Genomic DNA, 72,089 nt, shown 5'->3' with positions numbered 1-72,089 from the left:
CACAGAAAAGAAGTGTATCGATTACGCAGCCTCCTGCTCTGATACCAATTGATAAGATTAAAACTTAATCTTGAAGATCGATTAGATCTTAAACAGGTAAATAAATATTTAAACAGCAAGAACGAAAGCAAAAGTATGAACAACTCAACGATGAATCAAACGAGTCGAATGATTATAAACAAAACCCTCAGAAGAGCTCGATCAAGAACATCAACTGTAGAGGGTTGGAGGTTTACAAGAACGATAAAAAAAATATGCAATCCTATCGTAATCGTTACTTCTCAATTGTTAACCTAATATGCATGCAAGCATATCTTTATATAATAAACCTAGCAAACTCACGGTTGGACAGGCCCAATACCGGAGTACAAAATAGATGGACTATCAGCCGAGCCCAATAACGCAATCTTCAAATGAGTCTTCAACTCAACAGTGGATCCTAAACCCCGGCCTAACCCTAGGCCTCATTTCGATCGTCCATCCTCTCGAAATCCATGGTCTGTTCCCTGATTCGCGTGTCTACCACTCATGATAAATAACCCGCATGCTCATGCTTAATGTACTGTCGAGCCATGGTAGCTAACTAAATCCTCAACAACTGATGCTTCATCCGAAAATTCTTAATTCTCCCACACTTGCGACATTAACCACTAACTACCAGTGGCGAAATGAAAATACTACTTAACCGTCCTAACCAAGCATTTCCACACTTCACCATAGAAAGGTGAATCCTGGAATGAATAATCTCCGCATAACAACCCTCCTGGCATGGAGCATCCGAACTTCAGAAGGAACCCGAAGCCCAGTGACACTTCTGCATGTCCAATTCACAATTTCTGGCCTGGAATGATGATCCTATATCTTAACTTCTGATCACCAACACCCCCGGATGCTAACCGTCTACATCCCTTGTTACTAAATACCTCAAACTATCCTATGCCATATGAAGAAGGGATGGAAAATTCAAAATATAATTATAAACAATAAGATACAGATAGAAACATACCAATAGTTGCATCTAGCGCTGTCCTGGCCTCCTCTGCTATAAGCTGGAAGGCATGTCCCTAAGCCCTCAGGGGCTCTGCTCTACCCTGACCCCCGTCAGTAATCCTCAAACTAATAGATGTTGGAGCCTGCATCGGTCTAACAACCAGTTGCAGACAGTTGGTCTTTACGTCACCAACCTGATGGCAGTGATAACAAATCCTCATGTCCTGAACCGGGGCCAACTGTCAACAATCCCTCACATAGTTCCCCTCCCTTCCGCACTTGCGGCACGCACAACCGGACTTGCAAACTACGTTATTACCCTTCCCACACTTCACACAAGTGCGGCTGCTCTATTCTCCAACCCTACAATCAGCGGTCTTAGACCGCTTCGGTGTTGGCTGAGACTGCATCGGGGCCTACCTCTGCTCTCGCAACTGCAACTCAATCTCCAGCTCCCAACGCCTGGCGGCCTCCTATAAATCTAGTAACGTATCACATCGTTGGGTAGCAACAAATTGTCTAATGTCAGTCTTGAGCATGCTCAGATAACGCGTAATCTGAGCCTGCTCGAAAGCAAACGACGGGAAGAACATCGCCCTCTCAGTGAACATACGGGAGATCTCCTTCACCGACTCTACACCCTGTCTCAACTACAAGAACTCCTGAGCTAGCTTCTCATTCTCGACACGCAGAATGTAACATGAGTAGAACGTCTCCCTAAACCGTTCCCAAGAGACTAAAGCTCTCTGCTCATCTGAATAAGACCTTGTCATCAACCTCCACCAGTCCATCGCCCCAGACCTCAACATGTTCAGGGCACACCTGAGCTATTGGTCAGCCGGACAGGAAAATGTGTAAAAGCATCCCTCGAAGTCCGATAGCCACCTCATGCTTATGATAGGGTCCGAAATCCCATCGAAAGTCGGGGGCTTTGTGTTGTCAAAGTCCCGATACTGAAAAGCCCAACTGGATCCTACTCATGCCGCTGATACAGCTGTAATAGCTACTGTGACAGCCGCCTCCACAAGGGCTGCATAGCGCTTATCAAAGTACTTGGCCATGGCGGTCTTGATAGACCCAAACATCTTCGGTAACTGAGCCCAGAACATAACAGCAACCTCATCATGCAGGATCTCCCGGATCCTGTCATCCATCTCTTCTGGCCTCATCTGGCCGATAGTCTCAGGTGTTGCCGACGCCTCTTGTCCGTCCTTACCTGATCCTGACCCAGATCCAGTCACGAGTCGTCGTGTAACCACCATACTAAAAACATACCGAAATGATGTGACACCCAATTTTTTTTTTGCAAAAATTTTAAACTTTTAAAACCCATCTTAAATTAAATTAAAACAACTGAAATAGTCATAACATAATCCATCAACTTAATAATCATATAAAATAAGTGCGGAAGTAATAATAATAATAAGGTCCCAACAAAATAACTAGCAGCGATGTCCCGATGCTCCATGTCAAGCCTTAGCCTCTTTAATCTTAACACCTGAAAAGTTATAAGGGAAAAACGTAAGCACGAAGCTTAGTGAATTCAAACACAGACATTGTACTAACATTCATATTTACTAGCCCTAATCCATTTTCCAATTATAATGATAAAGGCAAAGAACGAATCAATGTCTATACTACGAGAAGGACTTGTAGGTTTGAACCGCACCGGGAAGATCCCGTATCATTTGGCCCTAATCACCGCACCTCACGAAGAGTATTACGTTGGTGATCTTACCTACCCACCGCACCGTTAAATCCGTATCCTTTGGTGGTGTCCCCATATCCATAATTAGTTACATACAGTGCACATGTACGAATTAAAACAATACTTATATAGCATGCTTTTATAATAAATTCAAATAATCACACACGAGCTAACTAGCAAACACAATCATCAATACAACGGTGTGAGATAACTCACCTTGAGTGAGTATTAAGGATGGATAACAATCAAATAATGCTACCAAGCTTGAGCAAACTTCAAAACCTCACCTAAGAAGGACTAAAGGTTAGAAAGGAGAAGTAACGAAGCTATGAGTTGAGAAAAGAGTAATCACAGCAAGGTCTCTAAAACAGACCTGCTGTTCAAAATGGATTTACTCCAAAATCTAAAACAGAAACATAGCTTTAACTAAATTTTATAGGAAACTATGATTGCTCTGGATTCCACAACTATAAAGAACTCATTCTAACTCCAAAAGATGAATTAAATATGAATTTTACAAAATGGTGTATCACTTCTGTCTCCAGCAATACAGTCAAGTGATGTTGGCCAATTCTACCCAACTTGTGAGTAGAATTAGTCCAAAAGAAAATTAAGAGAAGTAAAGGATATACAAGTGAAAGTCTCAGAGTTGGAATTGAATGAAAAACATCTCTCAAACTCCAGATATAAAATTCACATTGTGGACAATCACAGCACTAGCAAAAGCTGGTGACTGCCCACTGACCTGGAGTGTGGATCCATTATAACCAATTTATAATTGGAAATAACACCCCATATTCTCCAGATCTTAAATTCATAATATAAGGAACATATAGAAACTTGGAATCACTCTGGATCCTTTTCCAAGCCTTAGAAATGATGAAAACAAAATGACAGATCAGAACAGACCCGGATCAGACCTAACAGCAAAGATGTCATTCTTTCACATAGATAAAGCCCTTATCAGTGAGGTTGGCCTTCTTAAGAAAGTTAGACAACTCAATGTTTGAACTTTTGGAACTGGTTTGGGGTCCGTTTGAGTTCTAGATCTCCAGATATGATTTTTACAAAATGACTACAGATCTGATGGAAAACAGAATCGTAGCCACCCGTGATTCCTTTTTGGCTTATCCATCCTTCTCCTTTTGAAACACATTTTAAGATGTGTTCATCATCCCAATTCAGTCCCCATGATAATGGTGGTACTAAAAAGGGTTAGGGATCATTAGGATTTCATTTAGCCTCAAGGATGTAATAATAATCAACATGAAAATAAACATAAGCACATAAAATCATCATTCTCCCTTTTAGGGTTTCCATGATCTTTTGCCACATGTAATCCCCTAGATCCATCATCCACCATATATGGGGTGAAGATAGGATCTTGAGATGATGTATAACATACAATTACAAATAAAATAAGAAGGAGAAGAGGTGAAGATGAAATCATAAAACTAGAACAAGGTTATGAATCAAGTCGTAAGAAAGGATAAGGAGGTTCATACCAATACGAATCAAGGCTGGAAATGAACAAGAATTAAGCTCCAAACAGCCCCTTGGCTGCTCTTGATCCCAAAGAGAGAGAGAGGGACGATTTTTGAGAGAGAGGGAGGGTTTAGAGTGTTTTCCTTGTGTGTGTTCCAAATGATTCAATTTACACATTAAGTACTATTAACTAGATGGACTTTGCAAATAGGCCCATAGCCCATGGACTTCAATAAAAGGAGTTTACAAGATGATCAAAAGAGTCCAATAACATAAGAAATCAGAAATTGGTTAAATAAATTAACCCAAGGTTACAAGGATAATTAAATTAAAATAACCAAACGTACCGAGAAAACCCGGGGCGTTACAACTCTCCCCCACTAAGAACGGACTTCGTCCTCGAAGTCAACACCTAGAAACAGATCCGGATAATGAGCCCGCATCTCGCATTCCGGTTCCCAAGTCCATTCTGAACCCTTCCTATGTTGCCACTGCACCTTAACCAGGTTTATAGTCTTGTTGCGGAGAGCTTTCGTCTTTCGTTCTAAAATAGCGATTGGTTTCTCAACATAATTGAGACACTCGTCAATTTGTATGTCCTCCAGTGGTATCACAGCGGTCTCATCAACAACGCATTTTCGTAACTGAGACACGTGGAACATATTATGAATTAGACTAAGCTCGTCAGGAAGCTCTAAACGGTAAGCCACCTTCCCCACACGAGCTATGAGCTTGTAGGGTCCAATGAATCGGGGTCCGAGCTTTCCCCGCTTCCAAAATCGAATCACACCTTTCCAGGGGGAAACTTTAAGCAACACATAATCTCCCACCTGGAACTCAAGATTGGGGCATCTTTTGTCAGCATAGCTTTTCTGATGACTGCTCGCTGTGACCAAATGATCCCGAATCACTTGGATTTTCTCCGTAGTCCGTAGCACGATATCGGTACTCCCAAGTACCCTCTGCCCAGCCTCGCCCCAACAAACGGGCGTCCTGCACTTCCTCCCGTACAAGGCTTCATACGGAGGCATTTTAATGCTCGAGTGATAGCTGTTGTTATAAGAAAACTCAGCTAGATGTAGATGGTCATCCCAACTACCCCCAAAATCAATCGCACACGCCCTAAGCATGTCTTCCAAGGTCTGAATCGTCCGCTCACTCTGCCCGTCTGTCTGCGGATGGAAGGCGGTAGTAAAATGTAATCGTGTGCCCAATTCCTCTTGAAACTTCCTCCAGAACCGAGAGGTAAATCGGGTGTCTCGATCGGAGACGATAGAAACGGGCACCCCATGTAATGAGACAATCTCCCGAACAAAGATCTCGACTAATTTCTCCGCCGATGAGCTCTCCTTTATAGCCAGAAAGTGAGCACTCTAAGTCAAACGATCAACAATCACCCATATCGTATCTGATCCTCGGGCAGTTCTAGGAAGTTTTCTAATGAAGTCCATGGTTAGATGCTCCCATTTCCATTCAGGAATCTCCAATGGTTGCAACTTCCCATGCGGTTTCTGGTGTTCCGCCTTGACCTTCCGACAGGTCATACATTCTTCCACAAATCGAGCCACATCATTCTTCATTCCATGCCACCAGTAAGCCTCATGAAGGTCCTGATACATTTTAGTAGCACCAGGATGGATAAAAAATTTTGACTTATGAGACTCATCCATTAGGGTTTTCCGATTTCCCCCGGTATATGGAACCCAAACCCTACTGTAGCGAGTCAGCAAACCCCGCCCGTCTCGTTCCATCTTAGGCAACTCTTTCCCAATCTTCTCACGCCTGATGTTTTCCTCCAGTATTGCCGTCTTTTGGGCGTCCCGGATTAGATCTAACAAAGACGACACCATCGTGATCCGGACACACTTAGCTCGAATCGGTTCGGCAGATTGTTTACGACTGAGAGCATCAGCTACCACATTAGCTTTACCGGGGTGGTAGTGAATTTCACAATCATAATCTTTTACCACATCCAACCATCGGATCTGCCTCATATTCAAATCCCGCTGCTCGAACAAATATTTTAGACTCTTATGGTCAGTGTATATGATAAACTTCACTCCATAGCGATAGTGTCTCCAAATCTTAAGAGCGAAAACAACAGCCCCAAGCTCCAAATCATGAGTGGGGTAGTTTCGTTCGTGGGGTTTCAGCTGTCGGGAGGCATAGGCTATCACCCTATCTCGTTGCATTAACACGGCACCAAGACCTTGAAGCGATGCATCACAGTAAACCACCATATCCTCAACCCCATCAGGTAAGGCCAAAATCGGAGCATCACACAATCGTTTCCTTAGCTCATCAAACGCCAGCTGCTGCTCCGGGCCCCAAACGAAATTCATTGATTTCTTGGTCAATCGGGTGAGTGGTAAGGCGATTTTAGAGAAATTTTCAATGAACCTCCGGTAATAACCGGCTAAACCCAAGAAACTGCGAATTTCAGAAGGTGTTTTTGGAATCTTCCATTGTTTAACCGCATTAACCTTGGCTTGATCGACCTTAATACCGTTTTCTCAATGTCAGAGGGTTAGTGCGGAATGCTGTTTTCTCAATGTCTTCTTCACGAACCCGCATCTGATGGTAACCGTAACGTAAATCAATCTTGGAAAACCAAGATGCTCCCTGAAGCTGATCGAAAAGATCGTCAATACGTGGCAATGGGTACCTATTCTTTATCGTGCGCTTGTTTAGCTCCCTATAATCAATACACATTCGCTGGGATCCATCTTTCTTCTTCACAAAGAGAATAGGAGCACCACAAGGCGAGCAGCTTGGCCGTATAAACCCTTTATCACTTAGTTCTTGAAGTTGATCTTGGAGCTCTTTCATTTCAGGTGGTGCCAAGCGGTAAGGAGATTTCGCTACCGGAGTCGCACCTGACACCAAATCAATGCGAAACTCCACTTGCCGAACAGGTGGCAAGCCAGGGAGTTCCTACGGAAAGACATCGTTGAAGTCGGAAACGATAGGAACGTCATCTAGTGCTATAGCAGAAGAGCAAGAAGCCATAGCCAGGCGGGGAATGTCCCCCTGAATAATAAGTTCTCCACCTCTAGGGTTTCGAACACGAAGTTGCTTCTTACGACAGTGGATTTCCGCATCAAACGCATCAAGCCAATCCATGCCTACGATAACGCAGAGCTCTCGCATCGCAATAGGGATAAGATCAATAGGGAATTCAACTCCAAAAAACTCGAGAGTGCAACCCCGATAGACATCGGTGACATAAATAGTGCGGTTGTCGACAATATCGACAACCATTGGGTGAGCCAATTTCCGATACTACGCCCCAAACGATTAATAAACGTGTGAGATACAAAAGAATGGGTAGCACCGCTATCAAACATAACAACATCGGGCTTGGAATCTAGCAAATAAGTGTCTGCCACTGTCGTTGTAATCACCGGCTCCTCCACAGTCATCTGGTGAGCACGACCTCGTGTCACCATAATGGTTCCCTTAGAGGATGATGCAATTGCAGGATTTGTACCCCTGTCTCCTTTACCAGTCTTCAACTTCGGGCATTCAGGCTTCTTGTGTCCCGTCTCGTTGCAGTGATAGCAGACGGGAATTGTAGAAGTAATATGAGGTACTGCACTCGCAGGGGGATCCCTACAATTCTTCCAATGATGCCCTAGCTTTTTGTAGTTGTAGCATATCAACATATTTTTCTCGCCCTGAAGACGTCCTATACTCATACCTTGACTTACTACCCTGCTTTTGCGTTTTCTGGGCATCTCTGGATGTCTTGGAAGAGGTGTCATTAGCCTTCCTCTTGGACTGGGTCTGCAACTCGATTTCCCTCCTCCTCGCTACATTCATGATCGCAGATAAATTCGAGAACTTCTGCATGCTAACAAATTCCCGAATCTCGATACGCAGGATGGTCGTGTACCGGCTGACTAACCAGGCCTTGTTCCCAGCAAACGAGGGGCAAAAAGATAGCATCTCCAAGAACTTGGCGTTCGGGTCACTAACGGATTCGGTAGTCTGCTGTAAGGCCATGAACTCTTGCTGCATCCGCTGCTGCTCCACCTTAGGCACATATTGTGCCTCGAACTCTCCACAAATTGGGCCCAAGACATGGCCCTCACTTAGTCTTCGTTCAATAGAGCGGTGATGGTGTTCCACTATGTCTTTCCCCTTTTTCACAGCTGATTCATGGCGATCACTACTTTGTACTAGTTCGGACACCCAACACTTATGAAGGCGCCCTCAACATCTGACACCCAGGGCTTAGTAGCAACTGGGTCGGATTCACCATTCCAAAGAGGAGAGCTACACTTGTTGAACTTCTCGAAGTAGTATGCCGAATCCTGAACAGGCAGAGACGGTAACGCCGCTCATCCAGAAGAGCACCGAATTGGTTGATTATGTCGTTGGTCACACCCGGGATTAGTTCGTTGAAACTGTTATTGAATTCCTCAACGACAATATCCCTAACTTGCTCCATTTGGAGCTGATTAAGTCGAGCAGGCGGAGCCATTGGTATCAACAGAAGAAGGAAAATCTTAGAAACAATTCAGTCTAGATATTTCTAGGAAGACAAAACACTCAGCTTGCCGAAAATTTTTCAACCTTGCCCCGACTCGAAACCGGCACCGATGTTTCAAATAGTAGGGGCCCTTCTACTACCTTCCACACAAGTTCCAATTTCGCATTCGCGTCTAGTTTCAAAATTTCCAGTTCGCTCTAGCCGTTAATTTTACAACTCTCTCACATGTTAACACTAACTAAGTGTGTAATCTAATATTTTAAGGCTAGTAGAATCCAATTCATCGTCAACAATTTAACATAAACATTTAACATAAGAAATAAGGCTTACTTGGCTGGCTGACTGGTACACCGCGACATCTTTCACTACTAGTCTTCAGAAAGTTTGAAAAATATTTTAAAAAGAAAATAAACTCTTATAGAGCCTCAAATTTGAGTCTAGAACATCCACAAGAATGCCTAGTTCCCTCAAACTGTGGCTCTGATACCAACTTGTGACACCCAATTTTTTTTTTGCAAAAATTTTAAACTTTTAAAACCCATCTTAAATTAAATTAAAACAACTGAAATAGTCATAACATAATCCATCAACTTAATAATCATATAAAATAAGTGCGGAAGTAATAATAATAATAAGGTCCCAACAAAATAACTAGCAGCGATGTCCCGATGCTCCATGTCAAGCCTTAGCCTCTTTAATCTTAACACCTGAAAAGTTATAAGGGAAAAACGTAAGCACGAAGCTTAGTGAATTCAAACACAGACATTGTACTAACATTCATATTTACTAGCCCTAATCCATTTTCCAATTATAATGATAAAGGCAAAGAACGAATCAATGTCTATACTACGAGAAGGACTTGTAGGTTTGAACCGCACCGGGAAGATCCCGTATCATTTGGCCCTAATCACCGCACCTCACGAAGAGTATTACGTTGGTGATCTTACCTACCCACCGCACCGTTAAATCCGTATCCTTTGGTGGTGTCCCCATATCCATAATTAGTTACATACAGTGCACATGTACGAATTAAAACAATACTTATATAGCATGCTTTTATAATAAATTCAAATAATCACACACGAGCTAACTAGCAAACACAATCATCAATACAACGGTGTGAGATAACTCACCTTGAGTGAGTATTAAGGATGGATAACAATCAAATAATGCTACCAAGCTTGAGCAAACTTCAAAACCTCACCTAAGAAGGACTAAAGGTTAGAAAGGAGAAGTAACGAAGCTATGAGTTGAGAAAAGAGTAATCACAGCAAGGTCTCTAAAACAGACCTGCTGTTCAAAATGGATTTACTCCAAAATCTAAAACAGAAACATAGCTTTAACTAAATTTTATAGGAAACTATGATTGCTCTGGATTCCACAACTATAAAGAACTCATTCTAACTCCAAAAGATGAATTAAATATGAATTTTACAAAATGGTGTATCACTTCTGTCTCCAGCAATACAGTCAAGTGATGTTGGCCAATTCTACCCAACTTGTGAGTAGAATTAGTCCAAAAGAAAATTAAGAGAAGTAAAGGATATACAAGTGAAAGTCTCAGAGTTGGAATTGAATGAAAAACATCTCTCAAACTCCAGATATAAAATTCACATTGTGGACAATCACAGCACTAGCAAAAGCTGGTGACTGCCCACTGACCTGGAGTGTGGATCCATTATAACCAATTTATAATTGGAAATAACACCCCATATTCTCCAGATCTTAAATTCATAATATAAGGAACATATAGAAACTTGGAATCACTCTGGATCCTTTTCCAAGCCTTAGAAATGATGAAAACAAAATGACAGATCAGAACAGACCCGGATCAGACCTAACAGCAAAGATGTCATTCTTTCACATAGATAAAGCCCTTATCAGTGAGGTTGGCCTTCTTAAGAAAGTTAGACAACTCAATGTTTGAACTTTTGGAACTGGTTTGGGGTCCGTTTGAGTTCTAGATCTCCAGATATGATTTTTACAAAATGACTACAGATCTGATGGAAAACAGAATCGTAGCCACCCGTGATTCCTTTTTGGCTTATCCATCCTTCTCCTTTTGAAACACATTTTAAGATGTGTTCATCATCCCAATTCAGTCCCCATGATAATGGTGGTACTAAAAAGGGTTAGGGATCATTAGGATTTCATTTAGCCTCAAGGATGTAATAATAATCAACATGAAAATAAACATAAGCACATAAAATCATCATTCTCCCTTTTAGGGTTTCCATGATCTTTTGCCACATGTAATCCCCTAGATCCATCATCCACCATATATGGGGTGAAGATAGGATCTTGAGATGATGTATAACATACAATTACAAATAAAATAAGAAGGAGAAGAGGTGAAGATGAAATCATAAAACTAGAACAAGGTTATGAATCAAGTCGTAAGAAAGGATAAGGAGGTTCATACCAATACGAATCAAGGCTGGAAATGAACAAGAATTAAGCTCCAAACAGCCCCTTGGCTGCTCTTGATCCCAAAGAGAGAGAGAGGGACGATTTTTGAGAGAGAGGGAGGGTTTAGAGTGTTTTCCTTGTGTGTGTTCCAAATGATTCAATTTACACATTAAGTACTATTAACTAGATGGACTTTGCAAATAGGCCCATAGCCCATGGACTTCAATAAAAGGAGTTTACAAGATGATCAAAAGAGTCCAATAACATAAGAAATCAGAAATTGGTTAAATAAATTAACCCAAGGTTACAAGGATAATTAAATTAAAATAACCAAACGTACCGAGAAAACCCGGGGCGTTACAAATGATATCAGACACTCCTCATAACAACCCGGGAACCAACTCCCAACCAAAACCCTAGGGGTTATAAATTCCTTGATATGCGTATGGGTCATGTGCTTTCAGTAGTACGGGCCCATACTACCTTCCACACCTACCCATATTTGTCTCAAGTATCATCACAACGCTGTAACAATACCCTCAAATATAGCGAGCGCTCAATCCTCACTCCTAGAGGAAATGCTAAATATCTCATAACTGGCCTACTGGCCTCGCAAAACCCACCCATCCATGAAACTTCCACCAAACCTGCAACACTAGTGTATGCTATCCATACATAACGTTGGACCCCATAGACTTTCGAATATCCAATCCTACCCTAAGCTCCCAATCAGACAAGAACAGAACATAAGGCCACATCAAACATTCTCATGCTATAAGGTCTTAATTTTTATGTGTAACCGTGATGCATACACTAAGAAACTAAAGTAATGATGTTAATTTCATATAAAGGAATCCCTAGGCTAGCAGGCATCATGTAATCAGAAAATTCTATCATGCAATTCCTGAAGATCCCTAGCCTAGTACTAGCATGTTGTTCTAACATATCACGTAATCAAATTCCTGTATGGTATTTTGGGCTCTACTTAATGGCTCCGGCTGATCGTACACTTCGCATCCTCTTTTACATATTTTGAAAACCATTTAAAAATCGTTTTGAAAATCTTTCCTTGATTTGAGACTGGATTCACACGAATGTTCCTCCAATTCAGTAAAATCAAGGCTCTGATACCAACTTGTAGCACTCATAAAATTCGAGCCAATTTAAAACTTTTTGAATTATTTAAAACCATTCAATTTTTACAATTAGTTTTCAAAAGAGTTTATACATCAGAGTTCCCAGAAATCATAATCATCAATCAAGGAAGTGAACGGTCATGCCGTCGCCTTCTCACGGTCATCTGCTGAACCTAAAACGATAAACTAAAACTGTAAGCCCGAAAGCTTTGTGACTTACCCCCAAAATACCAACCTCATTACCATAATCATATCATATCAACAAAAACAGAACAACCATGCATCTCGAGTCTATAGTGTGACTAGTCCGCCCCGCACCAGGCCTTCAGTCCACCTGCAGTATAACTGGACCGCCCGCACCGGGCCTTTAGTCTTTCTAGCCCACTCTCTAAGCCTTGACAAATCTGGATTGCCCTCTCGGGGCCTTCAGCCTATCCGGACCACTCGCCGGGCCTTTGGCCTGACTAGCTGCCCTCCTGGGCCTGCAGTCTATTCAGTCCGCCCTAGGTATGTTGGCCTACAGCACGAAGCAGGATCCACCTCAACCCAACCCCCAAACAAACAACCATGTGCAGATATAACAATTAATCACATAACAGTCCATAGACTAACAAACCGATCTAGCAGATCATATAACATAGCAACATCCTAACCAGGATACCGACCTAACCGGTCACTAACATAGCATCATCCTATATACCAGGATACCGACCTAACCGGTCACTAACATAGCATCATCCTATATACCAGGATACTGACCTAAACCAGGTCACTAAACATAGCACCGTCCTAATTACCAGGACGCCGATCTAACAGATCAATAAGCATATCAAACAAATACAAGTATACAATCCGAGAAAGGGTCGGCCTTGGTGCCTTAGACCTTGTTGATATAGTGAGGATAACTCATCTTGCAATGCCAGACTGAACCACAAAATCATTCTCCCGAAGCACTGCCCCAAACTCCAATACCTATAGCAATCAATGATCCAATTTATAAATACCCACTTACCAATTATCCTTAAAAGTCAAAGTCAAAGTCAACTATCAAGGTCAACAGTCCATGTTGACCTCAACTCGTCGAGTACCCTCAGTTACTCTCTGAGTTCCTTGTATAACTTGCCAACTCGCCGAGTCACCATGCCACTCACCGAGCCCAAGGCAATCTTCATCAGACTTGTCAAGTTGTTCATCCAACCCGTCGAGTTTATGACCATCTTCATATGAATCGCCGAGTCTACCATGCGACTCGCCGATTCCCTTCAGTCCTTCACTCATATAGATGCTTTTTAAGCCATGCTAGGGCGAGTAGGTCACTTAAACACGCGGATCCGCCCGATGCTACTCGGCGAGTCAGGCAACCGACTTGTCGAGTAGACCTATAAATCATGTGAAATTATCACCACAAATTGATACATAGGAATCGGGGCGTTGCAAACCAAAAAGGTGAAGACTTGAGGACTTATAAGGAGTCCAGAAGATGCACACAAGGAGTATGGATGAGTAGCTTGCTGGATCAAATATCTAGATTTCCTTCTTCTTCCTTTCAAGATCACCAATACCCCAAAATGAGCTCAAAGCATGAAAAATGGGCTTGGGTTTATCAAAGACTCTTTGGCGGTGATGGAGGCTGAGGTGGAGAAAACCCTAGCCGTCACTTCCTTTGAATATGGCCTTAAGCCCAAAGATTAGGGTTTTGTATTTCTGTTTTCATGACGTTGTAGCAAACATCATGCAATGTTGTGGTGTGGATAATGAAACATGCGTTCCATGTAGAAATTCCATGTTGTGGTGATCCTTTCACCATGTTGTGGCCAACCAAAAATCTCAAAATTACAAAGTGGAATTCATACCTGAAACCGAACATTACATTTGAGCTCTTCCTCTCTCATCTCATCCAATTTTAGTGTGATTTGGTGGCTTTAGGGTAAAATCTTCTTGAAATATTGATCGTTAGTGCTTTGAAATTGAAGTGAAAAACCCTCATCAATCTTTTGGGCCTTTGTAAGTCATAAAGATCCAAGATTTATGGCTTTTCATCTTTAGATCTCAGATATATTAGTGTTTTGGTCCACTTTAATGAAGTTGTTGTCCCTTTATGGCTTAATCTTTGGAGTTTGTGGAACTCCATGAGCTTAGAGTCATGTTTTACTCCAGCTCTGACCTTTTAGAGGAGATTTGAGTGCATGTTTGTGTTCTCTTTGCTGCATACATGAAGAAAGGTGCATTCTTAGACTTTTTTGAAACTATGGTTTTAGATTTAGTTGGTATGGGGAATTTTTATAGATAAAGTTGGAAAGTTGATCTATTTAGAAATTATTCAGATCTAAATCTGAGAGTTGGAGGCATAGACTTAATGTATTAATTCAAAAAATGTTACTTGATATGGTAGGACATGGTGCATCCCCTAAAGGCGCTTCTGAATTATTCAGAGGCGTGTCTGAAATTGATTGAAACCCAACTATTTTGTTGTTTTCTAGATGCGGGGCGCCCTGGTTAGACGATGAGCGCCTCTAAATTTTTAGATGTTGACTTTTTGTCATGTTTAACCATTTAACCAAGTTTGACTTTTGGTCAAACATTAGGGTTGACATGTAGACTGAAATTACCTCTTTTGGTGTTTAGAGGGTTCATAAGACCGATCTTGCAGGTTTTCACATGCAGTTGTGATTTATGGGTTTCAACTATGTGAGTTTTCTCACTATATTACTTATGAGGTCTTTTACTATGATATGATTTTCTGCTTAGCTAGACTAGTAGGGTCTTGCTTATTGCCTAAGTTTACATGCTTCGTTCTGTTGAAACGTGTCTGTTGGGTTGAAACAAACCCATTTTGTTGAAACATGCATGTTAGGTTGAAACAAACTCGTTCGGTTGAAATAGTCCTATTGAGTTGAAACAAACCCGTTAGACTGAAATTGACATGCTATGTTGAAACAGATCTGTTTGGCTGAAATAGACATGTTGGGTTGAAATAGACCCGTTCGGCTGAAATAGACTTGTTGGGTTGAAATAGATCCATTATTGTTATATATAGTTATTTTGTGATGTATGTGATATCTTGGGGAACTCACTAGCTTTTGTCTTACAGTTGTAGATTAAATGTTTTGAGGTACTTCCTCTTGTAAGGCGTAAGTGTCACTGTACACACGTATCAACAAATTTTATCTTTTGAGACTTCCTTAATTTTATTTATACTCTGATCTTGAATTTGGGATTATGGTTTTATGAACAAGTATTTTTATCTTGGTTATGGTTTTATGGAATGAATATTTATCTTATATAAAACTGAAAAAATTATTGTAAAAATTGGAACATTACATTCAATCTAGGGTACATTGACACCATCGTCTCACTCTTAGCCAAATCCTTAAAGGGCCAACAAGGGATAATCTTTTAGACAGAAAACTAGTGTTTATCTTTTCTAAAGAATACATATTCTTAGAAAAATTTTGACAAGCCATGTCCATGTCCTTGTCCTTGTCCATGTCCATGTCCCTCTCCCCGTTCCCATTCCCATCCAATATTATTCCAAAAAATGTAAATATTCCATCCAACTATTCAACTAATAGATCCTCTTAAACCCTCTTCCCATTTGATCCCATCACATCCACTTATGCGTGAAAAGTAGTTTGATCACACACTACTTATACAAATTAGCTACATCGACCTCTATCCCATTGAATGAAAATTCTTTCTCATGCTACACTACAACAACAATGCATCGTGTTTCAGGAACATCCTTTTAAATACTTATAACATCCTGAAAATAGTAATATTTTTTTTCATTTTTAAACCAATAGTTTCATTCACTAAACATCTCCAAGTCAATCACTAAATATAATGTCAAAATATCAGAGTACAAACATCTAAAAAATGGGGAAATCATGAGGGGAGGATGTTGTATCATCATGTTGGGACCTTCCTTTTCGTACCAAAAGTACCAGAAACCATAAACATAAACTGTAAGCACAAGTCTTGGAGAGTTCCTTAAAGTACCACATACCTAACATATAACTATGCCTAACCTTCGGGTGTATTCCAACCCAATACACAAATATGGACCTAGCCTTGGAACACAACCCTAGTTTTTCTTCCAACCCATCATATACTCATGGGCCCAGCCTTGGGGTCTATTTCAACCCAATCATAAAAACATGGGCCCAACCCTGGGGTGTCTTCCAACCCATCATATACTCATGGGCCCATCCATGGGGTCTCTTTCAACCCAATCATACAAACATGGGCCTAACCCTGGGGTCTATTTCAACCTAATCATACAAACATGCAAGCTTCATATATTGGCTAGCATTCTACATAAATAAATTGGTAGGCCGACATTGGTGCTTTCGACCTACAAGCACAACGATGAGACTCGCCTCATAGAAGATGCTCTATTGCTACTGGTCTATCACTGATAGAGTACCGCTGCTATGTACCACCTATTTAACCTTGAGCTTTTCCTCTAAATAGGTGCTTGACTAAAACTCAGATCAAGTCAAAGGTCAGTGGTCAAAGTCAACAGACAATGTTGACTTTTCTCAACCGCCACATCATGGCCACCTATTGCCACATTGTGGCCCCACCAGTAACAAACTGTCACGAATTTACCCATTGCCACACCGTTGTGACTTGAGCCATGCCATTGCCACAAGGTTTTTAATAGCTTAATAGATTAAGCTGCTTTTCTTTGATCCAAATGCTCCTTATTCCAGATATCGTCTGGAACAACGTCTAGAAGGATAAAGTTCCCAACTTTACCCGATAAGACCATCCACATGGTCAAAATCCCAAACCTTAGATTCAAAGGAGCCAGAAATGACATGAATTTCCCTATTAAGCTCTTATTCCAAAGGGTCCATAGCTCATTTACTCTAGAACAACTTCTAACACCTAATCCAACATAAAATTTGGTGCTCTTTAGACATACATGTCCAATGCATGGCTTAAAAGCATATTGAGCTAGAAAGAGGGTTTTTATATGGAAATGTAACACTCGATTTTGGAAAGGAAGGATTTGGCCCATTTCGGATATGGTTGTCATGATATAAGTGATCCAAGCATTCGATTGTGTCTATGGAGGCTAGGGGTATGATCGTAATTTGATATCTCGGTCTTTTATAGAGTTTGGGTTTTGTTCAGGAGGTTTTAATGTTTAGGTATGTTGTTAGGAGCGTAGGGCTTCTCTCCACCTTTTGTGGATATAAGCTTCATTAGAAACAGACTTAGGATGAGGGAGTTATGATATTTTGATGTTTTTAGAAGATTTGGCCCTTAATGGAAATATTAGGCATATCAGTCCCATGCATGAAAGGATGCATGCACGTGTGTGGTTGGGTACGCTTGTGTAAGCTGGGGTACACCGAGTGTATAAAGATAAGTGGTCGTGGTTCGTTTGTGAGTATGTAGGTCATACTAAGGGGAACGCGGGGCATACTGTCTTTAGAGAATAACCATAATTTTGGGGTTCCTACCCAATATAAGCAACATTATACCACCCCTTTGGTCATTTTGAGTCAGCCACCACCCCTTTTGATGTCCATGAAACCCTAGAGTGCCTTAAGTGAAGCTTGGAGCTTGAAAGAAGATTCTTGGTGGTTTATGCAAGAGAAGAAGAAGGTGAAAGACTCAACCTCTGGAGAAGATCTTAGAGATCCAGTGTTAGCATCTCCATTTCAAGACTTTGGAGGTATGAAGTCTCTATCTTGGCAATTCATTGTATAGATCTACTATGGGTTGGTTTTTGGCCATTTTAGTGCCTTTTGCTTGGTCTTGGTGAGCTAGGCTCGTTTTAAGAGTTCAATCCAGTAGATCTGGACAGTTTAAGGGTTCCTCATTCATAAAGGTGCAAGCTTTTTGGAGTTTTTGAGTTCAGGTATGAGTTAAGACCATCCATTAAGTTTTTTTGAGCTCCAGAGTCCCATTAAGCCATGCATGCTAGTAAAGTTGCCAACATTACTTGAAAAGTCATCCACAGGAATCAGACTGGAGAGTTGGAGCAAGGACTAAAGTGATTAAGTGCTTATTGGAAAAGCTTGGGGTCAAGGGGAGTATGATGGGCATACCCACCTGGTATGTTATGCATACTAGCCCCAAAGGGTGTACGCTTGGCATACCAGATATTTACGTAGGGCGTACTTGTCCTGGTTGACTCATCTTGTTTTGTTGACTTTTTGAGCTTTAGACCTTGGATCAAGAGTTGACTAAGGTTAACCATTCAGTGTTTCAGGCCTTTTTGCATATTGGGCCTTCTCGGGATAGATCCATGAAGGATTTGGGCCTAATTAGGGTAATTGGGCCTTGTGGTGCCATTTCGGGTCCGAGTTATCTTATGGGCTTCTATTGCATGGGGTTTTATTGGGCTAGCTATAGTTATGTGTTTTGGTTCAAAGTAAATGGGATTAGGAAAGGCCCATGTAAGGGTTTGGGCCCAATTAGGAAAATTGGGCCATTAGTGGGCGTTTATGGATTTTGTGGTTTTGGGCTTGGGCCTTAGTTGTGAGTCTTGTTGGGCCAGGGTTAATATGGTCATTCTACCCTATGTTTGGATTATGGATCATGGTTTGGAACACGATTGCTAATTGGGTGATATTTTGGTGTTGTTAGCTTGGGAAGTTGTCAGGGCAGCATCAAAGGATTTCTTGTAGTGAGCTTCGACATTCAAGGTGAGTCTCCTCACTATTCTATGGGTCAAAGGCACCAATGCCGGCCTATTTGGTTTATGTGATGTAGGAAGACCCAGGGGTGACCCTTGACATTTGTATGAAAGACCAGGAGGCGGCTCCTGGCAATCAGTATGTAAGACAAGAGACTGAACTCTGGTAGTTAATTAGTTAGAAATGATAGATTGTATGCTACTTGAATTCATGATGCTTGCATGGAAGACCAGGAGTGGCTCCTGTCACTTGTCTGTAAGACCCAGCGTTGTGGCTCCTGATTTGGCAAGGAAGACCACGAGGCGGCTCGTGGCATAATGGCAAGACTATGGTTGGCACATAGTAGTCCTATTGATTATGCTTATGTGAGATACGTATGGCTCATTATTACGTATGTTATATAAGGCTCGTTTGATATGTCTGGTATGTGGTATTTTGGGAAATCACTAAGCTTCGCGCTTACAGTTTTGTTTATGGTTTCAGGTATTTCCGATTCGAAAAGGAAGGGCCCGACTTGATCGCAACGCATCCACCCGTGTTTTCTGCAATATGTGATTTTGGGAATGAACTCCGATAAATGTTATGTATTGAATTGTTTTGAAATGTTTGGAAGCAATTTCTCTAGTGTTTTGAATATGATAAAAATGAAATTTTTACCCTTGATTTTTTGGATGTTATAAGTTTGTATCAGAGCCTTGGTTTGAGGGATTCGGGCATACTCTCTGGTGTACCTAAACTTAAACTGAGGGTTTGGTGAAATTTTTATAAAATAAACATTTAACTAAAAAGAATTTCTAATCAAGAAAAGGGTGTGATGCGTGCAATCGGCCGAGCTTAAGTAAGTGGTTCCCAGAATACCAATACATGATTATTATGATATATGATATGATTATGAGAATTACATGGTAGAGTAGGGCTAAGATCTGCTCAGTAATATATGATAGGAGAGATACCTTTTTTATTCCTGATTGTATGAGCTTTAGAATTGCATGCTATATAGATTCCTGATAAGAGGATAGAATGGCTTGATTAGAGTATGTTGGTTAGTTTTTCTGTTGTCCGAATGTTGCTTGCTTTGTGCTTTGTGGGACTCTTAGTGATGTGACTTGACTGCTAAGTGAATATGCTAAGTCACATGTGGCATAGGTTAAATAATCTGAGAGTGATGGATCTGACCCTATTACACAGCTCTTGTTTGAGTCCAAGCGTTCTAAGGTTGAGTCTCTTACTTGAAGAATTATATTATCTATGTTGTATGTGACTATATTCATGAGGAATCTAGTTGAAATTCATGGGAGACCTTCAGCAGCTGAGGACGGGGTGAGGTCAGGAACCTAGAAGAGCCTAGGATATGCTTCAGTGGGTTAGTAGTGTGTTTTAGTGAGTTTTTGGTGCATTTGTTGACGAAGTGACTTAGAGGATTCGCAAGGATTGTTGAAGAAAGCATGGATAGGTGTGGAAGGTAGTATTAGGCCCGTACTACTGAAAGCACATGATCTATACTCGAATCGGTGAGAGTCCTGGAGAATCTAAGAAGCAGATGGGAGGAGGATTCTTGCATATGTTTTGATTGTTGGCTTGTCGTATTTCAGTTTGGAGATGAGCACTCAGGGACGTGGTTCTGGTTCTGGTTTTGGTTCGGGTTCCCGATCAGGTGTAGGTGCTGAGCCAATTAGCGAGCAGTGGCAAGAGTTTATTTCATCGATGATTTCTCGCAGTATCTCGGAGATCTTGGATGAGCGCTTGGGCGCGTTTTGTGCTGAGATTATGGATATTGTTGGTGCTCGCACTCTTTCTTTTTGAGAGTTTCGTTCTTGTGGATCTCCTGCGTTTCATGGGTAAAGGGACCCTATTGTCAGTAGGAGGTGGTTAGTAGATATGGCTAACGCGTTCAGGACGAGTTTCTACCCCGAGGAGGTGAAGGTAAGATATGCTTCCTACATATTGAAGGACAAGGCACGGGGTTGGTGGAAAGAGGGTAGTAGTGAGTTGGGTGATGATGATATTGATGTTATGTCATGTGATGACTTCTCGACCAAGTTTGGGGCTGATTTTACTCCAGTGATTAAGGTACACCAGTTGCCGTGAGAGTTTATGGATCTCTACCAGACTATTGAGACTGTGGCGGAGATCACTGCTAAGTTCCAGGAGAAGGCTTTGTTGGTACCGCACTATGCAACCGATGAGGAAATGAAGAAAGTGAGGTATCATGATATGTTGTGGGATGATATCAGGGAGTTCATGAGTATTTCAGGGTGTGAGACCCTGAATGATATGGATTCTAGAGCCCGAGAGTGGGATATCGATTTGGAGCACCTCGGGAAGAGGGGATCAGATCAGGTGCATGTAATGGAGAGTCCCTGGAAGAGACCCAAGACTCCAGATCAGCATTTGAGAGGCTAGCAGTTTCGGGGTCTGTGTAGCATGTATGGGAAACCACACAATGGAGTTTGTCATTCCATGGGTTTGGGTTGGTTCAAGTGTGGCAAGGTTGGTCACGTTAGTAGGGATTGTCCTTTCACTACGATCAGGTGGACCACAAGAAGGCCGATTGTCAGATGTTGAGGGGAGGAGCAGTGAGTGTGCCTGCCCCGGCTACTTTGAGGATCACCGATGGATGCGAGGGTAGGGCAGGAGACTCAGCGGAAAAGAGTCGGGTCTTGTAGTGTCATACGAGGGAGGTCAGGACTCCAGAGGGGACATTGTGGGTATGTATCTTTTGATTTCTTATCGGGTTATATATATATATATATATATATATATATATATATATATATATATATATATATATATATATATATATCAGTATTTATGTTGTTTCGAATCTTGCATCAATTTGGGTAAGCATATATTTGGTTTATTTCTCTGCTTATGATGGGTTATATCTTCAAGAAATGCTATATGCCATTTGCATCACATGAATCGTTAGTGGGTTAATGGGAGTTGTTTCATGTATTGCGAGTTTCGAGTGTTCGGTTGTTATTTCCGGTTTTGGTCGAGATCAACCCAGGGGCATTGGGTCGAAGGTCTGAGGTCAGGGTTCAGCAGATTGGTTATCCGACATCGTCAGGATTCGATGGTTTCAGCCATTGTGCTAGGATTGGATTATGGGGGTATCAAGGGAAGTGGTCTATTTATGAGGTTTTTGTTGGAGCATCCGTCCTTAGGGCTTCAAGATTTGAGTGTGATATAATTTTGAGCATCTGAGGTTATCAGTGTTGCGGGAATTTGAGGAGTGTTCAGCTAGTCTTCAGGGGTTGTGCGGTCTTTTAGGATGGTTAGTGATGGAATACTAGCATTGGTAAGTGTTGGTTGCTAGCAGATCGATCATTAGAGGGTAGGATGGATTGGGAATCCTTCAATTCTCGTGTGTTGTAAGATCTTAGTCGAGTCAAAGTGGGGAAGAATCGTTCAGGTGTTCAGGATCAGATTCAGGTGTGAAACTAGGATGAATTTCACATCCGCGTCGGGGAGGAAGACAACCCAAGTGGCTTTTGGGATTAAGGTTTGGGGGAGTTGGGAGTTCAGGGAACTTCCCAACATTGGGTCCGCGTCTTCTTGGTGTTAGCTTGCAGGCTTTAGGCAGCGATTGTGGCAAAGTGGAAATGTTGTAAGACTGCGGAGTGGCTCGCAGCATTCACTAATGGTTAGTACGGAAGTGTTGTAAGACTGCGGGGTGGCCTGTAACGTTCACTAGTTAGCAGTTAGTATGGAAGTGTTATAAGACTGCGGGATGGCCCGTAGCATTCACTAGTGGTCAGTTAGTGTGGGAAGTGTTGTAAGAGTGTCGGGTGGCCCGTAGAATTCACCAGTCCCTGTGCAGCGGTGAAATTGTGGCAAATACGTGACTTGCTCACGGGTTTCTTCAGATGGTTTAGGCCAGGGTGGTTCTGTTTGCAAGGCTATGGGGGGCGGGGGGGCACAACCGGGTTTGAATACAGAATTGGTAGGTCATGGGAGACCGAGTATGAGGTAAGACTACAGTTAATTCTATAGCGTTCAGTTTAGCATCGGGTTTGGTGTCGAGATGGTTCGGGTAATTATTATCAGTCGAGGTTTCCTTTCGGAAGTCGCGTGGGGCGACTGAATGAGTGCCTTTGGGCTCAACATCCAGGCAGGAACCTGGTATTTCAGATAGTTGGCAGACAAGTTGGAACCAGGGAGGTCTCGACTGCTTGGGAAGGCAGCTAGAAGGCGATGTGATGTTTCGAGCAGTAGTAGTGGTTTGAGATTCCTGTGTGTAGGTAGCGTGTTGTCCGGGAAAAGCTAAATCATTTGTAGTTGGATTAAATAATCTCAGAGTAATTGATTTGACCCTGTTGTGCAAATCTCATTTGATTCTAACCGTTACAGGGATGAATCTTCTACTCGAAGGATTATCTGAGCCTTCTATCAAGTATAAGTGTTCTACAGCTGGTTCTGGTAAGTGTTTTTGTTTTCGTAGGTTGCATTAAGATAATCAGGGTTGGAAGTATTATGGTTAGTCAGTTATTCGATGAAGTTTTGGTATGGTAATATTCCAGCGTAGGCAGTCTGTCAGGGAGTCTGACCATTATATATTTCAGGTCTCGGAAAAGAAGAAGTGGTTTTATGGGGAAAAAATGTTTGTTTTCATCGGGAGGGTAGTTTCGGTTTGGGTTTCGGTTGACATGGGAAGGTTGTGTTATGCGCAGAATTTCGAGTGCGTTCCTCAAGTTGTTTGTTTTGATATAAGTGTTAGTAAGGAGCAATTTTGAGGGCGAAATCTAATTTAAGTGGAGGAGAGTTGTAACACTCGGTTTTGGATTTGCTTCGTTGCTCGGGGCTACGGCCCAATCATTAGTTGTCATAAGGCTTAGGGCCTTTCGAAAAGAAGGATTTGGCCCATTTCGGATATGGTTGTCATGGTATAAGTGATCCAAGTGTTCGATTATGTCTGCGTAGGCCAGGGGTATGATCGTAATTTGATATCTTGGTCTTTTATGGAGTTTGGGTTTTGTTTAGGAGGTTTTAAGGTTTGGGTGTGTTGTTAGGAGCATAAGGCTTCTCACCACCTTTTCGTGGATATAAGGTTTGATGGAAACGGACTTAGGATGAGGCAGTTATGGTATTTTTGAAGTTTTTGGCTGATTTGGCCCCTAATGGAAATATTTGGTAGATCAGTCCCATGCATGCAAGGGTGCATGCGTGTGTGTGGCTGGGTACGCCAACATAAGTTGGGGTATTCCCAGCGTATAAAGATAAGTGGTCACGGGTGGTTTGTGAGTATGTCGGGTGTACTAAGGGGTACACGGGGAGTATTCCCTTCATAGCAAAACCCTAATTTTGGGGTTCCTACCCTATATAAGCAACATTATACCACCCCTTTGGTCATTTTGAGTCAGCCACCACCCCTTTTGATGTTCATGACACCCTAGAGTATCTTGGGTGAAGCTTGGAGCATGAAAGAAGATTCTTGGTGGTTTGTGCAAGAGAAAACGAAGGTGAAAGACTCCACGTCTGGAGAAGAGCTTAGATATCTAGTGTTAGCATCTCCATTTCGAGACTTTGGATATATAAAGTCTCTATCTTGGCTATTCATTGTATAGATCTACTTTGGGTTGGTTTTTTGGCCATTTTAGTCCCTTTTGCTTGGTCTTGGTGAGCTAGGGTTGTTTTAAGAGCTCAATCCAATAAATCTGGACATTTTAAGGGTCCCTCATTCATAAAGGTGCAAGCTTTGTGGAGTTTTTGAGTTCAAACATGAGTTAAGACCATCCATTAAGCTCTTTTGAGCTCTAGAGTCCCATTAAGCCATGCATGATAGTAAAGTTGCCAACTTTACTTGAAAAGTCATTCTTTGGAATCAGACTGGAGAGTTAGAACAAAGGATAAAGTGATTAAGTGCTTAATGGAAAAGCTTGGAGTCCAGGGGAGTACGTGAAAGGTTTAGAGCATTCTAACACTCCTAAGGTGTAGATGAAACACTAGAAACCTTGTATCTATGTTTACTAAGATACATGCAAATTTGATTTTCCAAGGTTCTTAACCTAACCAGCATGGCATGGGGAACTTTGAAACATAAAAGCTAGTAGAAGAACATACCTTTTTGTTGCTTGGATTCCTTGAGAACTTTGTGAGCCTAACACCTCAAATGTGATGCCACAAATGTTTCACACAACACCATAACTCTTGGAATAACCCTGAGAGAAGTTCAATATCACTCAAAATCGGCTAGCCCTCTTGTTCTACACATAGTGCCGATTTTGGTAGCCCATGGGGTCCTTTTATAGATGTGTCACAAGTAGGGTTACAACATGTAAACCTTAATTGAAATGAATTTTCATATTCCGTGATCCATGGGTTTATAACCTCCATGGACTATCCATGGAGCACCTTATGGGTTTTAGCCCAATTCAATAAACCATGGATCATTAGCCCACTATAAAAGAATTGATGATTTACACAATCAACCCCATATATTTAATTAGTCTCCTTTTGATCACCAAATTAATTCTTGATCAATACTAATTAAATAATATTATTAATATATTAGAACTTATAATATATTAATAAACCTTAAGTGTCTTTCTCTCATTTAGTTTATCCAAGTGTTGCAATGCCATGCAACCCAAATGGACCATGCCAACCGGGTCAAGTACATCCCAGAAATAGTTACGAACTTAGACACCTAATCCAACAGTACACTGGGCATACCCACCTGGTATGCTGCATATACTTTCCCCAAAGTGTGTATCCTTGGCGTACCAGATAAGTATGTAGGGCGTACTTGGAATGGTTGACTCATCTTGTTTTGTTGACTTTTTGGGCTTTGGACCTTGGACCAGTAGTGGACTAGGGTTGACCATTCAGTATTTCGGGCCTTTTTGGATATTGGGCCTTCTCAGGATATGTCTATGATGGATTTGGGTCTAGTTGGGGTAATTGGGCCTTATTGGGCTTGTGGTGCCATTTCGTGTTTGGGCTATCTTATGGGCTTGTATTGCATGGTGTTTTGTTGGGCTAGCTATAGTTATGTGTTTTGGTTCAAAAAAAGTAGTTGGGCTTTAAGGAAAGGCCTATGTAAGGGTTTGGGCCCAATTTAGAAAATTGGGCCATTAGTAGGCTTTTATGGATTTTGTGGTTTTGGGCTTGGGCCTTAGTTGTGAGTCTTGTTGGGCTAGGGGTAAAATGAAATGGTCATTTTACCCTAAGTTTGGATTATGGATCATGGTTTGGAACCCAATTGCTAATTGGGTGATATTTTGGTGTTGTTAGCTCAGGAAGTTGTCAGGCCAATAGCTAAGGATTTCTTGCAATGAGCTTCAGCATTCGAGGGGAGTCTCCTCACTGTTCTATGGGTCGAAGGCAGCAATGCCAACCCATTTGGTTTATGTGATGTAGGAAGACCCGACGGTGACCCTTGACATTTGTATGAAAGACCAGGAGGCAGTTCCTGGCAATCAGTATACAAGACCAGAGTCTGAACTCTGGTAGTTAAGTAGTTAGAAATGGTAGATTGTATGCTAGTTAAATTCATGAGGCTTGCATGGAAGACCAGGAGGTGGCTCCTGGCACTTGATTGTAAGACCCAGGGTTGTGGCCCCCGACCTGGCAAGGAAGACCACGAGATGGCTCATTGCATAATGGCAAGACTATGGTTGGCACATATCACTCCTATTGATTATGCTTATGTGTGATATGTATGGCTCATGATTATGTATGTTATATAAGGCTCTTTTGATATGTATGGTATTTGGTATTTGGTATTTGGGGAACTCACTAAGCTTCGTGATTACAGTTTTGTTTATGCTTTCAGGTATTTCCAATACGAAAAGGAAGGGTCTGACTTGATCGCAGCGCATCCACCCATGTTTTTCGCAATATGTGATTTTGGGAATGAACTCTAATAAATGTTATGTATTGAAATGTTTTGAAATGTTTGGAAGCGATTACTCCAGTGTTTTAAATATAATAAAAATAAAATTTTTACCCTTGATTTTGGGATGTTACAAGGAAACTCATGCGTGGCTCAAAACCCATCAAGAAACCATATCAAAATCAATAATCATACCCAATGTCCCATACGTTCATAAATTTGCAAGCTTTATGAGATCCCATCATTTCAAACTCATAAAAAATGAATATTAAGGGACAAAAATGTAAGATCTAGCAATCTACTTTGATAAATTCAAGTTTTGGACACTTACAAGGGTCCAAAAGATTGCTAACACAAAGGATGAGGGCTAGCTTGTTAAATCCAAGCTTACTTCTTCTTATTTCTTCCTTCCAAGGCTTCAAGAACACCACAAAGGCATCAAGTGAGGGAGAGAGAGAGAGAGAGAGAGAGAGAGATTAGAGTTTCACAGGACTAATGGAGGTTGAGGGTAAGCAAACCCTAGCCTCCTCATTCCTTTAAATAGGAAGCAAACCCCAAAAAATAAGGTTTCTCATTTGTCAGTTGTCACGTCGTGGCATATACTGTCACGCCGAGGTGGCTTAAGTGAACACACAGGTTGACCTTGACTTGCCATGTCGTGGTGTCTCGTAATTACGTCATGGTGATCCAATAAAAAGACTAAAATTTGCAAAATGTAAAGTACCACGAGATTCAGAAGTTACAATACTCTTATCATCTATAAAAATATCATTTTCATCACCAATACTACCCATTTTTTTCAACAAAATATTGATATATATTTTATAAACATAGCTATTGATGTTTATTTTTATCAAATTGTTTATGAAATTTATTTTTTGAACTATCTTCGATTTGTTTTACATAAGTTTCTCACAAAATATTTATTTGAAGGTGAATCATGTGCTTCATTTCATAATTGGTGGCAACTTGAATTTTGTTGTGTTTGGAACATTTTTGAGTTTTTATTCATAAAAATATGTAATTTTTTAGCTTTTACATCAAATCATGTTAATGCCTTTTCGCGTACCGATACTAAAATATTAAAAAAAATTAAGAGAAACAATATTTTTGTGTTTTGCAAGAAACATACATATATGAGATTAAATATAATATTTCAATAAAAGAAATTAATTGTAAATAAAATGTCATATTTTGGAGAAAAAAATATTTAAGTTACCATGTACTAAGACTAATGGGTGTGCACTCGACATGACTAAGGTGGCCTCATCATATACCACTCTGCAGTCTCGATATGGCAAGCTCAACAGACAGATTTGGCATTTGAAGTTTTGAAGATGAGAAAAAAATCTCTTTTGCCACCATCTACTATCTCTTTCTTCCCCCCTATGTTGATGTGATATATCACATCACCACTCTCCCCCCACCCCCACCCCCACCCCACCAAAAAAAACTATATATATATATATATATATATATATATATATATATATATATATATATATATATATATACCCATTGTTTTTTCTTGTATTTAGCAATTTAATTGCGTTTTAAAATTATATATTAGTATTGTTTTTCTCTATAATACAAAAGTATATTCAGATAATATGGTAATGTAATAAATGTTATTTACTCATTGTCATTAATCATGTTATACTTATTCTTAGATTTTTTATAAACTAAAATACAAAAGGTGTTGTTGGAAATATAAGATAGCTCTTTAATTCTTTCGGATGAAATACCAATTAAGCATATATTTGCAATATATAAAGGCGAGACCAAACAATATTCTAGTTTTTTAATTGGAACACTTAAAAATGTTTCGTCTCTTTGTCATTGTCACTCTATTCTTCCTCCCAACATTTCCCTTCGCTTATTCTATCAATTCTTCTACTAATTGCATTTTAACATATCGATGGCATGTGTCTGTTACTAGTGACCTCCCTGATGATATGATAATTTGTGTCCATGGACCTGATTACCACCAAAAAATTTCCCTTTCTTTTAGGGAATCCATGAGTTGGTATTTTTGTCAACTTGGTCGTGTGTACTACGGTGAAGTCACTTGGGGTTCAAAGAATACAACTGTGGTATTGTATAATGATCACATCAAGAGGTTTTGTGGTCGTTTTAAGTTTGGTATTCAACATTGCTATTGGTTAATAACAACAAATGGATTTTACGTGTCTAGACATAATTCACCGTTTCCTAATTCAGATTGGCATTTCGAAGCACCTTGGAGTTGAATATTGTAATCTTGTTGACTTTATAATAAGATCGTAATTTTATATATGCTAGTTAATGTTAACATGAGGTCTTAAATGTTAATTTCCATATCATTGATGTTGTTCATATTATCATTATCTCCTGTCCCCGTTCCCGATTAACTCATTGCATTTAAACCAATGCCCTCCCCCCCTCCCCCACCCTACTCCTCTTTTTTTTAGGTGTTCGTTTGAATGGATCGATCCAATCTGATCACAACAAAATAATCTGAATTGATTTAGGTTTTGAAAACATAAATCCGAATAATCCTAAAAAAATTATATTTGGTCTGACCCAACTAATTTATAATTCGCTTCGTTTTGGCTATTGGGTTTTCTAGATTCAAAATTTTGCAAAGCTATATATAACTCTAGGATTAATGAACTATATTTGATGAAATTTAAATTTAAATGTTATTCATACGATCCGATTTTTATGAATTCAGGTAAATGACATAAAAGAAAACCGCTAACTTGCGAATTAAAATGTATACTAATTAACCTTTTTAGTTAGAGAAGTTAAATATCCTCCTACATTTTCATCCTACTTATCTTCCTACCCATGTAAAATGGTGACATGTGTCCTATTTGGATAAAATTGTCATTAATTCAATACATTTTTCATCATTTAAATTAGTAGGAGGATATATAGGAAGAAAAATAGAAGAATATTTAGTTTCTCTTTTAGTTAAGATGTGACTTCTAATTTAATTTTAAAAGCAATGATAATATATTTATAAGAAACCAAAGACATATATCAAAAGAAAAAGATATAAATAAATAAATAAAATATATTATTCTGTTAGTTTAGAATATTTGGTTCTAATTTTAGGAATCAAAACAAATCCAAAATCTAAAATAATAATTGGTTTTTGGTCGAATCCAATCCAAAAATACAAATATTTAAAAAAACATATAATCCAATCCAAATTGTCTATTTGGATGATTTGGTTTTATTCGAATAATGAACAATTCTAGTTGCCATCATCGACAATGTTCTTGTGAGTGAGCTAGAAAGGTGGCTCACAAAGCCAAGGATCTAGGAAGGATGCCTTATATGCCTGTTGTATGAGTTTATTCAGCTATATGCTAGGGCTGCTTAGCCAGCAATATGGTAGCCTGTTTAGGTTATGCTTGGTAATGGTTATTCAATGCGTGAATGTTGCTTGCTTTGTGCTTATAGGGGTTCCCGCTAGCTTTAACTAACTAGTAAGTGAATATGTAATAGTATTCACAAGCTAGACAGGGAAAGATGGTAGGGACTCCTTGTGCAGCTGATGGCGGAGAGTAGGTCGGAGAGTGCCCTAGGACAAGCCTAGGACGAGATTAGTTTGGAAAGTAGTATTAGTAGAAGGGACTTGATGAAGTCGAAGCAATCCATGAAGAAAGTACGGATAGATGTGGAAGGTAGTATGGGCCCGTACTACTGGAAGCAGAGGATCCGTACTCGAATCAAGGAAGGCTAAGATAGAACCAAGAAACTTGGAGAGTGTGTGACACCTCCCGAGAGTATGTATATGTGACATCCCCAAAATCTCGGCCAGAAAAGACCGATTTTCATTTATGCTTTTAAATATTTTCAGAGTAAATCCTTTTGATTTGAAAGAGTTGCGGAATTTGTTCCCAAAAACAAAACATGATAAAACAATGTTTACTGAAGCATTTCATAAAAGAAATGTATTTTCATTATAATCAAAACTCGGGGTGTCATGTTCCGATACAGACCAATAAGCATAAACGAATACATTACAAGTCATATAACAAATATAAACATATGCAGACTTGTAAACAAAACAACTTGATGGTTCATCCATCTCATGCCCTTCCGCCACTTCCTGTAATACAATTTAAAACTGAGTGGGTCAGGCTTGGGAGCCTGGTGAGCATATAGGGTTTTCAACCCACAATAAATATCATATTTAATTTTCACCAACCAACAATAACCCAATTACCCATTCCCGTTATTCTCACTTTAATGTCCCTAAAACAACTAACATAAGGGACCTAGTCTAAGAATATTTCATCGGGGCGACAACACATGCTTCGGGGGTACCTCAGCAATATAAGTCAAATAAGGCAACCATGAGGGGGATGGAGTACAGCGAATGAACACCCAAGTTCATTAACACCTACAGGTGGCGAACCTGCTAATGTTTCCACAAGACTGTCTAGAATAGCCAGTGGTCGTCATCTAAACTCCGCTAGATGACTCAATCAAACAACAACGAGGCCTCTCATCTGTTTATTACACACCAACTGTCTACCCATGTTCTACCCAACATATTAGTAGATAAAAATATACATTTGTATAGATAGTTTAAAGAAAACCTGTATAGCATGCTTTAATCAACACATATATCACATAACAGATGAGGCACACACACACACATAACACATATCTCATAAAGAAATAAGCAGATCTATAAGATAGAAGAGAGTGAATACACATTCACACATAACACAACCAAATATATACACATAGCACGTATTTTTATATAAAATACTTCGTATTATTGTATTAGAAAGAAAATAACTACACACTCACTTGATCAGAAGATGATCCGACAGCACTACGACATATAGAAGTAGTATTCCTCAGCAGATCTGGAAGATCTCCTCGAAAATCGAACTTCTCGCGGGCAGAGCTTCGACTCGGGAACTGCACTTCTCGGGATCTTCGGGATGTCGGGACTTGCCTCGGCGCTAGAGTATGATACCGGGGCTTCGGGGTATTTCTGGCATGCAAAACGATGCAAAAGACTAGAGAGGAGAGAAGAAATGAACAAGAATTTTGGCTGCCTTCGGATCCCCTTTTATAGTGCTGGACCCTCGCACGAACGCGGGGCGTACAGGGCTCCGAATCGTCACTGCATGCGTCATCCGAAGTGTCGACACTTCCGGAGTACGCGGGGCGTTCTCGCGTACGCAGCGCGTACCTCAGATCAGATCAATGACTCGCTTCGGATAAGGCTTCCGATTTTTGATTTAAATTTATATACAAAATGATTAATAAACTTCAGAAATTCATAACTTCTTCATACGAACTCCGTTTTTGACGTTCTTTATATCCACGGAAAGGTGAGACCACGCTCTACGACTTTCGTTTAGACTTCGTCGGCTAATTTTGAATTTATTTTTATTAATTATTTTTAATAGGCCGGGACAGAAACTTTCGTTATAAATTCATAACTTCTTCGTTTGACGTCCGTTCTCGCCTAACTTTTTATCGTTTCGATACCAACAATGAGATCTTCGATTCTCATTTAGATTGCTTCGGCTAAAAAACCGCTCGATCTCAAATCGAGTATTTCAGGCTGCATACCGCTAAGCCGGAACTTCGATAAATCATAACTTCCTCATACGAAGTCAGATTTGGGCGTTCTATATATATTCAGAAACCTCGTTTCAATTAGTACAACATTTACCAAAGATATTAAGTTTATTTTACACTTAAATTTTGACGCTTATTTTTATTCTTAATTAATCAAACCACATAATTAAGCAATTAAGCACAAAACACATAATACTCAAATAATACAATCTTATTATTTCAAAACGGGTTACAAAGGTTAACCTAGACCATTACATTGCAAAAAATGGCAAGCCCGGAAACACAGGCGTTACAATTCTCTCCACCTTAGAATGATTCCATCCCCAGAATCACACATCAACAAACAAATGCGGATAGCGACTCAACATGTCACGCTCCGTCTCCCAGGTGAGATTCGGCCCATTCGTGTGTTTCCATCGGACAAGCACTAACCCAACCATTTTGCGTCGCAACTTCATAGTCTTTTGGTCAACAATTGCCTCTGGTTCTTCAATCAACCTTTTGTTCTCATCAATTCTCAATTCAGAAATTGGAATTATATCGGGAACTTCTCCCGTGAACTTCCTCAAATAACATACATGAAAAGTGTTGTGAATTCCATTTAGTTCTTCGGGTAATTCGAGCTTGTAAGCTTGGTTCCCAATCCTCTGAAGGACTTTAAACGGTCCAATAAACCTTGGACTCAACTTTCCCCTTTTACAAAATCTTATAAGTCCCTTCCACGGCGAGACTTTAAGCAAAACCGAATCTCCAACCTCAAAAGTCATCGGTCTTCGCTTCTTGTCCGCATAGCTCTTTTGACGATCTTGAGCTGCTAACATTCTTTCCCTAATTATTTTCAACTTTTCAGCAGTTTGATGAACCATCTCCGGTCCCATAAACTGCTTTTCCCCAGCCTCAAGCCAACAAGACGGCATACGACACTTCTGTCCATACAAAGCTTGATAAGGTGCCATCTTAATGCTCGAGTGAAAACTATTATTATAGGAAAATTCTACCAACGGTAAATGTTCATCCCAATTACCTAGGAATTCCAAGGTACATGCTCTCAGCATATCTTCAAGTGTTTGTATTGTTCTTTCACTCTGACCATCAGTCTGCGGATGGTAAGCTGTGCTTAAACATAACTTGGTACCCATTTCCTCTTGTAGACTTTTCCAAAACCTTGAGGTGAAACGGCTATCACGATCCGATACAATCGTTAACAGAACACCGTGAAGCCTCACAATTTCCTTCACGTAAGAATTCGCAAGCTTTTCCATAGACCATTTCTCCTTGGCTGCTATGAAATGCGCACTCTTAGTGAATCGATCAACGACCACCCAAATCATGTCATGACCATTCTTTGTTCTGGGCAGTTTAGTGACAAAATCCATAGCAATGTCTTCCCACTTACCATAGGCACAGGCAATGGTTCTAAACTCCCGTAAGGTTTCTGATGTTGTGTCTTGACTCTCGCACAAGTCACACACTCGGCCACATACTTTGCAACATCAAGCTTCATCGTCGGCCACCAGTAGTAGGGTTTCAGGTCCCTATACATTTTAGTGCTACCCGGAAGAATTGAGTACATGGTTTTGTGAGCTTCTTCCATCAGAAGATCCCTAATTCCTCCTGACTTAGGTACCCAAATACGATCTTGGAATACCTTCAGTCCATGACCGTTAGTACCAAACACCAACATTTTACCCAAACGTTCCTCCTTTCGGTCATTTTTCTCAGAAGCTTCCTCTTGAGCTTTCTTTATACTTTCCACAATGGTCGAGACAACTTCAATTCTCAACGCTCTTGGCCTCTTCCTTTCAAGATTGACCTTCCGACTGAGAGCATCAGCAACAACATTAGCTTTACCGGGGTGGTAAAGTATCTCGCAGTCGTAGTCTTTAAGTAATTCTAGCCAGCGTCGTTGCCTCATATTCAATTCTTTATGATTAAAGAGGTATTGGAGACTCTTATGATCAGTGAAAAGTTTGCACTTCGTTCCATAGAGGTAATGCCTCCATATTTTCAGAGCGAAAACTACCGCTGCCAACTCCAAATCATGAGTCGGGTAATTCTTTTCATGCTCTTTCAGCTGTCGAGACGCATATGCTATCACCTTTTCTCTTTGGGTCAAAACACAACCCAATCCAACACCAGACGCATCGCTATAAACAGCGAAGTCTTCAACTCCATCGGGTAGAGAAAGTATCGGTGCCTCGCATAGCTTCTTCTTTAACTTCTCGAATGCTTCTTTATGCTTCTCACTCGAAGCATAAGTAGCTCCTTTGTGGGTCAAAGCTGTCAATGGAGTAGCAATCGAAGAAAAGCCTTGGATAAACCTGCGATAATATCCGGCTAATCCCAAAAAGCTTCGAATCTCCGTGGGACTTTTCGGTTGTTCCCACTTCGTCACAGCTTCGATCTTCGCTGGATCAACCATTATCCCTTCTTGGTTGACCACGTGACCCAAGAATTGGACCTCATGAATCCAAAAATCACATTTGGAGAACTTCGCATAAAGCTTCTCCTTCTTCAAAACTTCTAACACTTCTCGCAAGTGCCTGCCATGCTCCTCCTAGCTTTTCGAGTAAATCAGAATGTCGTCTATGAACACTATCACAGATTTATCAAGGAACGGGTTACAAACCCTATTCATCAAATCCATGAACGCTGCTGGAGCATTGGTTAGTCCAAACGACATAACCAAGAACTCGTAGTGTCCATATCTAGTTCTGAATGCAGTCTTCTCGATATCTTGCTCTCTTACCTTCAGCTGATGATATCCTGACCTAAGATCGATCTTCGAGAAATAGCTCGAACCTTGCAGTTGATCAAACAGGTCATCAATCCTCGGCAATGGATATCTATTCTTTATTGTTGCCTTGTTCAGCTCTCTGTAATCGATGCACATTCTCATACTTCCATCTTTCTTCTTTATAAATAACACCGGAGCTCCCCAGGGCGATGAACTAGGTCTAATGAAACCTTTGTCCAATAACTCCTGAAGTTGCATCATCAGCTCCTTCATCTCCGTCGGTGCTAATCGATAAGGTGCTTTTGATATTGGCGTGGTTCCTGGTAACAAGTCTATTCTGAACTCCACTTGTCTATCAGGTGGTAATCTAGGAAGATCTTCGGGAAATACTTCCGGATAATCACACACCACTGGAATGCTCTGCATCACCTTCTTTTCCTTCTTAGCATCAATCACAAATGCTAAATATGATGTACATCCCTTGGTCAAACACTTTCTGGCTTTCATTAGAGAAATTATCCCAGAATTCACTCGCCGTTTGTCCCCATACACCATAAACGAATCTTTTCCAGGCGGGTTTACTTTAACTATCTTTTTCTTGCATAAAATTTCGGCATCATTGGCGCTAAGCCAATCCATTCCCAAGACGATGTCAAAACCATTAAGTTCGATAGGCAATAATGCCTCGTGAAACTTATTCCCATTAAGGTCGATCAAGACGTTTTCATACGATGGCTAACAGGTACAAACTTGCCACTAGCTACTTCGACTAATAAAGCATTATCTAGTCTATTAATAGGCAAAGCTAGCTTTCTACCAAACTCATGCGAAATAAAGGAGTAGTTGGCTCCAGAATCAAACAATATATGAGCAGGTAATTCGTTTACGAGAAAGGTACCTGAAGCGACATCAGCTTCATCCTTCACAGCCTCAAGTGTCATCTGAAAGGCCCTCGCCTTCGGCTTTGGTGGAATGTTGGGCTTTGCTGCCTCCTTCTTCTTCGGACAGTCTTTCAAAATATGCCCATCTTCATTACACCCAAAACACATCCTTTTGTTGTTCGGACATTCATTGGCAAAATGTCCAACCTTTCCACACTTGTAGCAGGTCACATCCTCGCTACATTTCCCAAAGTGCTTTTTCTTACACTTATCACACCACTTTGCTTCGCCTCCTTTTCCTCCAAACTTTTTCGAATCAGATTTCGAAAATTTTCCTTTCTTACCGGAACCAGATGTTCCCTCAAACTTTCTTTTCTCACCAACATCAGCCTTGTCGATGGTTCTCCCCTTGATCATGTTCTCCACAGACTTGGCAACCCAGATAGCTGCCTCTAGAGTAAGTGTCTGACGTACTGGCACCTCGTACTCCCATGGAAGTCCCTTCGCATACCAGTCCACCTTTGTCAACTCGTCTGGGACGATACGCAAAGCAAACTACATCTTATCGGTGAAGTTATTGGTGTATTCATCAACTGACATGCTACCCTTCGTCAATGTCAAAAACTTATTCTCCAACTCCAACAGATTTTGAGCTGAGCAGAACTTGCGCTTGAACTCTGCCCATGACAATTGCAGTGGCTCATTAGGGCTCATAGTCTTCCCTAGAGTGTTCCACCAACGAACGGCTCCACCTCAGAATTGACGCACGGCATAGATAGTTTGCAACTTACCTCTGCAGCCACATGTCATGAAGGCTAGCTCCATTTCGGAGATCCAATCCATAACCCCAATCGGATCCTCCTTTCCATTGAAGGTCGATGGTTTGCAAGTTAGAAAGTCCTTGTACTTGCATCCCATTCCATCATTCCTTCCTTCATGGTTATCTTGCCTAACTATCGGTGGGTTGGCTGGACCAACAGACCCACTGAAGTTTCCACCTTCCGAGTGCCCTTCATTTAATTCAGGCTCTTCCACACGAATTGACAGTTCTTCACAATTCTGTTGAAGCAACCGTCTAGTTTCATCCATCTGACGATCCAACATCGTCTGAATCATCAATTGCACACCAGCCATGGTTATTGGCTCAGGTGCTGCTGCTACGACAGGTATTGGCTCAATCACTGGTGGTTGATTCCTGTTTTCGTCAGCATTTCCAACTCCACTTCTTGTTCTCACCATTTTGATCTACACACCGAATAAGGTGAAATTAGATCCTCAATCAAGATAGATATTCAAATCATCCTTATCACTCCGAAACGTTTACATGCTAGTTCTAATATCGTAGACGTACGCTTAGAATCCTACACACATAAGGTTTCTAGATCCGGTCGGCAACAGACCATAGATCCGAACAAATAATATCATATATGGCAACATATAACATTTAGCACATAAAGCATTTTAGGCAACTTTCCTAAAATAAACTAGTGCTCGTGTCTAAAACATAACAGACACACATCTCAAAATTCCACTTAGCATTCTAAGTTTAAGTCTAGAAATCCTACAAATTCCTAGTTCGCTTAAACTAATGCTCTGATACCAACTGTGACATCCCCAAAATCTCGGCCAGAAAAGACCGATTTTCATTTATGCTTTTAAATATTTTCAGAGTAAATCCTTTTGATTTGAAAGAGTTGCGGAATTTGTTCCCAAAAACAAAACATGATAAAACAATGTTTACTGAAGCATTTCATAAAAGAAATGTATTTTCATTATAATCAAAACTCGGGGTGTCATGTTCCGATACAGACCAATAAGCATAAACGAATACATTACAAGTCATATAACAAATATAAACATATGCAGACTTGTAAACAAAACAACTTGATGGTTCATCCATCTCATGCCCTTCCGCCACTTCCTGTAATACAATTTAAAACTGAGTGGGTCAGGCTTGGGAGCCTGGTGAGCATATAGGGTTTTCAACCCACAATAAATATCATATTTAATTTTCACCAACCAACAATAACCCAATTACCCATTCCCGTTATTCTCACTTTAATGTCCCTAAAACAACTAACATAAGGGACCTAGTCTAAGAATATTTCATCGGGGCGACAACACATGCTTCGGGGGTACCTCAGCAATATAAGTCAAATAAGGCAACCATGAGGGGGATGGAGTACAGCGAATGAACACCCAAGTTCATTAACACCTACAGGTGGCGAACCTGCTAATGTTTCCACAAGACTGTCTAGAATAGCCAGTGGTCGTCATCTAAACTCCGCTAGATGACTCAATCAAACAACAACGAGGCCTCTCATCTGTTTATTACACACCAACTGTCTACCCATGTTCTACCCAACATATTAGTAGATAAAAATATACATTTGTATAGATAGTTTAAAGAAAACCTGTATAGCATGCTTTAATCAACACATATATCACATAACAGATGAGGCACACACACACACATAACACATATCTCATAAAGAAATAAGCAGATCTATAAGATAGAAGAGAGTGAATACACATTCACACATAACACAACCAAATATATACACATAGCACGTATTTTTATATAAAATACTTCGTATTATTGTATTAGAAAGAAAATAACTACACACTCACTTGATCAGAAGATGATCCGACAGCACTACGGCTTATAGAAGTAGTATTCCTCAGCAGATCTGGAAGATCTCCTCGAAAATCGAACTTCTCGCGGGCAGAGCTTCGACTCGGGAACCGCACTTCTCGGGATCTTCGGGATCTCGGGACTTGCCTCGGCGCTAGAGTATGATACCGGGGCTTCGGGGTATTTCTAGCACGCAAAACGATGCAAAAGACTAGAGAGAAGAGAAGAAACGAACAAGAATTTTGGCTGCCTTCGGATCCCCTTTTATAGTGTTGGACCCTCGCACGAACGCGGGGCGTACAGGGCTCCGAATCGTCACTGCATGCGTCATCCGAAGTGTCGACACTTCCGGAGTACGCGGGGCGTTCTCGCGTACGCAGCGCGTACCTCAGATCAGATCAATGACTCGCTTCGGATAAGGCTTCCGATTTTTGATTTAAATTTATATACAAAATGATTAATAAACTTCGGAAATTCATAACTTCTTCATACGAACTCCGTTTTTGACGTTCTTTATATCCACGGAAAGGTGAGACCACGCTCTACGACTTTCGTTTAGACTCCGTCGGCTAATTTTGAATTTATTTTTATTAATTATTTTTAATAGGCCGGGACAGAAACTTTCGTTATAAATTCATAACTTCTTCGTTTGACGTCCGTTCTCGCCTAACTTTTTATCGTTTCGATACCAACAATGAGATCTTCGATTCTCATTTAGATTTCTTCGGCTAAAAAACCGCTCGATCTCAAATCGAGTATTTCAGGCTGCATACCGCTAAGCGGAACTTCGATAAATCATAACTTCCTCATACGAAGTCAGATTTGGGCGTTCTATATATATTCAGAAACCTCGTTTCAATTACTACAACATTAACCAAAGATATTAAGTTTATTTTACACTTAAATTTTGACGCTTATTTTTATTCTTAATTAATCAAACCACATAATTAAGCAATTAAGCACAAAACACATAATACTCAAATAATACAATCTTATTATTTCAAAACGGGTTACAAAGGTTAACCTAGACCATTACATTGCTAAAAATGGCAAGCCCGGAAACACAGGCGTTACAGTATAAACCTGACGTTTATGTTTTCAAGCTCGGGTGCAGGATCCGAGCAGGTTGATGATGGGCTACGCGAGTTCATCGCGTCTGAGATCACGAGAGGTACCCTTGAGGCGACCCCGGTCATTTTAGGGTCGATCAAGGAGGGGGTTATTGAGCTAATGGAGGATTACCTCCGGATATTCAGGAGTGACTTGGTGTCCAGCCAGTCGGGTACGCACACACTGTCCTTCAAGGACTTCAGGGGGAGTGGTGCACCATGGGGCAAAGGACCCCATTGCTGCCAGGAGATGGATTGCAGACGTCGAGTTTGTGCAATTGACGAGCTTCTGTTTGGAGGGTTCGATGGTCTGCTTTGCTGCAGATTGTTTGAGAGATAGAGCTAGGGATTGGTGGGAGTCGGTTGGTGACTCACTGGAGCCCCAGCCATCAAGGCCATGACTTGGTCGGACTTTGTGACCAGGTTCAGGGCTGAGTTTGCACCAGCTGTGGAGCTTCAGCAGCTAGCCTGGGAGTTTCTGGATATGAGACAGACTATAGAGAAAGTGGTGGTGATCACCGCCAAGTTCCAAAAGAGGTATTTGTTGGTACCTCAGTATGCGGGGGATGAGGAGATGTGGAAGACCCGCTATCATGACATGTTGAGCGCTGACATTCGAGAGCATGTCAGCTACTTAGCCTGCCCGACACTGGAGTCTATGATTGCCAGGGCGAGGGAGAGGGAGATTAATTTGGAGCACCTCAGGAAGAGGAAGGCAGAGGCAGAGCAGGTTAGTGGGCTTTCGGGAAAGAAAACCAATGGATCTAACACTAGGTCAAAGGGCCAGCCGGGCCAGAGCCGCTGTAGGAAATGCGGCAAGCCACATGAGGGAGCTTGTAGAGCGGGATCATTAGGCTGATACAAGCGCGGCAAGACGGGGCACTTTGGCAGGGATTGTACTGCCCCTGCCCCCACTGTTCATATGTCAGACCTGATTTGCTTTCATTGCAATCATAGGGGCCATAGAAAGGCCAAGTGCCCCAAGTTGACAGCAACAGCGACAACGTCAGTGATGGCACCAAATCCAATGACTACACGGGTTACGGATGGCCGAACGGTCAAGTCAGAGGCTCCAGTGGTGAGAAGTCAAGCTTTCCAGTTGACAGCCGAAGAGGCATGCACCGTACCTGATGTGGTGACGGGTATGATCTCTTCTCCTAACTTTTACTATATGTTGCTTGTGATATTGATGTGTTATGTTATATGTTTTGTTTAGGATCGTTTCATGTGAACGGTACCCCAGTTCAGGTGTTGTTTGATTCGGGCGCTACCCGATCATTTATCTCTCTTGCGCTTAGCAAGAGGTTCTCGGAGTCTTCGGGCATGTTAGATTGCCTTCTAGAGGTCGAGATTGCGGACGACCGATCAGCTCAATGTAGCAGAGGTTTTCAGGGATTGTGTTTTGTAGTTGTTCGAGGAGCGCTACTTGGTAGACTTGGTTCCCATACCATTGCAGGGGAACAAGGTTATTATAGATATGGATTGGTTGAGCCCCAACGGGGCAGTGATCGACTGCGCGCAAGAGTGGGTCCAGGTTAGGACCCCAAGAGGATGAGAGTTGGTAATTCATGGCGAGAGGCCACAACGTGGACCAGCTTTATGTTCAGCAGCGAGAGCTAGGTGTTATCTCCAGCAGGGGTGCGCATGGTATGTTGCCTATGTCTTGGATACCCGAGGGGCGGGTAAGGCGACAGTGAATGATGTACCGGTGGTACAAGAGTACACGGATGTATTTCCAGAGGAGCTGCTTGGGATACCTCCGGAGAGGTAGGTAGAGTTCAGGATCGACCTAGTCCCTGGTGTGGCTCTGATAGCCAAGGTACCGTATCGGTTGGCTCCTCCTGAGATGCAGGAGTTGTCTACACAGTTGTAGGAGCTGTTAGACAAAGGATTCATCAGATCGAGCAGTTCACCCTGGGGAGCCCTGATTCTATTTGTGAAGAAGAAGTACGGGTCGCATCGGATGTGTATAGATTACCAGGAGCTAAATAAGGTAACGGTGAAGAACCGTTACCCACTTCCGAGGATTGATGATCTCTTTGACCAGTGATGGCGTCCCTAGGGCAACACAGCCGAACCGCGTCTAGACCAAGAGCCATGCACGCCAACTAAGCTCAGCCCAGCAAGCTCAGCGCCCGCTGGCATCCCTGGGAGCGAAGCGCACAGGCGAAAGGCTCGCACCCGCCAAGAGGCGATTCTGACTCCACGACAAAAGATACGGTCAGGGGACAAGCAGTAGAATCAGAGCAATATCGTTTGAGCCAATGAGAGCGCTCTAACGGTTGAAGGCGCATGACCCTCCAATCAGTGCCTCTGATCCTGTCTCCCCAAAAGCGATCATGTCTGGTACGGCTCAGGCAGAAGCGCTAGGTATAAAAGGATGTGCTCTCAGACCTGCGAGGTAAGTTTTCCTAGCTGTCTAGAGAGAATACTCACACAAACCCTAAAATACCCTCTAACTTGACCGTCGGAGCGTTCTTCTAGGAGCTCCTACCGGGAAGCGGCTGACGGCCTCTGTTCTTGTGATCTTGCAGTGTTAATTAGACGATCGAGAGAAGTTCACGGAAGAAATCAGAGCAAGGTCACATCATTTGGTGCCATCCGTTTGTGAGACAAAGAAGACAAACTAAAAGCACGAGAGCAAACATCAATGGCGTCCAACGGCAGCGAGGGACGACCGATCAGTCCCGTACGTCCCATGACGACGTTGGACGAAACACCACCGTCTACCATGGTCAACAAGACCATTTTAGGCGATAGGATGTTCTACAGTAATCACCAGAAACGTTCCACGACCACCGCTACCTCAAGAAGGAACGACTTCGGTAGGGTTGTCCCCGTCTACACAATTTCAAATGCCACCATTCTTTGCACCACCGCTGCAGAAGGCACAACAGGCCCAACCGACAACGTTTCCATTGAGCCACGCTTTCAATATCTCACCATCATTTGCAACACCGTCGTCTTTCCAGATGACAGGTGGACAGAGTTCAACAACCTCGTTGCCGCCACTGGCACAAACCATGAAAATCACTCACCACCTATCTACCCGATGGCCGGTGCATGAACTTTTCAATGGCATGTTTCAATCTCGAGTGTGCCCTTCAAGTTTTGTGAGTGGAATGCCGAGGATTATAGAACAAGGTGTGAATTAACCATGCAAATTACTTGGTACTCTTAATGTTTATCACCTAACCGATATGCCGGTTAACCACATGCTCTCCACCGATCTATGATAAACCTTAAGCCACCCTTTACCTACCTTGTTAAGTCCAGTTTAGTGTGTCGGTTAACCACACACGCTCCACTAACGACTTAAGAAAAGTGCAAAGTGTAATTTCATGGGTTAGCACCATATTCACATTTTCCTAAAGTAACTAAGATTGGGAATTTATAAAAACATTTAGTTACTTTATAACCATCATACTTTTAATGAGGATTAAAGTCCTTGTCCTACCCGTTCGGCTAACGACCCTCCACCAGTCAAGGAAGCGGTGGGTGAAAGTGGACACTCATTAAGTTGTTATTTTATAGGCAGCAACCTTATACCCCCTTATATACCGACTTCGTGAATGAGACCTACTAACGGTAAAACGACTTGTTCTTATATATATATATGGTTAATTTATAATATTATAAAGTATAAGGGTTGAATTTTAACTTTTAAAATTATAGGGGTTGGAACTAAAGTTTTTAAGGTGACTTTACATGTTCCAAAACTTGAGGGCAAGTTTTTTAACTTTCAAAACTTTTCATCTATCATAACTTATGAGTTAATGGTTTATTAAAATGACAGACTCTTCATTTTATGTAACATATGTGTTTATTAATGTACTTTAAAAGAAAAACTTTTGGTAATCCATAACTTGAGGACAAATTATGGATTCCATTAAAACACATCAAGATCAAGAATTAAACTAATAAAATAATTCCTTTGATCTACTAAACTCATAAGTTCATGAACATCCATATCAACAATTTCAAGAATCATAAACAACACATACAAAACTTGAAATTTCGATTATAGCCATTGTAAATGGATTAGCATAACCATTACACAATCTAAAACAAGTTTTATAAGACCAAAACAGTTTAGGGTAATGTTTTGAGTCCTTTTCCAGCAGCAAAACTCAAAAATCTGCATTCAGGGCCTCCTACTCATCGAGTGCAAGAACCTACTCAACGAGTAGGATGAATTAACACATGGACTCGTCGAGTCCCCCCATGGACTTGGCGAGTTCACTCACCAGAATGCAGAAATCTTGAGTTTTTTTAACAATTTGCATCAAGTATCAAGAAAACAAGCCTAGGCTCTGATACCACTGAAGGGTTTAGAGCATTCTAACACTCCTAAGGTGTACATGCAACCCTAGAAACCTTGGATCTATGTTTTACTAAAATAGATGCAAATTTCATTTTCCAAGGTTCTTAACCTAACTAGCATGGCATGGGGAACTTTGAAACATAAAGCTAGTAGAAGAACATACCTTTTTGTTGCTTGGATTCCTTGAGAACTTTGTGAGCCTAACACCTCAAATGTGATGCCACAAATGTTTCACACAACACCATAACTCTTGGAATAACCCTGAGAGAAGTTCACTATCACTCAAAATTGGCTAGCCCTCTTGTTCTACACATAGTGCCGATTTTGGTAGCCCATGGGGTCCTTTTATAGTTGTGTCACAAGTAGGGTTACAACATGTAAACCCTAATTGACATGAATTTTCATATTCCGTGATCCATGGGTTTATAACCTCCATGGACTATCCATGGAGCACCTTATGGGTTATAGCCCAATTCAATAAACCATGGATCATTAGCCCACTATAAAAGAATTGATGATTTACACAATCAACCCCATATATTTAATTAGTCTCCTTTTGATCACCAAATTAATTCTGAATTAATTCTTGATCAATACTAATTAAATAATATTATTAATATATTAGAACATATAATATATTAATAAACCTTAAGTGTCCTTTCTCTCATTTAGTTTATCCAAGTGTTGCAATGCCATGCAACCCAAATGGACAATGCTAACCCGGTCAATACATCCCAGAAATAGTTACGAACATAGACACCTAATCCAACAGTACACTGGGCATACCCACCTGGTACGCTGCATATACTTTCCCCAAAGTGTGTACGCTTAGCTTACCAGATAAGTATGTAGGGCATACTCGGAATCGTTGACTCATCTTATTATGTTGACTTTTTGGGCTTTGGACCTTAGACCAGTAGTTGACTAGGGTTGACCATTCAGTATTTCAGGCCTTTTTGGATATTGGGCCTTCTCAAGATATGTCTATGATGGGTTTGGGTCAAGTTGGGGTAATTGGGACTTATTGGGCTTGTGGTGCCGTTTTGGGTTTGGGCTATCTTATGGGCTTGTATTGCATGGTGTTTTGTTGGGCTAGCTATAGTTATGTGTTTTGGTTCAAAAAAAGTAGTTGGGCTTTAAGGAAAGGCCCATGTAAGGGTTTGGGCCCAATTTAGAAAATTGGGCCATTAGTAGGCTTTTATGGATTTTGTGGTTTTGGGCTTAGGCCTTAGTTGTAAGTCTTGTTGGGCTAGGGGTAAAATGAAATGGTCATTTTACCCTAATTTTGGATTATGGATCATGGTTTGGAACCCAATTGCTAATTGGGTGATATTTTGGTGTTGTTAGCTCAGGAAGTTGTCAGGGCAACAGCTAAGGATTTCTTGCAATGAGCTTCAGCATTCGAGGGGAGTCTCCTCACTGTTCTATGGGTCGAAGGCACCAATGCCGACCCATTTTGTTTATGTGATGTAGGAAGACCTGACGGTGACCCATGACATTTGTATAAAAGACCAGGAGGCAGTTCCTGGCAATCAGTATGCAAGACCAGAGTCTGAACTCTGGTAGTTAATTAGTTAGAAATGGTAGGTTGTATGCTAGTTAAATTCATGAGGCTTGCATGGAAGACCAGGAGGTGGCTCCTGGCACTTGTTTGTAAGACCCAGGGTTGTGGCCCCCGACCTGGCAAGGAAGACCACGAGACGACTCATTGCATAATGGCAAGACTATGGTTGGCACATATCACTCCTATTGATTATGCTTATGTGTGATATGTATGGCTCACGATTATGTATGTCATATAAGGCTCGTTTGATATGTATGGTATTTGGTATTTGGGGAACTCACTAAGCTTCGTGATTACAGTTTTGTTTATGCTTTCAGGTATTTCCGATACGAAAAGGAAGGGTCTGACTTGATCGCAGCGCATCCACCCATGTTTTTCGCAATATGTGATTTTGGGAATGAACTCTGATAAATGTTATGTATTGAAATGTTTTGAAATGTTTGGAAGCGATTACTCCAGTGTTTTGAATATAATAAAAATGAAATTTTTACCCTTGATTTTGGGATGTTACAAGGAAACTCATGCGTGACTCAAAACCCATCAAGAAACCATATCAAAATCAATAATCATACCCAATGTCCCATATGTTCATAAATTTGCAAGCTTTATGAGATCCCATCATTTCAAACTCATAAAAAATGAATATTAAGGGACAAAAATGTAAGATCTAGCAATCTACTTTGATAAATTCAAGTTTTGGACACTTACAAGGGTCCAAAAGATTTCTAACACAAAGGATGAGGGCTAGCTTGTTAAATCCAAGCTTACTTCTTCTTATTTCTTCCTTCCAAGGCTTCAAGAACACCACAAAGGCATCAAGTGAGGGAGGGAGAGAGAGAGAGAGAGAGAGAGAGAGATTAGAGTTTCACAGGTCTAATGGAGGCTGAGGGTAAGCAAACCCTAGCCTCCTCATTCCTTTAAATAGGGAGCAAACCCCAAAAAATAAGGTTTCTCATTTGTCAGTTGTCACGTCGTGGCATATACTGTCACGCCGAGGTGGCTTAAGTGAACACACGGGTTGACCTTGACTTGCCATGTCGTGGTGTCTCATAATTACGTCATGGTGATCTAATAAAAAGACTAAAATTTGCAAAATGTAAAGTACCACGAGATTCAGATGTTACAATACTCTTATCATCTATAAAAATATCATTTTCATCACCAATACTACCCATTTTTTCAACAAAATATTGATATATATTTTATAAACATAGCTATTGATGTTTATTTTTATCAAATTGTTTATGAAATTTATTTTTTGAACTATCTTCGATTTGTTTTACATAAGTTTCTCACAAAATATTTATTTGAAGGTGAATCATGTGCTTCATTTCATAATTGGTGGCAACTTGAATTTTGTTGTGTTTGGAACATTTTTGAGTTTTTATTCATAAAAATATGTAATTTTTTAGCTTTTACATCAAATCATGTTAATGCCTTTTCGCGTGCTGATACTAAAATATTAAAAAATAAAGAGAAACAATATTTTTGTGTTTTGCAAGAAACATACATATATGAGATTGTTAGGATGCAAAGTCATGCTTGGATGTAATGTTTTAGGCTTTTCTCTTTGTATGTGTAAATGGGTTGAGTCTTTCCTATAAATAGGAAGTGAGTGACTCCCATTATGTAAAGGAACCATTTTGGAGTGTTAGACTAGAGAGAGAAATTGTATACAAACCCATTTGTATAATCTTTCTAGATCTAATAAGAGCTTACAAAGATTTATTTACTCCTTGTGTTCTTGAATTTGTATGATGAATCACTAGATCTTTTCTAATTTCGCATATGCCATCATAATCAACACCACTACAATTGGTATCAGAGCGGGTGTTCTTGATTTTCATCAAGAATTGATCCTTGATGGCTATTTTGATTTGGTGATTCTTATTATTCATTGATCTTCATGTTTAGAGAGTGTTTTTGTGTTCTAGAAGTCGAATTTTTCTTTGATTTGATCCATAATTCGACTTTCTCTCTCTAGAATACTTGTTTGTATCACTTTATCTCTCTAGAAAACCCATTCAAAATCACTTTCTCTCTCTAGAAAATTTCAAGTTCTTGTAATCATGGAGAAATGGATGATACGTAGGAATGATTTTCAAAGTGAATGCTCATTTGAATATCTTCTTTATAGCTTAACTGTTGGATTGATAAGTGAATGTGATATTGTTGTAAATGGAGAAAAGAATGAAGTTGGAGAATTAATTTGTTGTCCAATTTTTCGAACCAAACATTTGTTTAATCGTTTGATTACAACATATCAAAAGAGACGAAGAAATAGAAGATATGGAGAAGTCATAAAAGGAATTTCTCGTGCCGAATGCAAATATGGAAGCAATAAACTTGAATATTATGCAGATTGTCGTGAAGCTCGGGATGGTGTTCATGATGATGATGATGTTCAAGAAAAAGGAGTTCAATGTGATGTTCTTGATGTTCAAGAAAAAGGAGTTCAAGTTGATTCTCAAGATGAAAAAGTTTTTTGCTCAATTGGAGTTCAAACCGATGATATTTTGTGTTCTTGTGATTCGTTTGAAGGAATGATTCCTTATCGGAAGCCGGTGGTTCAAGAAATTCACAAATATCAAACTCCAAAAGATTTGATTCAAACTCAAAATGTTCATGTTGTTGAAAGTGGGTTTGTTCATGAAGTCAAGTCTTCAAGATGCAAAAAGATGAGAAAGAAAAAGAAGAAGAAGATGAATCGGAAGAACAAGCGGGTTTACTCACAAAAATCGTCATATGTTGTGAAGCCAAAATCCGTGAAATAAATTTGGGTTCCAAAGCAACAATCTCCAAAGGTTGCATTGAATTTGAAGTCCAAACCCAAATGTGTTGGTGGTTCTTTTGAAGATGTTCTTGGATCGTTGAAGAACACGAAGAACACAAAGAACGAGTAGTACATCTCGTATGGTGGGTGGTACAATGTTCGATTTGGAGATTTTCTCATTCCGACAAAAGAACCGAGATCTTCCAAATTTGATTCGGTTGTTGAAAACGGAACTCGATTCGTCAAAAAGGTAACTCAAATTCTCAAATGGATTCCAAAACGTCTATGATTTCGATTCGTATTTTGCGTTTTTCATTTTTGATCGGTTTGCCTCATTGGATCTAAACTCTTTCAACCCCATTGATTGATCCAATTGTTTTTTTTAGGTCAATCCAAAAATCAAAATCATATTCTCATAATTCCAAAATCATTCTCATTCTCAAATTCGTTTACTGTTCATCTAGCCCAACAAAATTAAAATCATGATCGGTCACTGTTCACATTAGAATACTTTGAGCCCAAATTGACAATCAAATCACTGTTCATTATTCACTTTTTCGAAGCCCATTTGTTCCTAATTCGATCAATGTTTAAGCCCAATGATCGTGTTTGTTTCTCGTGAAGTCGATTCAAAAGAAAAGTCAAAATCCAAATCTGCTTTGAAATCGAAATCGATTTCGATGATTAGAAGGTCAGAGTTGAATTTTGTAGACATGAAAATGTTCTGGAAATCGATTGTGATTTGATGTTGATTTTTGATTGAGTAACGAAAACTCGATTGGAAAACTTGATTGGGAAATCGATCGGGTATCAAGGTCGATAGTTAACAGAGACAAACGAAAGCTTGGAGTCTATTATCAATGGTCGATGGTATTTGTCGATGTGCAAAGGATGGATTGAAAAAGCGAAGGCTGATGTTGGTTATTGATTTTGATTTTCGAAGAATCCATGTTCAAAGATTAGTTGATTAGACATTGATTTTGGTCCTGTATTGATAAGAGAAGGTTTTGGGTTGGTGAATGAAAAGCGAAGTGTGATGTTGTCTTCACTGGGTATATCGACATCGTCGATCAATTTTGGTTGATTGTTGAGTCACGAAAACTCGATGAATTGGAGTCGCAATTCATTGTTCTTGAGAAATTAGAACTGAAATCGACTGAAGTTCGAACAAATGAGTAGAACTTGTATGAATTTGTTGAAATCGAATGCTTGAATTTGAGTCTCGTTGCTGAGTAATGAAGGAAGAAGGGTCGGTGTTGGTTTATTGCTTAATATCAACTAGGTTAATCGATTTTTGGAAGTTTACTGTTGATGATTTGGTATTGATTTTGAAGACGGTGTTCAATGTCGATGGTTTTGCCAACAAAGTCTTGAGTTTCTTTCAATACTCAACTGTTAATGGAATGAGATGAATAATCGAAGGTTTTGAATTTGGTTCATTCATTAATTTTGAGAAACGAAGTATGGGAAATCGATGATTTTGAGTTGATACAGATTTAGAATTGGAAGGATTCAATTTTGGAGTTATGGCCGCATTAACGAATTATGTGATTGAAAAATCGAAGTATTGTGGCTCATAGTTGGAACGACTTGGGAATCAGTATTTGATAGATCGATGATTTGGGATGAACTGTAAGGAACGAAGAGTTGTAAGAAACGGGTGATGTTGATTAACGAAGTCTGTGTTTGTGAATGATTCGAAGGGGTGTTTGTTTGGGGTTAATGAACGAAGGGTTAAGCATCGAGTTGGGAACAAAGACTGTAAGAACAGATGATCGACTGGGTTTGATATTCAAATGATCGAAGGACTGATATTTTGATTCAGAGTGATGAAAAACGAAGGGTATATGGATGAATTGAAAAACGAAGAGTTTAGAGTCCAGATTCAAAGGGTACAAAGGTGTTAGGCATCTGAACGAATGGTTAGTGGGTTTTTATTTTCGAAGGGGTCTTTGTACGTGTTCAAGTCTTTGTATGTTTGTTACTTGGTTACTGATTGAAGAAGAAAATCAAAAGTTTCGAATATTACCCCTAAAGTTTCGAAGACTTGGCACAAATGGTCTAATTTCGAAATGGTGACAAAAGTTTTCGAAGAATGACAGAATTTCTCTATTAGCCCCTGCAGTTTTGAAATATTGGCGGAAAATACCCAACTTCGAAATTGGGCAAATTTTCTGAGAAATTGAAGAATGTTCATTTCTGGTCCCTGCAGTTTGTGCAAATTGACGCTTTCTACCCAGATTTGAAAAAGGGGGAGAGTTTTGCATATTTGGCTGTTTTGGACGCAATGGGTCCCTGCAAGTTTCAGAAAGTGACAATTTCTACCCGGATTTTGAAAAATCTTGCAACTTTCACCTGAAAAGTCAAAAAATTTTATAAATTGAAAACTTTTTTGTGCCTTTTTCGTGATTGTTTTTCCGTGCAAGATTTTTGGTGATTCATTTTTGGTACACATCAAGGGGGAGTATTGTGAAGATTATTCCTCGGGCGCTTCTCATCCTTAGTGGGTTTTATAATCATTTTTTGATTATAAAAAGGGGGAGAATGATGGGTGTTCGAAGCTTCTCGGGTTTGTCGAATATTCATTTGCGGATTTGAAGACCGGTGTTACTTCGAGGGGGAGTTTGGTCTTGATCGCGCTAGCTCGTTAGAGATTGAAGTCGGACATCCAATCCTAACTTTGAGGGGGAGAATGTTAGGGTGCAAAGTCATGCTTGGATGTAATGTTTTAGGCTTTCCTCTTTGTATGTGTAAATGGGTTGAGTCTTTCCTATAAATAGGAAGTGAGTGACTCCCATTATGTAAAGGAACCATTTTGGAGTGTTAGACTAGAGAGAGAAATTGTATACAAACCCATTTGTATAATCTTTCTAGATCTAATAAGAGCTTACAAATATTTATTTACTCCTTGTGTTCTTGAATTTGTATGATGAATCACTAGATCTTTTCTAATTCCGCACATGCCATCATAATCAACACCACTACAGAGATTAAATATAATATTTCAATAAAAGAAATTAATTGTAAATAAAATGTCATATTTTGGAGAAAAAAATATTAAAGTTACCATGTACTAAGACTAATGGGTGTGCACTCTACATGACTAAGGTGGCCTCAGCATATACCACTCTGCAGTCTCGATATGGCAAGCTCAACAGACAGATTTGGCATTTGAAGTTTTGAAGATGAGAAAAAAATCTCTTTTTCCACCATCTACTATCTCTTTCTTCCCCCCCTATGTTGATGTGATATATCACATCACCACTCTCCCCCCACCCCCACCCCCACCCCACCAAAAAAAACTATATATATACCCATTGTTTTTTCTTGTATTTAGCAGTTTAATTGCGTTTTAAAATTATATATTAGTATTGTTTTTCTCTATAATACAAAAGTATATTCAGATAATATGGTAATGCAATAAATGTTATTTACTCATTGTCATTATTCAAGTTATACTTATTCTTAGATTTTTTTAAACTAAAATACAAAAGGTGTTGTTGGAAATATAAGAAAGCTCTTTAATTCTTTCGGATGAAATGCCAATTAAGCATATATTTGCAATATATAAAGGCGAGACCAAACAATATTCTAGTTTTTTAATTGGAACACTTAAAAATGCTTCGTCTCTTTGTCATTGTCACTCTATTCTTCCTCCCAACATTTCCCTTCGCTTATTCTATCAATTCTTCTACTAATTGCATTTTAACATATCGATGGCATGTGTCTGTTACTAGTGACCTCCCTGATGATATGATAATTTGTGTCCATGGACCTGATTACCACCAAAAAATTTCCCTTTCTTTTAGGGAATCCATGAGTTGGTATTTTTGTCAACTTGGTCGTGTGTACTACGGTGAAGTCACTTGGGGTTCAAAGAATACAACTGTGGTATTGTACAATGATCACATCAAGAGGTTTGGTGGTCGTTTTAAGTTTGGTATTCAACATTGCTATTGGTTAATAACAACAGATGGATTTTACGTGTCTAGACACAATTCACCGTTTCCTAATTCAGATTGGCATTTCGAAGCACCTTGGAGTTGAATATTGTAATCTTGTTGACTTTATAATAAGTCCGTAATTTTATATAAGCTAGTTAATGTTAACATGAGGTCTTAAATATTAATTTCCATATCATTGATGTTGTTCATATTATCATTATCTCCTGTCCCTGTCCCCGATTAACTCATTGCATTTAAACCAATGCCCTCCCCCCCCCCCCTCTCCCACCCTACTCCTCTTTTTTTTGAGGTGTTCGTTTGAATGGATCGATCCAATCTGATCACAACAAAATAATTCGAATTGATTTAGGTTTTGAAAACATAAATCCTAATAATCCTAAAAAAATTTATATTTGGTCTGACCCAACTAATTTATAATTCGCTTGGTTTTGGCTATTGGGTTTTCTAGATTCAAAATTTTGCAAAGCTGTATATAACTTTATGATTAATGAACTATGTTTGGCGAAATTTAAATTTAAATGTTATTCATATGATCCGATTTTTATGAATTCAGGTAAATGACATAAAAGAAAACCGCTAACTTGCGAATTAAAATGTATACTAATTAACCTTTTTAGTTAGAGAAATTAAATATCCTCCTACATTTTCATCCTAATTATCTTCCTACCCATGTAAAATGGTGACATGTGTCCTATTTGGATAAAATTGTCATTATTTTAATACATTTTTCATCATTTAAATTAGTAGGAGGATATATAGGAAGAAAAATAGGAGAATATTTAATTTCTCTTTTAGTTAAGATGTGACTTCTAATTTAATTTTAAAAGCAATGATAATATATTTATAAGTAACCAAAGACATATATCAAAAGAAAAATATATAAATAAATAAATAAAATATATTATTCCGTTAGTTTAGAATATTTGGTTCTAATTTTAGGAATCAAAACAAATCCAAAATCTAAAATAATAATTGGTTTTTGGTCGAATCCAATCCAAAAATACAAATATTAAAAAAAACATATAATCCAATCCAAATTGTCAATTTGGATGATTTGGTTTTATTCGAATAATGAACAATTCTAGTTTCCGCCATTGACAATGTTCTTGTGAGTGAGCTAGAAAGGTGGTTCACAAAGCCAAGGATCTAGGAAGGATGCCTTATATGCTTGTTGTATGAGTTTATTAAGCTATATGCTAGGGCTGCTTAGCCAGCAATATGGTAGCCTGATTAGGTTATGCTTGGTACTGGTTATTCAATGCACGAATGTTGCTTGCTTTGTGTTTATAGGGGTTCCCGCTAGCTTTAACTAACTAGTAAGTGAATATGTAATAGTATTCATAAGCTAGACAGGGAAAGATGGTAGCGACTTCTTGTGCAGCTGATGGCGGAGAGTAGGTCGGAGAGTGCCCTAGGACAGGCCTAGGTCGAGATTAGTTTGGAAAGTAGTATTAGTAGAAGGGACTTGATGAAGTCGAAGCAATCCATGAGGAAAGTACGGATAGATGTGGAAGGTAGTATGGGCCCGTACTACTGGAAGCAGAGGATTCGTACTCGAATCAAGAAAGGCTAAGATAGAACAAAGAAACTTGGAGAGTGTGTGACACCTCCCGAGAGTATGTATAACCCTGACGTTTATGTATTTACGCGACATGGAGCAGGAGGTTCAGGGTCTGGATTAGGATCAGGATCAAGATCAGGTGCAGGATCTGAGCAGGTTGATGATGGGCTACGCGAGTTCATCGCGTCTGAGATCACGAGAGGTATCCTTGAGGCGACCCCGGTCATTTTAGGGTCGATCAAGGAGGGGATTATTGAGCTGATGGAGGATCACCTCCGGATATTCAGGAGTGACTTGGTGTCCAGCCAGTCGGGTACGCACACACTGTCCTTCAAGGACTTCAGGGGGAGTGGTGCAGCATGGGGCGAAGGACCCCATTGCTGCCAGGAGATGGATTGCAGACGTCGAGTTTGTGCAATTGACGAGCTTCTGTTTGGAGGGTTCGATGGTCCGCTTTGCTGCAGATTGTTTGAGAGATAAAGCTAGGGATTGGTGGGAGTCGGTTGGTGACTCACTGGAGCCCCAGCCATCGAGGCCATGACTTGGTCGGACTTTGTGACCAGGTTCAAGGCTGAGTTTGCACCAGCTGTGGAGCTTCAGCAGCTGGCCTGGGAGTTTCTGGATATGAGACAGACTATAGAGAAAGTGGTGGAGATTACCGCCAAGTTCCAAGAGAGGGATTTGTTGGTACCTCAGTATGTGGGGGATGAGGAGATGCCGAAGACCCACTATCATGACATGTTGAGCGCTGACATTCGAGAGCATGTCAGCTACTCAGCCTGCCCGACCCTGGAGTCTATGATTTCCAGGGTGAGGGAGAGGGAGATTAATTTGGAGCACCTCAGGAAGAGGAAGGCAGAGGCAGAGCAGGTTAATGGGCTTTCGGGAAAGAAAACCAAGGGATCTAACACTAGGTCAAAGGGCCAGCCGAGCCAGAGCCGCTGTAGGAAATGCGGCAGGCAGCATGAGGGATCTTGTAGAGCGGGATCATTAGGCTGATACAAGTGCGGCAAGACGGGGCACTTTGGCAGGGATTGTACTACCCCTGCCCCCACTGTTCAGATGTCAGACCTGATTTGCTTTCATTGCAATCATAGGGGCCATAAAAAGGCCAAGTGCCCCAAGTTGACAGCAGCAGCGACAACGTCAGTGGTGGCACCAACTCCAATGACTACACGGGTTACGGATGGCCGAACGGTCAAGTCAGAGGCTCCAGTGGTGAGAAGTCAAGCTTTCCATTTGACAGTCGAAGAGGCATGCACCGTACCTGATGTGGTGACGGGTATGATCTCTTCTCCTAACTTTTACTATATGTTGCTTGTGATATTGATGTGTTATGTTATATGTTTTGTTTAGGATCGTTCCATGTGAACGGTACCCCAGTTCAGCTGTTGTTTGATTCGGGCGCTACCCGATCATTTATCTCTCTTGCGCTTAGCAAGAGGTTCTCGGAGTCTTCGGGCATGTTAGATTGCCCTCTATAGGTCGAGATTGCGGACGACCGATCAGCTCAAGTAGCAGAGGTTTTCAGGGATTGTGTTTTGTAGTTGTTCGAGGAGCGCTACTTGGTAGACTTGGTTCCCATACCATTGCGGGGGAACAAGGTTATTATAGGTATGGATTGGTTGAGCCCCAACGGGGCAGTGATCGACTGCGCGCAAGAGTGGGTCTGGGTCAGGACCCCAAGAGGAGGAGAGTTGGTAATTCAGGGCGAAAGGCCACAACGTGGACCAGCTTTATGTTCAGCAGCGAGAGCTAGGTGTTATCTCCAGCAGGGGTGCGCATGGTATGTTGCCTATGTCTTGGATACCCGAGGGGCGGGTAAGGCGACAGTGAATGATGTATCGGTGGTACAAGAGTACGCGGATGTATTTCCAGAGGAGCTGCCTGGGATACCTCCGGAGAGGCAGGTAGAGTTCAGGATCGACCTAGTCCCTGGTGTGGCTCTGATAGCCAAGGTACCGTATCGGTTGGCTCCTCCTGAGATGCAGGAGTTGTCTACACAGTTGTAGGAGCTGTTAGACAAAGGATTCATCAGATCGAGTAGTTCACCCTGGGGAGCCCTGATTCTATTTGTGAAGAAGAAGTACGGGTCGCATCGGATGTGTATAGATTACCAGGAGCTAAATAAGGTAACGGTGAAGAACCGTTACCCACTTCCGAGGATTGATGATCTCTTTGACCAGTGATGGCATGCCTAGGGTAACACAACCGAACCGCGTCTAGCCCAAGAGCCAGGCACGCCAACTAAGCTCAGCCCAGCAAGCTCAGCGCCCGCTGGCATCCCCGGGAGAGAAGCGCACAGGCGAAAGGCTCGCGGCCACCAAGAGGCGCTCCTGACTCCACGACAAAAGATACGGTCAGGGGACAAGCAGTAGAATCAGAACAATATCGTCTGAGCCAATGAGAGCGCTCTAACGGTTGAAGGCGCATGACCCTCCAATCAGCGCCTCTGATCCTGTCTCCCCAAAAGCGATCATGTCTGGTACGGCTCAGGCAGGAGCGCTAGGTATAAAAGGATGTGCTCTCAGACCTGCGAGGTAAGTTTTCCAAGCTGTCTAGAGAGAATACTCACACAAACCCTAAAATACCCTCTAACTTGACTGTCGGAGCGTTCTTCTAGGAGCTCCTCCCGGGAAGCGGCTGACGGCCTCTGTTCTTATGATCTTGCAGTGCTATTTAGACGATCGGGAGAAGTTCACGGAAGAAATCAGAGCAAGGTCACATCATTTTGGCGCCATCTGTTTGTGAGAAAAAGAAGACAAACAAAAAGCATGAGAGCAAACATCAATGGCGTCCAACGGCAGCGAGGGACGACCGATTAGTCCCGTACGTCCCATGACGACGTTGGATGAAACACCACCATCTACCATGGTCAACAGGACCATTTTAGGCGATAGGATGTTCTACAGTAATCACTGGAAACGTTCCACAACCACCGCTCTCTCAAGAAGGAACGACTCCGGTAGGGTTGTCCCCGTCTACACAATTTCAGATGCCACCATTCTTTGCACCACCACTGCAGCAGGCACAACAGGCCTAACCAACAACGTTTCCATTGAGCCACGCTTTCAATTTCTCACCATCATTTGCAACACCGTTGTCCTTCCAGATGACAGGTGGACAGATTTCAACAACCTCGTTACCACCACTAGCACAAACCATGATTAGTCACTCACCACCTATCTACCCGATGGCCGGTGCATAGACGGGACCGACGATCCCTGTCAACGGCGGTCTACAATAGCCGGTGATGATCAACCCTATAACCCCTACACACACTTTCTCCGCCAGTTATCCTCTCCAGCTACCATTCCAGCCATACCCCTTTTACGGGCCAAGTCCTGGCTATCATACACCGCCATCACATGGCATGAACCCTCAGTATCAACAGGGAGTGTCGACGGTTCCAGGCCAAGAAAGTTTTCCCCATAGTGTGACGTCTCCGTTTGTCAAAGAGTTGTTGGATTATGAAATACCAAACACGGCAAAGCTCCCGGCGCTCAAAACATACAACGGAACCACCGACCCGGATAGCCACATCGATACGTATGAGTGGACGATGACGTCATTGAAGCTTAACGAGAAGTTCTGGTGCACGTACTTCCTGACGACCCTCGACGGCAACGCTGGCACGTGGTTCAAGAAGTTACAACCGGGTAGCATCTTGAACTTTGCTCAACTCAAGTACCTTTTCCTTATCAACTTCATGCAGCTGCGTAAGTATAAGGGAGATTCTCATTCAATCATAGGTTGTAAATAGAAGGAGGGTGAAACGGTGCGAGAATATTTCACACGGTTCACAAATGCTACACTGGACGTGCCGGGGAACGATGAAGGGCTCATATCCGGCGCCTTTACATGGGGGCTCTTACCAGGCCCTTTGTCACAAAAACTCATGGGAAAGAAGCCCTTAATACAAGCTGAATTAAAGGAAAGGGTAGAGCGGTATCTGCGGCAGTAGGACGGCGAGGCAGCTAAGCAAGCCTAATTGAATGCCATGGCAACCAGACACCACAACCCGGGTCACACGGATTTCCGGGGAGGAAATAGGCACTATGGCCAAACAAGAAGACCGCCGACGCGCTTTCGGCCGTTTGTTAGGGACGACAGACGGGGTCGCCGCCCAGAAGTATACACGGTGTCCGAAAAACAGCAGCCGGCCAAATCACCCAAGAACCGATACTGTGAGTATCACAAAAGTAAGACTCACGATACGCTCAACTGCTCTGTGTTAAAAAAAGAGATGGAGGAGAAGCAACTCAAAGGAGATCTGGTGGAGATAGCGCGAAGCCTACGCGCCAAGTTTGACACTGAAAACGCCAAGAGCACACCTCGTGAAGGAACCCAGCCCAAGGAGATATTCATGATACAAAGTAAGAGAAGCAGGGAAGAGCAATGGGGGGGAGCAGGAGACCGCCAAACCCTCAGCACGCGCACTCAATTTCTCCATACAAGACCCTTGACCAGAGGGATGGAGGGGTGACAATCCGTTGGTGATACAAGCCTCTATCAGGGATGTAACTATACATAGGGTCTATGTCGACACTGGGAGTTCGACAGACATCATATATGAGCACTGCTTCCGGATCCTCCCAGATCGCTAGAAGGATAACTTGCGATCCACGTCCAGGAGGCTAGTAAGGTTCACCGGTCATAGTCTATGGCCATTGGGCACAATCCACCCCCCCCCCCCCTGACCATTACTAGTCACGATAAGCAGCGGAAGAAAACCGCCTTGATAGATTTCGTGGTTGTTCGACATTCAGCGGAACACAACATCATTCTAGGAAGAACAGCTATTTTAAAGTTGGGGGCAGTACCGTCAACCATGCATGGGATCATGAAGTTCAATACCCCAACGGGCGCGGCTACGGTGCTGGCCACTCCACCCAAAGAATTGCAATGCTATACAGTTATGAAGCCAACAGAAATAACCAAGGAGACCAAGAGGCCCAAAAACGACCTCGGAAATGGAAGGAAGTGATCAACGAAAGATACCTTGACCATCCAGTCAGCATTGGATGCGATCTCCCAAGCCACACAAGACGAGTGCTGGTCGACTTGCTTAAACAATACAAGCATGTGTTTACATGGACTCCTACGGATATGGTGTGAGTAGAAAGGAAGATCATCAAGCATAAACTCGTAATTAAACCAGGCGCTAAAGAGGTTAAGCAAAAAAAAGAGAGTTCAAGGAGGAGACCATAACAGGGCAATCAATGCAGAAGTAGCCAAACTGGAAGGAGCCAGGATAGTGCGAGAAGCAATATTTCCAACATGGATCGCGAACTCGGTCATGGTCCGCAAGAAAGACGGGTCGTGGCGTATGTGCATAGACTTTTCAGAATTAAATAAGGCGTGCCCTAAAGATTGTTACCCTCTCCCGGAGATTGATCAGAAAGTGGAATCGTTACAAGGATTCAAGCTAAAGTGCTTTTTGGACGCATATTAGGGGTACCACCAGACTCTGATGAACAAAGAAGATGAGGAGAAGACAACCTTCTACACGGACGACAGAACCTTTTGCTACACTAAGATTCCTTTCGGTTTAAAGAACGCAGGGGCCACATATCAGCGCCCAGTCGACTCAATATTTGCGAAGCAAATCGGGAGAAACATCGAAGTATATGTGGACGACATGGTGATTAAGAGCCCGCATGAAGACAAAATGTTACAGGATATTGAGGAGACTTTCCGAACCCTAGAGGCGGTAAAAATGAAGCTGATCCCAGCCAAGTGTACATTTGGGATAGAAGAAGGGCAGTTCTTGGGGTACTACGTCACCAAACAAGGAATCTAGCCCAGCCCGACCAAGTTCGATGAATTCATTGAGACACCGACGCCGAGCTCCCTCAGAGATGCTCAGGGTCTGAATGGAAAACTCACAACCCTAAGCAGGTTCATTTTGAAATCCGCTAACAAGGCCATGCCGTTACTCCTCACATTGAAGGGGTGTATTGAGAAAAGCAATTTCCAGTGGACGGATGAAGCAGAAAAGGTGCTCCAAAGAATCAAGGAAGCACTACATGAATTACCCACGCTGGCCAACCCCATCCATGGAGAGATGCTACAGGTGTATCTCTCGACATCAGGCGAAGCAATATCTTCAGTACTAACGGTAGAAAGGGAAGGGGAACAGAAGCTGGTATACTTCGTTAGTAGGGCGCTGCAAGGACCGAAACTCAACTATCCCACGTTAGAAAGGCTGGTCTTGACGCTCATCTATGCGGAACGACGACTAAGACGATACTTTCAGGCACACCAGATCGAGGTGCTCACGAGTTACCCCATCAAACAGATACTACTCAAGTTGGAGACGTCGGGCCGACTGGCGAAGTGGGCAATCGAACTAGGAGAACACGACATAAATTACCGCCCAAGGATGAGTATCAAGGGACAAGCGCTAGCTGACTTCTTACTAGAAAATTCAGACGGAGGGGACCCAACCAAAGAGAAAGTGTGGGCAGTTGAGGAGGCCCCAGCTGACAACATCTCATGGACTTTGTATACGGACGGGGCATCCAACAAGGAAGGCTCAGGGGCGGGGCTGATTCTGACCAGCCCGGAAGGAGAAGAGGTAACCTACACCCTTCGTTTTGATTTTCATACGTCAAACAATGAAGCGGAGTACGAAGTGCTACTCTCAAGATTGCGTCTAGCCAAGAAGATGGGCGCAAAAGTTATAACAGCCCTAACCGACTTGAGGCTAGCAGCAAACCAAGTCAATGGGAGCTTCGAGGTGAGAGATCAAAGGATGGGAAAGTATGTAAAGATGGTAATGCAATTGGTAGGACTATTCGAGCGGTTCACACTCAAGCAGATACCTAGGAGTGAAAACAAAAGGGCCAACGCCTTAAGTAAGTTGGCATCCACATGCTTCGACCATCTGTCGAAGAAGGTCCTAGTGGAGGTACTTCGCGAAAGAAGTATAAATGAGCAGCAGATGAACGCCTTATCTCTAGCCGGAACCACGTGGATGACATCGTTCCGGGAGTACTTACAGAGAGGGGTGCTACCAGACGACCATGGGGAGGCTAGGAAGATACGTATAAAAAGCGCCTTTGTATGCAATGGTTAACGGGGAGTTGTACAAGAAAGGGTTTACGGCCCCATGGCTAAAGTGTGTGGACCAAGCCAAAGGAAAAGAGATGTTACAAGAAGCACACTCAGGCTAGGTAGGCGCACACGAAGGGGCGCAAGCTTTAACGGGCAAGGTATTGCGTATGGGGGTGTACTGGCCAACGATACAGCAAGATGCGATAGAAATGACCAGGAAATGTGGGGATTGCCAGACTTACGCCCCAGTCCAAGTGAGCCCCCCGGAACCGTTGCAGAGCATATCCGGCCCATGGCCAATCTACCAGTGGGGCATAGATATAGTGGCCCATTCCCAGAAGCACCAGGAAAGCTAAAGTATATGGTGGTGGCCGTAAACTACTTCACAAAATGGATTGAAGCAAAGCCATTGGCGTGCATATCGGGGAGACACATGATAAAATTCGTACGGAAGAACATCATGACAAGATTTAGCACCCCTAAAGTCCTTGTCAGTGATAACGGCCTACAATTCGATGAGAACCCATTCAAAGAGTGGTGCACCACAAAAGGTATAAACCAACGTTTCACATCGGTAGCACACCCGCAAGCGAATGGACAGACAGAGGTGTCCGATCGAACCATTGTGAATGGAATCAAGAAGAGGCTGGGCAAGGAAAAAGGGAATTGGGCGGAGGAGATACCGACGGTACTATGGTCGTACAGAACCACACCACGAACAAGTACGAAGGAAACACCCTTCAGTCTGACGTACGGGACAAAGGCCATGCTTCCCATGTAGGTGGCAGTGAGCACACTAAGGGTGACCAACAAGGACGAGGAAAGCAACGCTCAAAACCTAAGGATAAGTTTGGACGTCCCAGAGGAAAAGCGTGAAAAATGTGGAATGCATGAAGCCGCATAAAAGCACGCGACAGAAAGGTATTACTACCAAAGAGTAAAGGAAAAAGCGTTTAGAGTTGGTGAAAACATTTTAAGAAAAAATGAGGCAAGTTGAGCCCAACCCCAAGGCAAGCTGCGCCCAACCTGTGAGGGCCCTTATAGAGTCGCAGAGGCAAGCAGGAATGGCGCATATGTGTTAGAAACAATGGAAGGAAAGCAGATTCCAAGAACGTGGAATGCTAGGAACTTGAAGAAGTATTTCTTTTAAACAAAGAAGGAAGGGTCGCGACCCCAGCCGACCAATGTGTTGCTTAGTCTAGCACATCCCAAAGTACTTAAAGTACATGTATTCATGCTTAGTGACATGAGTTTAATACTTAGTGTATTTTTTTCCCGCGGTCAATGTAAAATGATAATGCAATTGCTGATCTTTGATACTTAGTGTATTAATATATAACGACCGAGTTTTCACATGCAAAGCTCAAATCGTTGGGTGTCAAGAGTGCCCAATACTGACACTTAGTGTGTCTACGAAAGCATGGGCAAAATGAAATGCCTAGAACATCAGAGTGCCACGTCTTACAGACGATGAATAATAAACAGGCAGGCCAAACAATAAGCAAAGCAAAAAAAAAAAACAATGAGATAATGCTTAGAGCATACAAAATACACACCCAAGAAATAAAACATTTTTTGTCCAAACATTGCGAAAGCCAAAACATTAAAACCAACAAAGTAAAGAAATTTTTTCACACCCCAGGAGGGGTAGCACACGATGCCTGAGCACCTTCACCTTCACCAACATCCTTCCCATCGACCATAGCCACTTCACCAACACTGTCATCACCAATGCTTGCTCCAATCCTGTGACCACCTTCACCACCAGCCTCGCTATCTTTAGAATTTTCCCCTGCACCAACCCCAACTACCAGCATAATCTCCTGACCCACCACACTTTCTGGGGTACTCTCAGAATCGCCAAAAGAACACAACTCTCGAAGACCCTCAATACCTAACTCCCCCAAACCCAACAAAGATGCATAATCCATACTGGCAAAAGACAAAAGAGCATCATTTACACTAACCACAGGACCAGCCAAGGAAGCACCAGCAGCCACACCCTCACCACCAACAGAAGCCTTCTCAAGAGATTCAGCCCCAGCCACAAATGCAACGTGGTGGATAAGCCTTATGGCATTGGTAAAATCGGGATGCTCAATCAGCTTATCAACAATACAAACAACACCAACACGCACTAGCCAATCCAGGTCCCAACGAGAAGCATCCACATCCGACTGAAGCGACGATACAAGCTTATCACGATCAGCGGCATCACGCTCGAGACTCTCTACCTGAATCAGCAAACCCTCATTCATCTGCGTGATGGAATCAACCTTGGCCTCCAACGCAACTCTGGCATCATCAAGGATGTTTTTCTCAGAAGCTAACAACTCGCACTTCATCTTAGAAACACGGAGATCATCACCAAGCTTGACCAGATGGCGCTCCAGACCCGCTACACGCGATCCACAGGCGGCGTGTGCAGTCTCCATCTCGCCAAGGGAATGGATGCACCTGGAACCTGCAACAAGATAAAACATGGCCTGCGCGGCAGCATAGGCCATATTATGAGCAAGGGCGGCGTTACCCATCGCCTCCATATCTCCACCTACAGCCGGAGGAAAGCCGTGTTGTGAAAAGTCCAGAGCATTGGCGCACACAGAGAGTCGAGATTCATTACGAAGATCCCAAGGCGGAATGAAAATGGTAGATTCGGAGACACCATCTCCAGGACGACCACCCTTGGAGACTACAGCTTGTCCTGGGGCACCAGAGCCTTGTGCAGGGAAAAGCTTTGAAGGAGCAAACGGAACATTTGGAGAAGGAATAGAAGAGAAGTCTGAAATCACAGGCTATTCAGTCGCCCTGTTGACCCCTTTGGACTGTTGCGCGTCGTCATCAGGGATCACCACCACACCGGTGCGCCTAGTATGTATACGTTTGGCAACAGTGGGCGCGCCAGTAACCGGATCACCCATGGCATGTACAACTTTTCGTTTCACCTGCGTCCGCCGTACATCAGCAATGATCCCCTGCTTGATGTCTTCACTATCCTCCATGGAGGAGGAGGGAACGCCACCTAGGGGCATGACAGCGGATATGGGACGAGCATGCAGCGGATTCTCCTCAGATGCCGATGAACTTGCCGGAGGAACGGGAGGGGCAGTGGTTAGAGCAAGTAGATCCATCCGGCGAGGCAGGGGAAGCCAATCGAGCAAATCCACCTCGCGAAACTCCAGTTTGCCCCGATAACGTTTTTGCTGCACCTCATCCATAGAAAAAGAAGACTCAGCACCTAGGGAAAATAGAACAAAATAAATAACAGAGGAGCAATAGGGAGATAAAAAGGACCCAAGGGATACAGCACTCACCATCAAGAGGGACTCATCCCCACCCCAGAAAGAAGCGCCTTAGAGTAATCTTCAGCAGATACCTGCACACCCTTCAAGTAGTCGGCGACACCTTGGTTGTGGGGAAAGAGTTTAGGGATGGTATCGGCGTAAACATTGGCATGATAGCGGCCACTCCCAACCAGCTCCTGATTCACCCACAACCATTTATCCTGCCAATTTTTGGGGGTACGCCCGTCGGGGATTAAAACGTGTCCCCCTCGCCGGACCGAGAAAGTGCATTTATCTCCAGTAACACAGAACCGGAAGAAAAACTTGCAGACGAAGTAATCCGGAAGGTACCCATTGGCCCAACAGATCATTTCAAATGCAACCACTTTGTTAACTGCATTGGGAGTCAACATCTGAAGGCTGCAACCATCTTTCTGGAGGACCTCCTCCTGGAAATCTGTTAGTGGAAAGTGTATACTGACGTCTAGGGTTTTCAGATAAACCCCAATCTTACCAGGGGAGGAGAAGAGATGCTAGAACCAGGAGAGGGAAACTCCACACCCTCCAAAGAGTACAAACCATAAGTGATCACCAAATGACGATACTCGGCGGCGGACGGAACGATTCTGTGAAGGTTTGCCATGAACGAAAAGGGAATATGAATGCAAAAAGGGAAAACAAGAACAGATCAGGCAAGAGAAATTGTGCAGAGACCCTTAATAAGGAAGTGGAAGAGGCGGGACACTTAAATGTCTGGCACAATGACATAACTGTCGGTCATATCTCGCAGTCACGTCGCCATTAAAGGCGGAGTAGCGGATTAAGAAAAACCAATATGCGTCAGTTAGTTAAGCCCAGAACGTCGTAACTAGCGTTGCAACGCTACGGCTACTGGACTGGGGGACTTGATGGCGGGCCTAGGGCCGCACAGTAGAACCGCGTCTAGCCCAAGAGCTGGGCATGCCAACTAAGCTCAGCCTAGCAGGCTCAGCGCCCGCTGGCATCCCCGGGAGCGAAGCGCACAGGCGAAACGCTCGCGCCTGCCAAGAGGCACTCCTGACTCCACGACAAAAGATATGGTCAGGGGACAAGCAGTAGAATCAGAGCATTATCGTCTGAGCCAATGAGAGTGCTCTAACAGTTGAAGGCGCATGACCCTCCAATCAGCGCCTCTGATCCTGTCTGGTACGGCTCAAGCAGGAGCGCTAGGTATAAAAGGATGTGCTCTCAGACCTGCGAGGTAAGTTCTCCAAGCTGTCTAGAGAGAATAATCACACAAACCCTAATACCCTCTAACATGACCTTCGGAGCGTTCTTCCGGGAGCTCCTCCCGGGAAGCGGCTGACGGCCTATGTTCTTGTGATCTTGCAGTGTTAATTAGACGATCGAGAGAAGTTCACGGAAGAAATCAGAGCAAGGTCGCATCAACCAGCTTCAGGGAGCATCTTGGTTCTCCAAGATCGATCTGTGTTCAGGTTATCATCAGATGAGGGTCAAAGAGGAGGATGTGTAGAAGACTGCTTTTTAGACGTGATATGGTCACTATGAGTTCGTGGTGATGCCTTTCGAGATCACCAATGCTCCCGCCGCGTTCATAGATCTCATGAACTACGTGTGCAGATGAATGTTGGATTGGTCTGTGATAGTTTTCGTTGATGACATCTTGGTTTATTCCAAGACGTAGGAGCAGCATGAGGAGCAATGAGGACCACAAACTCTGGGGAGGGAGAGCTTGTATGCCAAGTTCTCCAAGTGCGAGTTTTGGTTGCGCGAGGTGCAGTTTCTTGGGCACCTTGTCAACCAGAACGGGATTTTGGTCGACCCGATCAAGGTGGAGACCGTGATGAGGTGGGAGGTTCTGAGGTCTCCATCTGAGATTTGGAGCTTCCTAAGACTGGCAGGTTACTATCGGAGATTCATTCAGGCTTATCCAAGATAGTCGTGCCTTTGACCCGGTTGAGAAGGAAAGTCGTGGTCTTTCGCGAGGGGCCTGAGCAGTAGGCCGCATTTGAGACGCTGAGACAGAGATTGTGCGAGGCGCCGATCTTAGCCCTGCCGGAGGGCGTGGATTATTTTGTGGTGTATTGTGATGCGTCCATCTAAGTTTTGGGCGCGATGTTGATGCAGAGGGGGCATGTTATCGCCAACGCTTCGAGGCATCTAAAGCCTCATGAGGCAAACTATCCAACACATGACTTGGAGTTGGGGGCAGTTGTTTTCGCCCTCAAGATTTGGTGTCATTATCTCTATGGGGTCCACTGTACTATTTACACAGACCATAAGAGTTTGAGGTACCTCATGAATCAACCAAATCTGAATATGAGGGAGTGTCGATGGCTAGATGTGGTGAAGGATTACGAATGTGAAATCCTCTACCACCCGTGGAAGGCTAATGTCGTGGCTGATGCGCTTAGCCGTAAGGCAAGGCTGATCAGAGATATTTGCATGAGGATGACCGTGGTGACTACGCTGTTGGAGCGGATCCGAGAGGCCCAACTGTAGGCCATGAGGAGGAACATCATAAGAGTGAGCGTATTGTAGTTCAGGTTTCCTCCTTCGAATATAACAGTCGTGGATTGTTGACTCTACATTGTAGGGTGTGGTTCCCATATCATGGAGGTGTGCGCCAGGTATTAATGGAGGAGGCGCACAATTCCAGGTTTTCTATCCATCCCGGGGCGACAAAGATGTACAGGGAAATCGATATTAACATATAATTAGGTTTAAGATATTACCTTGATTGTTATGTAGCAATAACAATCCCAATTCCTCCTTGAATTGACTTTGGAAGGCTTAGAGTCACAAGTGTCACTCCTCTAATGGCTTACAAACACCAAGAGCAAATGGAGAAGGTATAAAGAGAGAGGAGAGAGGTAGGAATTTGTCCTTAGGACCTCTTGAGAAGGCTTAGACGAATTCATGAGCCTTAGGGGGTTTATATAGGTGTAAAGATTAGGGTTTTAGTCCTTATCCTTATCTAGTTACTTGCCCACCAAGCAACCTTAAGATAAGTCTTAGAAACCCTTATCCTAGTCGAATTCTAAGGCATTATCACCTTAAATTTGTTCACCCTATATTTAAGATAATCCTTACCTTATTTTGTAACTATCACATAATTACAATTCAGCCCCTCTAGTTTAATTAATTACACTTGATCACAAAATGAATTCTTAATTAATTATTGACCAATATTAATTAAACAAATATGATTTCTCCTTTAATATATTATTATTATAACATATTAATAAATCATAATAAACTCTCTCTCTTTATTTATTTCTCCAATCAAGTTGCTTAGGTGAAGGCAACCCAAAAGGATCATGCACCATCGGGTCAAGTACATACCAAAATAGTTATGGACTTAGACACTAATCCAACAGTCTCCCACTTGGATAAGTCTAACAACTATTCTGCGTATGACTTCGGATCTTGATCTGCAATCGTAGCTTTCCAAAGCTGCTGTCAACTCTGATCATATCAAATACGTGTGTCCTTAGATAAGGGATCATATATTCCTCCATTCTAGGTATCATATGAGATATGATTTCAAATCATTCTCTTTGTACTATATCTCGATTTCTGATTTATGACGACAGACTAATTGAACAAATCAAATTAGCCCTAGCCCGGCCGAGCATTTACGTTTGTCATCACTAAACCATCGAGGGGCCCAAAGATATCGCTTTTATCCTACTTTGGATAAAAGGAACGGATAAACTTTGATACAATGCTTGCTTGCACTCACTCACCGAATCACACACAACAATATGTTTTATAACACCAAGTTACTACTGCGTTTACATATTATCAAGGTGCAACCGATTTGCAAGATACAACTCACACATCTCGGTTTCAAGAATATAAGATGTTATCGTCTCACCAATCACTCGTGATACAATCCATGGAGTGATCCAAGTGAGTGTGGGTTTGATCCAATGCTCAAATCATATTCATAAGCACTCATGAACGTTGCAGCAAACATTTGCTTAGGTCTAATACTTTTCTAGACAATCCACACACCAATTCACGACAGTCTTCATTCATATCTACTTCCAACATATGAACGACTGTGGCCCGTTCGAATAATTCGATTATTCTTAATAAACTCAATTATTCTGGAAGTCAAAACATGCAAATGTGAAACACAAGAATAATACTAATCCCATATGGCCTCGAACCTTTGAGTATAAATAAAACACCTTTTATTTATCACCATATCGATTACTCATTATTTGTTGTTTCGAGTAATCAACTTCTTACTTGAATTCCAACACTTGTCCCATGCTCCTAGCATGCACACAATGTTTACCTATGGTTCTTACTTTGTGAAATAGATCATATTGAACACATTTCCAATCCTTCTCATTTCACAACTCCAAATCCGTTTTTCATAAGTTAAAGAATATCAAATTCTTGTTACTTATAGAATATGCTAGATTCTAACATTCTATGCAACTATCCTTTCGTAATGTCACTGCACCAAAGTCACAAAGACTATTGCCAATGATATTACAAAGTCTTCTATCGGAGATTGTTACAAGACAATTCCTTAGATATGATGTCTCTCACTCAAAGAACATTCCTTTGAACATCCTTTTGCATAAAAGTATCTAATCTAGACATAGATTTTCAATATTCAATTCCCAATATGAACACGCTTCCATATTTTCCATGTGACAACTCATTCTTAATAGAATCTTATCTATTCGTAATGATGTCGATATGGTCCATCCAATATGGACACATTTCCATATTTTCCATATGACAACTCATTCTTAATAGAATCTTTTCTATTCATAATAATTTCGATATGGTCCATCCAATACCATGCTTCCAACTACTCACAAGCGACCAATCCTTGTCGAACTTTGGATTGTCCTTTGATAGTTGTTTAATTATTTTAGTCAAAAACAATTCTAGTCCTTTTTCCCTCTAAATGCGCTATACATTTGGAAATTTTAGAATGGTCAAACATTAAAGCATTTGCAATCAATCCTATACTCGAAGCGTATAGGACACGACGCATAATGTTTTATTTGCTATGTTCTCAAAATTCGAATTGTGAAGAGGAATGCCTTAATCATAATCGAAATTTTAAGAACACACTATGTACCTTTGACTAAGTTTATTAACATTTCTCAACCTAATCCTTTAGATTTGAAATGAAGCATAATATTCTCTCCCTTAATTATAGCAAAACAACTATTCCTTCCTTACGACTTTACAAAGAATGACTCTTGTTTTCTATAATTAATATTGCTAACTTGCAATACTTTCCTTAATAATCATACAATCATAACGTTTATGCTCCCACTATCATGATGATTATTATAAAACATAACACTTATGCTCCCACTAGCTTCGACATGTATTCATAAACATCTTAACTTTCAGAAAAACAATGCGAATTGAATTTCTTAAGTTCATGTTTCTAATACTTAGTGCTTTGATAATCTTTTATCAAGGCTTCTTGAACTTATACACCTTTGCCTTCGATAGTTCATATGTGTGTGTAAACAATTGCCAAACCTTACAATTCAAATTATGGAAAGGGATGTCGTAACCATAATCGAATTTGAGAATGCAATTTTACAGTCACTATCTTCTTAAAATCTTTCTTAGTGAAAGCATTTCCTCATAATCATTTTCATGAAGGAGGAAATCTTATGACACTTAGATTTGAGCGGTGTATGTGTTCCTATCCATGTGAATTTGTTAAAACCAAAGTTTACGATAAATTCAAACTCATATGGACCGAACTTTCTTAATCTTGATTTCTTGCCTTTATGGTAGCACAGCTGCCCACCATGTCTTCCAAGTAGTTAAGCAGCTCACCTTTTCTTATCAATGTACTTTCCATTGATCAAGGTCCTTGCCTTTTATGCATTCAAATGAGAACTCATAGGACTCACATGCATAATTAACTCGATTGGATTGGCACAGAAATAATGTCAGAATGATAGGTTGTAAACCTTAACTCGTGTGCTAGTGATGATCGATAAGGTTTATTTGATTTGTTCTTGAAACCTTTCAAGACCATTAAGACTCCCACTGACTCTTAGACATATAAGATTCTCTTGTCAAAACATTTCTTGACAAACAAATATTCAAGAGTTAGTGTAGCTTTTATCAAAACTCTTCATAAATTGGTCCTAGTTGGTCTTTGTCTTATCTAAGACATCACAACTTACCACATTTAATGAATGTTTTAAACCTTCTTAATACTTTTTCACTCATTGTCACAATCTTAGCTCTAAGACTTGTTTTGGAACTAAGTATGATTGACTTCTTGATTTGACTATTTCTTCAATCTTTGATTCCTCTTCTTGGACATACAATTGTACCAAGACTCACTTAGAGGATCAATTGAGATATGGTTCTTAATCATTAAGACCTATCATAAAGCATAAAAGGTACTCTCCCTTCTTCTTAGAATGGAGAAACTTTTATCTCTCTGCCTACTTGATTCTTGTTATTCGTTCTACTATTGATTTAAACTTTTTCAATCAATTCAGAATTACACTTAATCTTATAAGTATAATCATATTTACTAAACCTTTAGTAAATCATGACGAATATCTCGTTACTCTTATGGTGGACTTTGATCAACACACAACTTTGTGTACTCGATCTCCTAGTCCTTCACTTGACACTTTGTCAATGAATTAGTCTAATTTCCAAATACGAAATTTCTCATTCATCGTGCATCCACGTTGCATGATTCCAAGTTTCTGTCCAATTGAAACTTGGGCGATGAGAAACTCTCCCTATTTGGTAAATTCTCGACTTTCCAGAACATAATAAGAACCAAATCCATTATTGCTAATAATAGAAACATTTTAACATCAATTTTTCATACACGCCATTGTAAGGATAAATAAATAATAATTTTAAATCAAAATTTATTTTATTGCGGAAAAATTTGTCCTTACAATGCAACTCATTGAAAAACTTATGCTAATACATCTTTCTTAGCAATCTAATTCTAACTCTAAGTAGTAGCTCAAGAATCTAATCTTCGAGAAATGCGATCCATTCCTTCACGGTTAGATTCTGCTCACTTCTTCCCTTGAGCTTTCTTTCTTTTCTTCGATCCTACAAAACATCAATTGTAATCTTATCACATTATGTATTCAGAATCTAGAATGAAGCTTAAAAGAGTTAGTCAATGGATTTTACCTAAATTAGAGCCATACTTTTCGACTCTCCCATCTCTTAGATCTCTTAGGTAAATGGGGCAGCTTTGTCTCCAATTCCCTTTCTCTTGGCAATAAAAGCAAATTGACTCTTTTGGAGCATGACATGGAACTACTTCAGACATTGTCTTTCTCTTGTGATCAAACTTTTCGATCATAGCATGTCTTTCGTTGCCATTGTCTATATCCATAGAGGTCTCGAAGGCAGATTCACCAATCAACTTTGCTTTCCTATTGCGCCAAATCATTGCTGATTCAGCCGCAATAAGCATATAGGTGAGATCTATAAGGGTCACGTCGTAGTTCATCATATAGTACTCTCTTACGAACTCACTATATGAGTTGGGAAGTGACTGAAGAACCCAATCAACAGCCATTTCCTCACAGACAACGGATCCCAACATTCTTAACCTATCAATGTGTGACTTCATCCCTAGGACGTGTGCACACACGGACTTTCCTTCTTTATGTTTACTTGCCAAAAGGGCTTGAGTGATCTTGAACTTTTCAAGCCTTTGAACTTGTGGGTTAGGGAGAATAATTGGAGGAAGTAGAGGAAGTGAAGCATGATTTCTTGTTCCTCGATCGAATCGTGGAATATCATCTTCATGTGGAATGCGTGTTCCACGGGATTTGAGAAGACCATAGTTGTCGAACTTTGACATCTACAAAACGGGAGAAAAACGA

The 72,089-nt window shown here is 41.5% G+C and overlaps 2 protein-coding genes across 2 annotated transcripts; one reads left to right on the top strand and one right to left on the bottom strand.

Moving 5' to 3' along the window:
- Nucleotides 1-7,117: 7,117 nt before the first annotated feature.
- LOC145059509 (uncharacterized) lies at nt 7,118-7,848 on the bottom strand. The gene is made up of 2 exons (XM_079007355.1): nt 7,588-7,848; nt 7,118-7,465 (listed from the first exon to the last, which is right to left on the bottom strand). The coding sequence occupies exons 1-2, from the start codon at nt 7,846-7,848 to the stop codon at nt 7,118-7,120; spliced, it is 609 nt and encodes a 202-aa protein (XP_078863481.1).
- A 51,944-nt stretch (nt 7,849-59,792) lies between these two features.
- On the top strand, nt 59,793-60,944 carry LOC145059508 (uncharacterized). Its single transcript, XM_079007354.1, has one exon. The coding sequence runs from the start codon at nt 59,793-59,795 to the stop codon at nt 60,942-60,944; it is 1,152 nt and encodes a 383-aa protein (XP_078863480.1).
- Nucleotides 60,945-72,089: the final 11,145 nt, after the last annotated feature.

The sequence above is a fragment of the Lactuca serriola genome, chromosome 6 (genome assembly GCF_051521515.1).
Source record: "Lactuca serriola cultivar US96UC23 chromosome 6, Lser_US96UC23_V15, whole genome shotgun sequence".
NCBI lineage: Eukaryota > Viridiplantae > Streptophyta > Magnoliopsida > Asterales > Asteraceae > Lactuca > Lactuca serriola.
Note: the sequence above shows the minus strand (reverse complement) of the source record. Positions and strands in the feature narration are given on the sequence as shown.

What these genes read in the sequence shown, in the direction of transcription:
- LOC145059508 (XM_079007354.1), top strand. Translation starts at nt 59,793, where the DNA reads ATGCCGTTACTCCTCACATTGAAGGGGTGTATTGAGAAAAGCAATTTC.
- LOC145059509 (XM_079007355.1), bottom strand. Translation starts at nt 7,848, where the DNA reads ATGTTGATATGCTACAACTACAAAAAGCTAGGGCATCATTGGAAGAAT. An exon ending in AGATGACTGTGGAGGAGCCG is followed by an intron (nt 7,466 to 7,587) that starts GTGATTACAACG and finishes TTTGGGGCGTAG; the next exon opens with TATCGGAAATTGGCTCACCC.